We start from the raw sequence: 72,089 nt of genomic DNA, 5'->3' as shown, positions 1-72,089 counted from the left end.
GACTGATGTGCTTCCCACGTGTTTATTGCCCTCTCGTATATCCTTAGGCACATTTCTACTGAAGTCCTTTGTCCACGTTTTAGTTGTGTTGTCTCTTTGTTGTTGAGTGTTAAGAATTCTTTATACATTCTAGATGCTAGACTCATCAGATACATGATTTGTAAATATTTTCTCCCATTCCACAGGTTGTCTTTTCACTTTTTTTTTAAACCAGGTGAAGTGTGATTTTTATTTTTTTTTTTAACAATGATCAGTTGGTATATTTATGTATGCATGCAGGGCACCACATATTCATTTATGTGTGTATACGTTCATGCAGCAACATTTATTTAGCATCAACTATATGTAAGTGTTTATATAGTCTATCGAAAATGACTAGCTTTTATGAACCAAGAGTAAATACATGATAAAGTTTCATACACTATTTTTCTTTGTTGCATCGGTATAAATAGAATAAGGTAATTGCCATTATTTTTAACTGGCGATGTCTTTTCACTTAATGCTGTCCTTTGATGCACAAAATTTTATAATTGTAATGAAATCCAATTTATCTACTTTGTGCTTCTGTTACTGATGCTTTGGGTGTCTTGTCTGGGAATCCATTGCAAAATCCATGGTCGTGAAAATGTACTCCTATGTTTTCTTCTAAGAGTTTTATAGTTTTAGCTCTAACATTTATGTTTTAATCCATCTTGAGTTATTTTTTGTATTTGGCCTGAGATACAATAAAACTTTATTTTTTTTAATATGTACTTATTTTTGAGACAGAGAGACAGTGCTTGAGCATGGGAGGGGCAGAGAGAGAGGAGACACAGAATCAGAAGCAGGCTTCAGGCTCCGAACTGTCAGCACAGAGCCCGAGGCGGGGCTTGAACCCACAAGCTGTGAGAACTGAAGTCAGACACTTAACCAGCTTAGCGCCCCTTATTCCTTTACTTTTAAAACCTGTGCTATATAAGTAACTGGTCTTCAACTCACCGAGACAGTGTTCAGCTAAAAGATAGTAACTGTATTCTCACCTGCCAGTGATTAACTGCCTCATACAGAATACTTTGATTTTCATCATGTACACATAATTAAATGGCTAAATTATAGATAAATGTCAGAAGTTAAAGATTTTAAATGTGTGCACGTACCATAAGCACTCTTCAAAAGTATGGTAATGCAAATAATGAATATTCATCTTAAGATTAGAAGACAGATGAGTCAATTTTACTAAAGATCTCCAAAGCTTAGAATTTGCATTCCATATAGCAACTAAGAACCTGTTATCAAATCCTCTTTAAAAGAAAGGTAGCCCTTTAAAAGAAGGAAGTTAACCCAATATTCTCCAAGATGATTAGAGTAGCTCATCCTCTCAGACAAAATGTACAGCCTTCATAAAGAAAAGTGGCCGCAAAGTCATTATGCACACAGACCTTTGTCACAGAGATGACAACCACAAGAGCAGCCAGTAGTAGGAAAAAGCCAAGACTTTTTGGTGTGCCTGGGTGGCTCAGTTAGGCGCCTGACTTAGGCTCAGGTCATGATCTCGTGGTTTGTGAGTTCGAGCCCTGCATCTGGCTCTGTCTTCTTGCCATTTTTTTACATCACAAATCACTAGAACATGTCACCCTTGCCCTTGCCTAGAGATTTTTACACATATTCGTCCCGCTACCTGCAATACTCTCCCGGAGCCTTCTTTATCTAGCGAGCATCTTTTTATCCTTTAGCTGTCTCTTAAAACATTCCTTCCTCGAGGCTATATTTATGTACTCTGTACTAGAATAAACTCCCTAGCTGTGTGCTCCCATAACACTGTGTCATTTCCCTAGTATTCCGCTCACCATACGTTATTGTAATCACATATTTATTGCCTGTCTCTGCCAGTAAACTACAAGTCCCATGAGGTCAAACCCTAAAAATGTCTGGTGCACTGATTTATACCCAATTTCTAGAACACCACGCAGGATTCTCGCACAGAGAGCCACGACACGGAGGCTTTTCTTTCCAGGAGGCAACTTTATTCGTGCCGGCACGGCTCAGTTGGGTTCTTACCCAAAGAACTGAGCCCCGAACGCCACATGGTGTAGTTTTTTTTATATATTTTCTATTTCTCTGTCTCCCATATATGGTAACACAAAAACATGTAGTCTGATTAAGTGGTCTCAGGTTACAAGGTCCTGAGAGATAGCCAGGTTGCCTTGAGGGTGTTTTTTCTTCTTCACATTCCTTAGGGAGGGGACCCTGCCACAAGCACAAAGCCCGAAGTGGGGCTCAAACTCCTGAACCAGGAGCTCATGACCTGAGCTGAAGTCAGACTCTTAACCGACTGAGCCACCCAGGTACCCCAGAAAGAATTTCTGATGAGCAATAACCTTACATGCATAATCACTAGCTGAGAGCTCAGAGTCAGGTTTTTTATTCAGCACCATTGTTACATATGATTTGGTCGTAGCAGAAGTGTTTGTTCCCCCTAAGCACTTTGTCCAATGCCTTGGAACCCAAAAATAAAAGAGCTCAAGAGAAAAGTTCACAACTTGAAAACCAAACCCATTTAAACATCTAAATTTCCACAAGGCACCCCACATGGCATGCAGAATGATCATGCCAGATAAACCCTCTCCAATTTGGGGAGGTACCTTGAAGGCTAATTAGCTTGATTTCCCCACATGGGAGTGCATACTTTCCTAGAAACGTCCATGTTGGAAAAAGGTTCAATAGCCCACTTCCTTTCTGATCTAAAAAATAGGAATGTTTTTCTGGAGCTTCTTTTTAGATACACAAACTCAAGATTTCTAAGTAAGATTTGAGCAAAAAAAACATTGCTCATTTCCCATTCATGTTAACTCAGTTTTGTATGACTTTGACAACCCCAACCCCCCCCCCCCCCCCCGCCCCGAGAGCTTTCAGTTCAGGTTTGGGATGTAAGAAGGGCCTGTTTTTGCTTGGCACTTGAAAAAGCATTTTAAGTATTTATAACAATCTCCCTCACTGGGAGATTGCATACCGATACAGATAAAGAATGTATCGTAAAGTGCTTTGGGGGAAAATATTACTGTCATTGCCATTCTTTTCCTGTGTAAAAAATAAGTTTTTATTACAGCTGCAGTGTTTATCTACTGACTTCTGGATTTCCGTAAATCTAGCTGTAAACATTTTACTGTTGGTGACCATACCTGGAAAGTTTGCCACCTACTTTATTCCTTTCCTCATAAAAGTACATTTAACAAGAGCATATATTCCGATATTATTTTGCAGGCACTAAGAAGACTTTAATATAATAGCTATATTCTAATAAATGAGAGGTGAATAATGTAGCCAAAGACAATATCAAAATAACACTGTTACAGACAGACTTCAGATAACGTGATTTTTACCCTTTTGAAGTGTTTCATCAAGTCAAGGAATTCTCAGAAGCTGAAAGGATAGAATTAAGTCAGTGCCTTAGTGTCTGTGGCTTACCTGGTTAGAAGAAAAAGGGTATAAGATTTAGTGAAGAGGCAGAGGTAAGGAAGGAACCAGTGGATATTTTAGTCATTTGACAAAGAACGCTGAAGCTAAGTTTGAGCAATCCGGTTTTTCTACACTTAAGAATACATTGTATTGGGGCGCCTGGGTGGCTCAGTCGGTTAAGCGTCCGACTTCAGCTCAGGTCACCATCTCACGGTCCGTGAGTTGGAGCCCCGCGTCGGGCTCTGGGCTGATGGCTCAGAGCCTGGAGCCTGCTTTCGATTCTGTGTCTCCCTCTCTCTCTGCCCCTCCCCTGTTCATGCTCTGTCTCTCTCTGTCTCAAAAATAAACGTTAAAAAAATTAAAAAAAAAAAGAATACATTGTATTTCTTTATATCCCAGGGCTTTATAGATCAGGCATAAACACGCTGTCCATAAGGAAGTCACAACAGTGCTTTTTGAGGTACCTCAAAAAATTAAAAATAGAACTACCCTATGACCTAGCAATCATACTACTAAGTATTTACCCAAAGGATACAAAAATGCTGATTTGAAGGGGCACATGCACCCCACTGTTTATAGCAGTGCTATTAGCAATAGCCAAATTATGGAAAGAGCCCAATGGCCATCGACTCATGTATGGATAAGAAAGATGTGGTATAGATAGATATAGATATAGATATAGATATAGATATAGATATAGATAATACTCCATTGTGGGTGTGTGTGTGTGTATGTATATACACACACACACACCCACAATGGAGTATTACTCGGCGGTCAAAAAGAATGAAATCTTGCCATTTGCAACTACATGGATGGAACTGGAGGGTATTATGCTAAGTGAAGTAGGTCAGGCAGAGAAAGACAGATATAATATGACTTCACTCATGTGTGGAATTTAAGAAACAAAAGAGATGAATATAGGGGAAGGGAAGGAAAAATAAGATAAAAACAGAGAGGGAGACAAACCATAAGAGACTCTTAAACATAAAGAACAAACTGAGGGTTGCTGGAGGGGAGGTGGGGGGGGGATGGGCTAGATGGGTGATGGGCATTAAGGAGGGCAGTTGGGACGAGCACTGGGTGTCCTATGGAAGTGATGAATCACTGGGTTCTACTCCTGAAACCAACACTACACTGAATGTTAACTAACTTGCATTTGAATAAATACATTTAAATTAAAAAAACAATGCTTTGATTCCTATTGTTCGTTGTGATTATGTTTATTCACTCTTATTTTCATAAGGGTTAAGATACGTGTCTGTATTATTGGCCAAGTGAATAACAAGCAGTAGGAGAGAATAAAGGGAGTGGGAAGTAAAAGAAGGAAAAAGGAAGAAAGGAAAAAAGACTAAGGAGATAAAATCAGGGAAGGAGAAAATAATCAGAAACTATTTTTTATAGCCTATTCTGCAGTGACAAGTGTTATGGTGAACTTCCTACTCTGACAACAGATTGCTTTTTTGGTTATTTGTTTGACAGTAACATTTGCAAACAAAATAAAACAAAACAAAAACCTTTCCCTTATACTGACTCTGCTAGCCAATCTTAATTCCCTTCCTCAACTTTTCACACTAGACTATGGGAATCAATTTTATAGCCAACCCTATACCTAAAGTGAAATCATACAGTTATTGATTCTACAGAGATTATTGTTGTTAAAATGTATTATAGCGGATACCTATTCTCAAGCTTATACTATAGCAATATACTGTAATGCATGATGTCAAATTCTGAATGGATATATATCTGAACCATTTGATCAATTTCATAATTTATCTCATTTATACTTAAGAATTTGTTCATCACCTTTCTGCATCTGAAATTTTCATTGGCTTTCTATAAAATGGAGTTAAAGTGGCTAAAGCCTCCTAACATTACTGCCAAAGTCAGAGGTTGTGCTCAGTGTTTCACAGGGCATGTGAGAAACACATTTTATGTGAAGATTTATCATACTGCCCAGCATAGGAAACAATCAAGAAAATGAAAATGCAACCTATCTATGCTTTGGGAAAAAATATTTACAAGGGGTAAATATCCAAAATACATTAAAAAAAACCCTACTGGATAGCAAAAATAAACAAAGAAACACCCAATAAGGGGCAAAGGTCTTGAATAAACATTTCTCCAAAGAGAAAATGCAAATGGCCAATAGGTATATGAAAAGGTGCTCAGCATCAGTCATTTTCATGGAAATGCAAATCAAAACCACAATGGGATATCACCTCACACTTGTTAAGAGGGTTATCATCAATAAAAACAAGTGTTGGTGAGGGTGTAAAGAAAAGGGAAGCCTTGTACACTATTGATGGGAATATAAATTAGTACAAGCATTATGGGAAATAGTATGCAGGATGCTCAAAATACTAAAAATAGAACCACCCTATGAAACAGCAATCCTACTTCTAGGTATATGTCCGAAGAAAGTGAAATCAGTATCTGGAAGAGATATCTGTGCTCCCACGTTCATGGCAACATAATTCACAATAGTCAAAACATGGAAACAACTTAAATGTCCATTGACAGATGAAAGAAGAAAATATAGTATATACACATAATCGAATATTATTCAGCCTTAGAAAAGAAGGAAATCCTGCCATATGCGACAACGCGGATGAAACTAGAGGGCATTGTGCGAACTGAAATAAACCGCTCACAGGACAAACACTGTATGATTCCACGTCCATGAGGTATCTCCAATAGTCAAACTCATAGAAGCAGAAAGCAGAACAGCGGTTGCCAGGGGATGGGGGGAAGAGTCATTGGAGAATTGCTATTCAATGGGTATAAAGGTTCAATTGCATGGGGTGCCTGGGTGGCTCAGTCAGTTAAGCATCCAACGCTTGATTTCTGCTCAAGTCATGATCTTGAGTTTTTGAGATTGAGCCCCGCATCGGGATTGCTTGGGATTCTCTCTCTCTCTCTCTCTCTCTCTCCCCCTCTATCTCCCAAAATAAATAAATAAACATTTTTAAAAAGTTTTAGTTGCACAAGATGAACAAGTTCTAGAGTTCTTCTGTACAATATAGTGACTAGGGTTAAGAAAACTGTATGTACACATAAAATGTGTTAAGAGGATAGATCTCTGTGATAGAATTCTGTGTTAAGTGTTTTTGCCATCGTAAAGAGAGTAACTCACCTAAATGAACTATAAAGGAGCTGAGAGGCAAAGTGCCATAGGATAGATGATCTTTTCTCTGAGATAAAGAAAGCAGTGCCATTCTCTGGATTCACACTAAAAATTTTAAATCTTTGGATGGGCAGTAGGTGGTAGAATATTCTTCCCTTTCCTATCTCATACAACTCACTAGATCCCGAAGATATTAACTGGTCTGGTCTGCCTTATTTGGACCTGCCTCCTCTTACCAGTGTCCTGATTCCAACTTCTTTCTTCCTTAAGCCAAATCCCTCTAATCAAAAAGGCCATACTCCGTGTCCTGAGGTGGCAAGTAAAGGAGGAAGGGTTGAGAAGGAAAAATTGTGTGTGTGTACACGGACGTGCATACACACGATCAAGGTGAGACCAGTTCTTTTTTTTTTAATATGAAATTTAGTGTCAAATTGGTTTCCATACAACACCCAGGGCTCAACCCAACAGGTGCCCTCCTCAATGCCCATCACCCACTTTCCCCTCCCTCCCCCACCCCATCAACCCTCAGTTTATTCTCAGTATTTGGGAGTCTCTTAGGGTTTGCCCCCTTCCCTCTCTGTAACTTTTTTCCCCCCTTCTCCTCCCCCCGGTCTTCTGTTGAGTTTCTCAGGATCCACATGAGTGAAAACATATGGTGTCTGTCTTTCTCTGCCTGACTTATTTCACTTAGCATAACACGCTCCAGTTCCATCCACGTTGCTACAAATGGCCAGATTTCATTCTTTCTCATTGCCAAGTAGTATTCCATTGTATATATAAACCACATCCTCTTTATCCATTTGTCAGTTGATGGACATTTAGGCTCTTTCCATAATTTGGCTATTGTTGAAAGTGCTGCTATAAACATTGGGGTACAAGTGCCCCTATGTATCAGCACTCCTGTATCCCTGGGGTAAATTCCTAGCAGTGCTACTGCTGGGTCATAGGGTAGGTCTATTTTTAATTTTTTGAGGAACCTCCACACTGTTTTCCAGAGTGGCTGCACCAGTTTGCATTCCTACCAACAGTGCAAGAGGGTTCCCGTTTCTCCACATCTTCTCCAGCATCTATAGTCTCCTGATTTGTTCATTTTAGCCAGTCTGACGGGCGTGAGGTGGGATCTCAGTGTGGTTTTGATTTGTATTTCCCTGATGAGGAGCGACGTTGAGCATCTTTTCATGCGCCTGTTGGCCATCTGGATGTCTTCTTTAGAAAAGTGTCTATTCGTGTCTTCTGCCCATTTCTTCACTGGATTATTTGGGGCTTTTTGGGGTGTGGAGTTTGGTGAGTTCTTTATAGGTTTTGGATACTAGCCCTTTATCTGATATGTCATATCTTTCTCCATTCTGTTGGTTGCCTTTTAGTTTTGTTGATTGTTTCCTTTGCTGTGCAGAAGCTTTATATCTTCATGAGGTCCCAATAGTTCATTTTTGCTTTTAATGCCCTTGCCTTTGGAGATGTGTCAACTAAGAAATTGCTGCAGCTAGGTCAGAGAGGTTTTCTCCTGCTTTGTCCTCTAGGGTTTTGATGGTTTCCTGAGGTGAGACCAGTTCTTCACAAAAGAATCCTGATGATTACACAGTAAGCCTTGAAGAAATACTCAATGGCTTACTGTTGACTGTCTAACCATGTTCTGACTATTTTGTCATTTAAAGTCATTTATAATCTGCCTAGGGGCACCTGGGTGGCTTAGTCAGTTAAGCATCTGACTTCAGCTCAGGTCATGATCTCGCAGGTTTGTGAGTTTGAGCCCCACGTTGGGCTCTGTGCTGACAGCTCAGAGCCTGGAGCCTGCTTCAGATTCTGTGTCTCCCCCTCTCTCTGCCCCTCCCCTGCTCACATTCTGTCTCTCTCTCAAAAATAAACATTAAAAATTTTTAAAAAATAAAGTCATTTATAATCTGCCTCAACCCACCCTTAAGTAAGAATCCTATTTCTCCAATTCATATAGGTTTCTCCTTCAGCCAAACCGTCCCACACATTGTACGCTCAGTGCACTAAGTTCTTTCTTGATATCTTTCCCCACCGTAACATTACCCCCTCTTCCAAGAAGCCTTTCCCAGCTGTACCAGCTCCCTTTGATATGGTCATCCACTGAACTTTCTAGGTAATATCACATACATATGTCCTTAAGTTGATGCATACATGGCATGCTTTAACATTTTCTCTCCTTCTACGAGTACTTCAATCTTTTTGAAAGAAAATATCACTTCATGTCCTCCTGTGCTGCTAACAACGTGTTAAACGTATAGAAGGAACTTAGTAAATACCCACTGGGCCGATGCAGTATTCTACTGCCATCACATAGATTTTCTAGAGCTATGCCACTGCCATTTTTGTCTTACTGTAATCAGATTGCAGGTGATTATTTTGGCCAAAGTTACATTTGCAAGGTTTCTTCTATATTGGTTCTGCTGCCATGGGTATATGCCCAGCCACATTTTAATTCACAAAAGAAGTCTGTTCTCACATATATATTCTCTTGCTCTTCCTCTGAAGAAAATTGAGAAACTTGATTTAACTTCACGGTACAAAAAAACCAGACCTACTCAAGTGCCAATTTCTTAATTGTTCATCCATATGGAAGTTCAAATTGAATATCATATTTTGAAAATAGAGAAAAGCACCTGGAGAATAATGTATCCTTAGCTGGCATGATGAAAGAGAGATGTGTAGCCTTTAATTTGCTATTAGGGCTCTGGAAAATGTAGCCATTTAGAATACCTTTATTGATTTTGTAAATGTGTTAAAGCTTTGATGCAGTACTGAATCAGCAGCTACCATGCATGAATTTTATTTCCTTATTTTCATTTCAATGAATAATTTCCATTGAGTAGTAACTAATGGAATCATAAAGAGAGTTGATTAGGCATTAGTTCAACAAATGGCACTTGACATAATAGACTTCTGAACACATTGGCAGGGCGAGTTGTTGTTTCAAATAAATACTAATATGAGTTTTTCTAGTTATCCAAAATATCTATGTATATGCATTGAGCACCACAGATTTAAAGAACAGGCTAGGACACGATAATGACTTCCAAAATGGTATGAGAAGATGTTTCTAAAATCTATCTTCTTTTGTTTATTTTAAAGATAAATTTTGTGTTCTTTTTGTTCTCTGGAATAAATGAAGATGCTATTTTCCAATAAAGTTTCATAACAAGTTTCAGTTGCTCTATGAGGCTGAAATATATCATTAAGGAGAGATGGAACTATCAATTCTACTTATAACCATGTAACAACTTTGTTACATTTAGATGAAAATAGGGAAGGAAAGAAATTCAATCAAGGTCTTTATAGCCAATATAAAATGTATGATTAGCAAAATGGCCCAAGTAATAGACAACAAAAGCAAGCCTGCTTTGTTATAAACATTCAGATAATTCAGAAATAGCCCTATTTTGCTTTAAATTTCCACAATAAATGGTACTTAAATGAACAATAATTGAACCTTACTATGCCCCTGGTACTGTGACAGATGTTAAGAATACAAAAAGGCAGGGGCACCCGGGTGGCTCAACCAGTTGGGTGACTGACTCTGGCTCAGGTTATGATCTCACAGTTCATGGGTTCAAGCCCCACATTGGGCTCTGTGTTGTCAGCTTAAGGCCTGGAGCCGGCTTCGGATTCTGTGTCTCCCTCTCCTGCTCACTCTCTGTCTGTCTGTCTGTCTGTCTCTCTCTCTCAAAAAATAAACATTAAAAAAATACAAAAGGTATAAACATCTTTCCCCCACTTGATGGAACTCATAGTCTAGCAGAAGAGAAATGTTCAAACAAAATTTGAAGTATTAAGTTGTACAGAGCCGTTCAGTTTCTGGTAATAAAGCAGATTATACAACTTTCAATCTCTCTTTCTACAGAACAACTGGAAGTGTTGGATAAGGCAGAAAGTTCCAGAATTTGCTAAGAAGTGTATCTTTAGACAGAAGATGAATGTGAAGTTTCATTCAGAGTTTAGAATGAAGGCAGAAAGAATCATAGTGAAGCTAAAGAAACTCAGAGAGAAAGAGATCTTAAAAGCAACGAATAAAGCATATGTACTTCAAAGGGTTGTTCATTGGACTGATCATAAACTTCTGAACAGCAAGCATGGAATCCAGAACACAGAGGGTGTTATAGGCTATGGAAAAGAAATACAGATCTATAATTTTATATTAAACTAAACCAGTATCCAAAAATGAGGGCAAAAAAGACATATTCAGACAAACAAAAAGAATGAACACTCAGTAAAAAAGAAAAAATAAGTCAAGGTAGATACATCTGAAGAAACAATGTCTGCCTAAAACAAGATCAAAAGTCATAATGACAAACTTGGGAGGATATAAAAACAATATGGAACTAAAATATTGGACATAACATGAAAGAAAGGAGATCGGTGGCCTAAGTTAAATCAGCCTAAGGACGTTTTATTATTCAAAAGAGTAGAAATACTGGTTAGTATTACATTTTATTAAGTGAAGTATGCATTACAACATTGAATGGTAATGAGTAAAAAGAAAACGCAAATATATAAACTCCAAACCAGTAGTAGGAGCAAGAAGGGAAAGAAGATATGAAATGCCTGCCATTAGGTGCTTGCAGTGTGAAAACAATAATACTAATATAGCACATAACTCTAAGTAAGTCAAAGCCTTTGAAAAAAAGGTAGAATGTGAATGGGGTCTTGAAGGAAGGGTTTACCTGACATAACACAAAAAGTTGGATTAAAAAGAAATCCATAAAGGGGCGTTTGGGTGGCTCAGTCGGTTGAGAGTCCGGCTTCAGCTCAGGTCATGATCTCATGGTTTGTGGGTTCGAACCCCACGTCAGGCTCTGTGCTGACAGCTCAGAGCCTGGAGCCTGCTTCGGATTCTGTGTCTCCCTCTCTCTCTCTGCCTCACCGCCACTCATTCTCTGTCTCTCTCGCTCTCTCAAAAATAAATAAACATTAACAAAAGTTAAAAAGAAATCCATAAAGGAAGAGAGTATATTTAGAGAATAGCTATTATGAAGGTCAATCTAAAACATTCAGGGACAGGCATGGAGGGAAGAGAGCAGTAGTTAAGGTGTCATTCCAGATGAAAATGTAAGGTCAGAGACTAAAAAGTAAAACACTTTGTTAATATAAACAAGTCATGTTTTTCCTCTAGAACAAGGATCCCCATAATATTTATTTATTTATTTATTTATAGCACGAGTGGGGCAGTGGCAGAGGGGGAAGGAGACAGAGGATCTGAAGCAGGCTCTGCACTGACAGCAAAGAGCCCAAAGTGGGACTTGAATCCATGAACTGCAAGATCATGACCTGAGCCAGTCAGATGCTCAACTGACCGAGTCAGCCAGGTGCCCCAGGATCTCCATAATTTTTGATTACTGCTCTTACCAGAAAAAAACATTTAAGCATGAATCCTCGATAAACACATATATTTATCTATTGTAAATTATTCATGTTCTATTCTACTAAACATTATGTACATTGAAATTTGACAAGAATAGAAATTAAAAAGAAAGAAGAAAGTGAAATAATGACATAAATTATTATTATTATCATTGACACAATTATTACTACCATTTTAATGTTATGGATGTTTAGTTGTTTTTTTTTTTAATAACCTGGTAATCATTATGACTTTATACGATTATCCTACTATCTCAAGGCACAACACACACCTAAGTCAAGGTCATTGTTTTTAACAGCAGATATAAACCATGCTTAAAATATTCTTGATAATATAAAACTTTTTTAGCTGACTTTCTTTTCATATTTGATTATGCCATCATTTTTTGATATGCTTAATATTGTTTATCTGCATTATGACATATTTTTATTACTTAGTATGGCTGACATGCCGTGTTCTGCTTGTTCACTGAAGTTTACATTATTAGCATTGTTTTAAATCCAAGAATTTTCCAAGAATGTTAAGATGCTTTCCATTTCGTAAAGTAGAATTGATTCAAAACTAGGTTATAATATCCATAAATCCACTTAACTAGGCACATGAAAACAGTAACACATCATGATATGCTAAAAGCAGCAAAGGACTAAGGGCACTACAGTCAACTTTAAATGAATTGTAACATTCATAAAACACGATAGAGCAGTGAAAATTAATAGAATTACGGATATCATCTTGTATGAAATGCAAAAATATAATATTAAGCAAAACGATTTGCAACATGTGTACATAATCTATATATACATTAAAAGAACAATATGTATTATTCATGGATACATAGATACGTAATAAAATATAAAGAAATACATAGGAATGATAAACATCCAATTTCTCCTCCGGGAGAAAATGAGGGAGAGGCCACCAAAGAGAGAACAGAGGATATTTCAAATGTTTTCGTAATGTTTTATGGCTTAAGCTCAGTATTAAATATCCTGGTGTACATTGTATCATTTTTTATACATTTTTAAAATGTTTTAAATATTTTTTGAAAATTTCTTTAAAAAAATAAAAGTAAAAGGAGCAGGTAAAAAAGACTGACGGAGTTCCAAAAGGTAGTCAGATACATAAGAGAGAGACAGAGGTTTCACAGAATCAAAAACAAAAAATTTCAGATCTAAGGGTCAATAATGTCAAATAACAGAGATAATGGCAATGAAGTCACCAAAATTAAGAATTGGGAAATCATTTCAGCGGAGTGTTGGCAATGGAAACCCAATGACAACAGGTCAAAGAATGAATAGGGCACAAAGTACACACTGTACTAATAAAGACTTCCCCTTACAGATCTAGAAATGCTGTATGAGTGTTCATAAAATAAATTTACATACTAGTGGAGCTCAAAAAGAGAAAGGGAAATTCCCAGGTGGCAGAAAGAAGTGAAGTTTTACGATAATGAGCTATGGTCTTAGTAACACAGAGGGTCTCAAGGCACAGATATACATCCTCATAGTTAGGAAATCACGTTTTAATGTCTACACATGGGCCTCTTAAGGTAAAGATTTTTAAGCAAAACTACCAAATAAAGCTGGTACAGGGAAAAGGGAGCCTCTACTCATTTGTATATGGAAGTAACAAGGTAATCTATTTATAGAGGAAACTTTGGGACTTAAAAAAAAAAAACACCTGTGAGAAATCAAAATGCCAGTTGTGAATGATGGATAGTCTGAATTTAAAAATAAGTACGCTGCATAGGAAACCCAAAGCAGGGAAATTAATACAAATTTTGTTCCAAGATCGGTGATATTCTGGAGACACCTATAAAATACACATGTAAGTCTTCTTTCTAAGAACTTTGCTAAATTTCAGAGCATGTGGGTGTCAACAATGAAAGCAAATTTCCGATAGCTCACAATAAAAATGGAAACACATGAAAAGAATGGCCCACTTTGATGGACTCAGAAAACAGGAGAATTGATTCTAAATATATTGAGGAAATAGGACATAGATAAATTGTGAACTGAATATAGTTAAAAGATAAAAGAGAGAGAAACATACAAACTATGAAAAAGAAAGAAAATACAACAAGAAAAGGAAAAGAACAGATAGATTGGTAACATACGAAGAGACTTTTTAGAAATTAAAAATATTGTCATCATAATGAAAAAGCCAATAGACAGGTAAGTGACAAATTAGACAAAGTTAAGGAGAAATTTAAAAACTGGAAAATAATTTGGGAAAAACAAGTACCGAAATGTAGTATTGAGAAGTAGAAAGATAAAAAATTGAAAGAGAATTTTTTTAATGTTCATTTTTTTATTTTGGAGAGAGAGACAGAGACAGCGTGAGTGGTGGAGAGGAGCAGAGAGACAGGGAGACACAGAATCCACAGCAGGCTCCAGGCTCTGAACTGTCAGCAAAGAACCTGCCGCAGAGCTCGAATTCACCAACTGTGAGATCATAACCAGAGCCAAGTCAGACACTTAACTGACTAGCTACCCAGGCACCCCTGAAAGAGAATTTAAAATACATGGAATATGGAATGAAAACACAATATTTTTATTAGGAGTTCCAGAAGGAAAAAAAAAAAAAGGTAGAAAACGAAATTGGGAAAGAGATGATATCCAAAATGGCAGTGACTAGAAATTTCCAAAACTTATTAAGAAAAATGAAACCTCAGATTGAAGTATGCCAGCTTCCAAGCAGGGTTCCACTGCTACTAAATAATAATAACAACAACAACAGTAACGATCATTATTAAGTGAAATACAGTGAAACTTCAGAAAACTAAATCAAAGGAGAAAAAAAAAACATAAATAGGGAAGGAGAACAGATTACCTAGGAAGAATTAATACCTAGAACGACAACATAGTTTTTGGGCAGCAACAGAAAGCTGAAGGACAGTAACTGTCAGCCTTAAATGCCACAATCAGCTAAACTACCATTCAAAAGTGAAACAGACACTTGAAAACAAAGACTTAGCTTACCACTTATGAATCCTTGCAGAAAGAGCTATCAGAGACATACTTTAGCAAAAAGGGAAACTGAACCTACAAGGAGAGCCTGAGGTGCAATAATACAAATATATAAAACGTCTTGACAAGAAACCATCTAGGAATGCAGACGAATTTCCTTTAATTATTAAACAATAAAAAATAATCAAGTTAACCTAGTACCTTCATAAAAACAAAGAACACTTCTAAATAAGTCGTGTGCCAAAGTACAAACCATAAAAATGTTCAAAATACTCAGGGGCACCTGGGTGGCTTAGCTGGTTGAGTGTCCGACTTAGGCTCAGGTCATGATCTATCTCACGGTTCATGAGTTCAAGTCCCACATGGGGCTTGCTGCTATCAGCGCAGGGCCTGCTTTGGATCCTCTGTCCCCCTCTCTCTCTGGCCCTCCCCCACTTATGCTCTCTCAAAAATAAACAAACATTTAAAAATATATATATTCATATCTGAATTTCATTAAAAACAAAATGGAAAAAATATGGAGGTGCAGCTATGACTATAATTAGAATGAAATAGGGGCACCTGGGTGGCTTAGTCGGTTAGGCGGCCGACTTCAGCTCAGGGCATGATCTCGCGGTCCGTGAGTTCGAGCCCCGCGTGGGGCTCTATGCTGACCGCTCAGAGCCTGGAGCCTGTTTCGGATTCTGTGTCTCCCTCTCTCTGACTCTCCCCTGTTTATGCTCTGTCTCTCCCTGTCTCAAAAATAAATAAAACGTTAAAAAAATTTTAAAAAAGAATGAAAGATACATAGCTTTATTTGTGTGTGTCAGGAAAAAAATTTAAGTTTACAAAATTAATGAGATCTAAAATTTTATTTTACATATGTGTATGTATGTAAATAATATATTTATTAGTTTTATTGTTTTGAGTCTTCTACAAATTGCATCTTAGTGAATGTAGCACAGATGATCAAGTAATGATTTTAAAAATCAGGAGAATATGGTATGTATATTAACCATGGTTTTTAGTTTCTGTATCTGACAGTTTGTCATCATAGGGCCTTGCTGACTGGAGAGGAAGTACCTTTCCCTGAGGGAGCAGATTCCTCTGGTAGCAACCACGCAGTTAGCATGGCTTTCATAAAGAAACAAAGCAATCCAGAGCCCAAAGCCCATCCCCCACCGCACCAAATGTCTGCTTTATCATGTGGGAGCACTTGTGGGACACAAACCTCCTGCCCTACTCAATCTCGGCTCAGGTATGAGACAACTAGGGCAGCTCCTACATCCCTGAGCACACTGAAAGTACTCAAACCATCCACTCCTAAATCTGGTCAGCCCACTTACAGTGCCTTGCCCATTCCTTCCCAAGAAAACCATCATAAAGGCTTTCCCACAATTCTCCTCACTGTCTCTCTCTGCCCATGACCCACCCCAGGGTTCTCTCTTGTGACCCTGTGGAGCATGGCATGCTGCCTTCCTCTTGGGAACTGTGAGTAATAAACTGTATTTTCAATGGGCCCCACCATACCTGGATGGAACTTGGGTACGTTTTAATGTTTATTTATTTTTGAAGGAGAGAGAGAGAGAGACAGGGTATGAGTGGAGGGGGGGGGGGGGTGGCGCAGAGAGAGAGGGAGACACAGAATCTGAAGCAGGCTCCAGGCTCCTAGCTGTCAGCACAGAGCCTGACACGGGGCTTGTTCCCACAAACCGCGAGATCATGACCTGAGCCAAAGTCGGACGCTCAACCGACTGAGCCACCCAGGCGCCCCGAATCTTGGGTACATTTTAAACAGGATAGAGGGAGTGACATCACCAAGATGGTGCCGTAGAAGACCCTAGCCTCTCTTCCCCCACAAAGCGCAGCAATAAGAGAGCTATCCACGAATAAAAACAGCTCTGGGAGAACTCAGGAGGACCCTTCGGCAAAAACAGTGGAACAAAATAGCTGAGAACAACCGCACAAAATGGGAATGAAGAATCACGTGATTTGGCCCGCATCACCTCATCTCCTAGACCGACACTGTTCACCGCGAAGAGGGAACTGCCCAGGTAGGTCTTTCCCTAAACAAACAAACAAAAAAAGAACAGGGTGCGAGACCAGCTTCGCCAGTATTTTGGGGCATGACACAAATGACCTGCTTTGCCTTCACCCCACCCAGCAACTGGCAAAGCGGACACACACAGCAGGGCTAGGACCAAGGAAGAGGAGAAGGGGCTCCCAATATCACCAGGCAGCAAGAGCAAGGGCAGTTCCCGGTGAGCCGCTCTGCAGAAGGCTCCAGCAACTTTCTCCACTAAAGAAACCAAAGGCCAGCGCACTGTCAGGAACCACCTACGCATTTCCCCACTTTTCACCCCACGGGTATTCACATTCCCAGATACCAGCCGCCTGGGTCCCTCCCGGCCTCCTCCCACCCTGTTCCTTCCAGAGCCCAGCATCTGACCAAGGCCTTTGCAGTTGCCTGAGTACAAGATGCCAGCCTAGACCCCCCGGTCTACACCACTGGGGCTCGCCTGCAGCTAACCTCACCGCGGTGCACCGGCAGGCTCCTGGTCTGACCCCCCTCACCAGCTTCCACAGCAGCATGCGCACCCGTTTGCAGACTGTAGCCACAGCAGTGCACGCTGACAGCCATGCACCTACACCCTGCCATCCCGAATCTTGTCACTAGCCTCCATTGCTGTGCACATGCCCAAGGCAAGACCTTGCAGCCGCGGGAGTGCGCGTCAAAAGCCAGGGCCCCAGAACTAACAGGGTAGCCAAGTTGGCTCTGGCCCCTGCTATGCCTCCTATGTGTCTGCAACCCGCCTCTGCCACGGCACAGGCACCTGCAGCTGGCCTCACAGCCAAGTGTGTGCACATGACTGGCTCTGTCCGCCACGGTGACCTGCCCTGCCCGTAGCTGCCGGACTTAGCTGCTGAGGACCCTGGTGGACATTGTAGCCACCGTGGAATCCCTGGAGTGCTTGCCGAAGACCATGTAATAGTCAGTGCCGTGAACCTCAGCAGCCTGAGCCAATGAGACATCACATTCCCCGGAGCCAGAGCCAGCCACCGTATACCCCTGAACTTGGGATCCTACACTTGTAGACCTGGGGTCAAACCACAGTCTAGAATGCCCCCACCTGCAGGTGAAGGTCTTTCCTCACTGAAGGCAGTCCATAAAGTTTTGAAGAAGTCACTGCTTCTTCAAAGGCACAGATACCTATGCAAGGCTACAGAAATCACAAGGAATCAGAAAAACAATGCCATCACAGGAACACGGTAAACTTCCAGTAACTGACCCCTCAAAGTGGAGATACATGAATTGCCCAATAGAGAATTCAAAATAATTGTTCTAAATATACTCAGAGATCTAGAAGAGAACACAAACCATTTAAAGAAATCAGGAATCCAACACAAAAACAAAGTGAGAAGTCCAACAAAGAGACACAAAACATGATAAAGCACGGAGGAGAAATTTTGTTGCTGAAGAAATGATTGAACTGAAAAATCCAATAGAGAACTATAAATTATACGTGAACGGGATACAGTAAAACCCATGCCACAGCAACACAAAATATTGCCATATAAGGATACTACAAAAAAAGAAACTACAGACAAGTGCCTCTGATGATCATACATACAAAAGTCGTCAACAAAACACTAGCAAACTGAATTCAACAGCGCATTAGAAGGATCACAGTCTATGATCAAGTGGGATTTATCCCTGGGATTCAAAGATAGTTTCAGTATATACCAATCAATAAATATGTTATACCACATTAACAGAATGAAAGACAAAATCATATGATCATCTCAATATATGCAGAAAAAGCGTTTGACAAAAATCAACATAATAAAAATATCATGATAAAAATTCTCAACAAATGTGGTATAGAAGGAGCACACCTGAACATAATAAAGGCCATATGTAACAAATCTATATCTAATATCATATTCAATGGTGAAAGGTTAAAAGCTTTTTCTTTAACTTCATAGTACTAGAAGTCCAGGCCAGGAAATTAGGCAAGAAAAATAAACAGAAGGCATCCAATTCAGAAAGGAAGAAGTAAAATTGCCTTTATCTGCTGATGTCATGATCTCATATATAGAAAATTCTAGTCTCCACCAAAAAAACTTAGAACTAACAAATAAATTCAATAAAGTATCAGGATACAAAATAAATACACAAAAACTAGTTGTTTTTCTATCTACTAATAATAAGCCACCTGAAAATGAAATAAAGAAAATAATCCCACTTGCAATAGCATCAAAAATGATAACATACTTTGAAATGAATTTATCCCAGGAAATGAAAGATCTATACACCAAAAACCATAAGACATTTATGAAAGGAATCTAAGAAGATGCAGCTAAGTTGAAAGATATTGCGTGGATCAGAAGAGTTTATATTGTTAAAATGTCACTACTACCCTAAGCCTTCTATAGATTCAATGCAATCTCTATCAAAATTCCGATGGCATTTTTCACAGAAATAGAAAAAAAAATACTAAAATTCATAGGGAAGTACAAAAGACCTCAAATAAACAAAGAAATCTTGAGAAAGAACAAAGCTGGAGGCATTACACTTCCTGATTTCAAACTATATTACAAAGTAGTAGTAATCAAAACAGTATGGTACTGGCATGAAAACAGCCATGTAAACCAAAGGAACAGTGAATCAACAGCCCAGAAATAAACCCATGTATATATGGTCAACTAATATTTGAAAGGAGAGCCAAAAGTGATCAGTAAAGAATGGATAATCTCATCCGTAAAAAATGTCGAGGGGTGCCTAGGTGGCTCAGTAGGTTAAGCATCCAACTCTGAGTTTTGACTCAGATCATGATCTCACGGTTCATGAGTTCAAGCCCGGTGTGAGGCCTTGCACTGACAGTGTGGAGCCTGCTTAGGATTCTCTCTCTCCCCTCTCTCTCTGCCCCACCCCCATTCATGCTCGCTTTCTCTCAAAATGATTTTTTTTAAAAAAAAAAGCTCCTCAAAAATTAAAAATAGAACTACCGTATGACTCAGCAATTCCACTTCTAGGTATATGTCCAAAGGAAATCACTATCTCCAAGAGGTATCTGCACTCCCATTGTCACTGCAGCACTATTCACAATAGCTAAGACATGAAAACATCTTGAGTCCGTTGATGGATGAATGGATCAAAAATACATGGTGTACACACACACACACACACACACACACACACACACAGGAATATTATTCAGCCATAGAAGAGAAGGAAACCCTGCTATCTGCAACAGTGTGGATGGACATTGAAGGCATTATATGGAATGAAATAAGTAAGACAAATAATGTCTGACCTCACATGTGGAATCTATAAACATTAAACTCATAGAAACAGACAACAGAATGTTGGTGGTTAGGAACTGAGGGGTAGGGCAAATGGGGAGGTGTTGGTTAAAGGTGCAAACGTTCAGTTATATGATGTTCTGGGAATCTAAGGAACAGCACGGTGACTATTAATATAGTGATACAGGTTAATAATACCATATTGTATACTTGAATGTTGCTATGAGGGTAACATTTTAATGTTATCACCATATCAATAACAATAAAAGTGGTAATTATACGAGGCGAAGGATATGTTAACTAACCTTATTTTGATAAACACTTCACAATACATACTTGTATCAAATCATCACATCGTATACCTTCAATTTACATAATATGTCAAGTATATCTCAATAAATCTGGGGAAAAAAGAATATATAAATCTATATCTTTGTCTAAATGTTTGAAATATTTCCTAATAATTACTTAGTGAGTTATGAAGGATAAAAACAGGATAGAACTTTTCTTTTAGCATTATTGGTTATTTCTATTTATTTGTTTGGACAGCATATCCACAGATGATGATTTGATTTTTTCATGTCTCATAATTCACATATGCATTTCAAGTACTCTCATAGATATGATACATATTACATAATATACATATCTGAGTATATGTGAATAGATCAAATATTACAAAAATGTAATATTGGGGAGCTAATCATTCAACTTAATTTTTCAAAAAATAATAACCACAAAGGATAAGTAAATAATAACAAGTAAAGCCAAAATTAATGCAATGGAAAGATGAAGAAATCAGAGGGCATGAGCAAAACCAAAAGCTGCTCCATTGGAATAAACTCTTAACTTAGACAAACCTCTGGCAAAACTGCTCACAAATTAAAGAAAGAAGGCAAAATAAGCATGTCATTAAAAAGTAAGAGAAGAACATACTAGAAGATATTACAAATGTATAAGTCATATAAGAATACTCATCACAACTTCTACACAAGGTATAAGGCCCACACAGTGTTTCAGGTAAACCCACCAAACTAGTGAACAATTCTTATATTAATCACTGTGTTCCAGATAATAGAATAGGAGGGATATCTATGCAAAACACTAGCCTTGATTTCTACCTGAAGATATTTAAATAAATAGGTTAGATGAATGGATGGGTGGATGGATGAGTAGATGGATATAATTAAGTAGAATTCATGCAGAGATGCAGAAAATGTGCTTGATAACATTCTGTATTAACTCTTGCCAATACAGGTATGCAAATCAGAAATCCATGGAGACTTTCTCTAACTAGATGAAATGTATCTAACAACACATACTGTAAACATCATACTTCAGCACAGTCATTCTAACTCCAGATACTGTGAGAAGGAACTCTAGAGTCCTGACATAGGATAGGTATGTTGGTGCACTGTTTCGGAGATAAATCGGAAAATATCCCATAAAGCCGAATATGTGACTATCCTACTGCCCCAGCAATTTCATTTCTATTTATACTCCCGAGAGTAACTTTTGCACGTGGGTACATGAAGAAAACGTGCATAAGGCTGTTCATTGCCATGCTGATTGCATTAAGAAAAAAATCAGAAACCCTTTCAAGAGAAGAAATGATAATTAAAATCTTACTTAGTCATACAGTAAATGACTAGAGAACAGTTAATTAAACATAGATGCTTGGATTAGCTGAGTAAATTTCAAAAACAAAATTGAGTTACAAAAGAAAATTGCAATATACATATATGGCATATCTTTTAATTTTGAAAGCATACAATAAAATACCAGATATTGATATAGCTATATAGGAAAATGAAAAACAAAGTAAAATTCAGAAGAATACACACCGATCTCAGCCTGAGGTATACCTTAAGGAAAGACAGAAGGAAATGCAGCTGATAGGTAGCTTTGCCTGTATCTCACAAGTATTTTAACATCAGCTCTAATCTCACCTCTGAAATCCAGATTCTTTTTTTTTTTTAATTTTTATTTATTTTTGAGAGAAAGAGAAGGCAAGCAGGGGAAGGGCAGAGAGAGAGGGGGACAGAGGATCTGAAGAGGGCTCTGCACTGACAGCAGCGAGCCTGATGTGAGGCTAGAACTCACCAACCATGAGGTACTGACCCGAGCCAAAGTTGGACATTCAACCAACTGAGCCACCCAGGCACTCCCGAAATCCAGATTCTTATATCCTATACATATGATACCCTACGTATATGCCTGGGTGTCTAATAGAAATCTGAAATATACTATGTGCAAAACAGAACTTTTACTCCCTTCTAGAATTTGTAACTCCTGCAGCAGTTTTCATCATACTACATGAGACCACCATTCACCTAGTGGCTCGTGCCTAAAACCTTGGCAACATACTCGACTTGTCTCTTTCTCTCATTTTCATATACAGACCACCAGCAAATACAATCCATTTTCCCTATTCCTCTGAAGTCTATGCTGGATCCAAACACTTTTCAACAACCCCAGTTTCAAGTGACCATCGTTTCTGATTTGGACTTTAACACTAGCCTCTCCACTTATTTCCCTTTTTTCCATTCTGGTGTCACCACCATCCACACAACATGTTCTATTTAAAACATAAATCTGACCATGTCACTCTGTTGCTAAAGCCTTTAATTTTTTTTTTTTTTTTTTGCTGTTGAGTTCCTTATGTATTTTGGATATTAACCATTCATCAGATGCTTGTATTGCAAATATTTTCTCCCATTCTGTAGTTGGTCTTTTCACTGTGTTGTTTCCTTTGCTGTGCTGAGTTTCTTAGTTTGAGACAATCCTACCCATCTGTTTTTGCTTTTGCTAAATGTGTTTTGGGAGTCACATATTAAGAAAACCTACCCAGGCAAATGTCAAGAAGCCTTTTACCTACGGTTTTATCATGTTTTCCATTTTTTATTTTGTCTATGTTTTCTAATGCTAGTTTTATAGTTTCGGGTCTTATTTTTTAGACTTGAATTCATTCATTTTGAGTTGCTTTTTTGAATGTGGTAGGAGATAAGGGTCCTATTTTATTCTTCTGCATGCAGATACTCCATTTTCCCGCATGATTTGTTGAAGAGACCATCCATCCTATTCCCATTGTGTGTTCTTGGCACCCTTGTGGAAAATGAGCTGACAAATGTGTGGATTTATTTCTGGGCTCTCCATTCCATTGGTTTTTATGTCTGTTTTTACATTAGTACCATACTGTTTCAATGATTGTCGCTTTATAATATATTTTGAAGTCAGAAATAATGAGGCAAGGAGGAAGACATGATATAGGCTCATGGAAGATAGTCATTAAAGCTTGGAATAGCCACATGAAATATCATTAGGTTGCCTAGGGGTGAGTACTATGATTACCAAGCAATGCTGAGGACCCAGCAGAAGTCCGAAGCCATAAATCTGCAGAACTTAAGTTCTTTTATCTGAAAATGAAGGCTGGAAAGGCTAGAAGGCTGAAGGCTAAAAGAGACATTCTCGTTAGCAAGTATGTTTTAGTCCTTAAAAATTCGTAAAGTGACTGCCAGATCAACAAGAAGTGAAGTCAAACTTTTTTCCCCATCCACACTGTTAAAGACGGGACCAGGTGTAGGCAAATTAAGATATCACCGCTGCTGTGTGAATTTAGCCATCACAGAAAGACCCTCTGATCCAGAATAGCCCCTCCACCTGGTGGCACAGACCGCTACACTTCTACCAAAAGAAATTTCTATCAATGGATTAAGTGACATCTATCCCAGAAATCCTTTCTCAAAGAAAGGGAAAGAAAAGCTTAGCCATCAATAGAACTCTGCAACTGATTTATTCATCGCATTACTGTAGCGTAAGAACTAGCTCTGATATGAAGTGAAGCATCAAAGGCACCCTTCCTTTCCTCCAGAGGTTTGTCTGTGACCCGAAATATGGCCATACAGCTTCAAGACTCTCCCATCAGTTCACAGAGATCCCAGAGTGATGACAAATCTCCCTATCAGCTCCTTCCTGTCTTGCCATATAGATTTGTCTTTGCACAGATCGTTCAGGTGTTACAAAATCTTTCCTGTAAGCATCAAGGCGAGGCCATCACAATTTAGATACATGTAGTTTCCATTTGGGGAGTTTCCAGAACTTTGCAAGCCATATAGTGGGAAATGGTTTCTATATCAATTGATAGTGCTATGCTTTACATACGAGAAAATCCAAATAGCATGTTTAAATATATAAGTGGTTTTTTTTTCATGTAACAAGAATTCTAGAACTGTTGTAACAGCCTTACAATATCATCAGGGATCCAGACTTCCATCTTTGTGTTCACTGGATGGCTGCAGGAAGAAGGAAAAGGGAGAGGGGCAAAAAGCACATGCTAATTGAGTCTTGGCCCTTTTAATTAGGAAAACTATAGTTTTACAAAAGCCCCAACCAATAAAAGGTCCACATACAGCTCCTTAGACAGAATTGGGCCACATAGCCAATCCTAACTTCAAGGGGCCCTGGGAAGTCAACTTGTTTTGAGCTAGAGATTTTACTATCCAGAATTAAGAAGTTCTGTAGATAATGAAAAAAGAAAACAGATAGCGAGTAGGCAATTAGCAGCATATACCACAGTTAACAAGAAGGCTTTTTTTAGGAGCCAAAGATAAAAAAATAAAAACACATAGTCTGGAGAATATACTACAAACATTTGAGGGAGGTTACATCTGGAATTGAGGGGAGGACTTCAGGGAAAGTAAATTCATATATTGCTTTAGTTTACTACAGGGACATGTTATATTGAATTTTTCCAGTCAAGCTAAAAAACACAAACTCACAATAGGCTAAAAACAACAAAAGCAAAAGCAAAGGCAACCGACCACTTCAGCTGGTGAATCTAGGTGACAGGTCTCTGAGCCGCATTTTTCAAAGCCTGTCACCACACCTAGATCTCATCTCATTAAACCAATTAGAGTGTTTTATGTGATACACATTTTTTGGTCAGCCCTCTATAGTTTTTTTTTTTTTAATTTTTAATGTTTATTTATTTTTGAGACACAGAGTGTGAGCAGGGGAGGGGCAGAGAGAGAGGGCGACACAGAATGCAAGCAGGCTCCAGGCTCTGAACTGTCAGCACAGAGCCGGACGTGGGGCTTGTACTCACGAACCGTGAGATCATGACCTGAGCTGAAGTCGGACGCTTGACTGACTGAGCCACCGAGGCGACCCAGCCCTCTATGTTTTGGGGACCACATATGTGTATGTCCTAAGTTCACCGTGATAAAGTTTCTTAGCTTGGATCTGGCCCGTTCTGGTTCTAGACCAAGTTGCCTTCATGTGACTTGCTTTCTCCTAGCGAAATTGACTTATTGGTTACTGAGCAGGTCCATGTGGAACAACTATGTCATCCTCCAGTACCATCATCTTACCTCAGTCCCATATGTAAGCACACACTGGTTTACAACTTCAGAGCTATTTCTCATCTTATCTGAACCTATCATACAGCATCAAATAACAGAATCAATGCTCAAAGAGATTAAGCAACTATTCCTATCACAGAAATTCTCAGTGATAGAGCTTAAAGCAGAGGCAAAAGTAAATAAATAAATAAATAAATAAATAAATAAATAAATAAAAATAAACAAAACCATCCAGGGTCCTGACTCTTGGTTTAGTTGGTACTTCTAGATAATTCTTAAAGAAGGGCAAACAGCTAATGCACGGTTACCGAACTACCTTTTTCTTAAGGGATAGTATTCATGGCTTCTCTGAGCTAGACTTTTAATATATGTCATAAAAATGGAAAGAGCAAAAAACTAATAGTCACATTAGTTGTCACCTTTAAAATTCCTCATTTTCCTTGAACATGATCCCACATTATGTGCTAGAGTCTGGTGACCATCTGTACTGGTATATATAATTAGAGATTGCCTTTATTTTACTTTCTATGACAGTATCTTCAGATTTACTATATCTTCATTGTTCTCTACAGAGATTTTAAATAGTTACAAGGTCAACAGTTCTGACTCTGGAAGCCTAGTCTAACAAAATGTAGCTAAAAGCTTTTGTTTTTTTTAATTTAATAGGAGGTCTAAAAGTCACACACACACACACACACACACACACACACACACACACACCAGACCACAATATTCACATTTCTGTGAAAGTTTCTATTGTGAAGACACTATTTAAAGAAGAGATGAGAAAAAAGATGAATTCCCTCAAGAACATTCTAGCAAAATAATAGATCATTTTCAGTATGCTTAACTTGAAGGAAACTAGAGAGTACTTTTATACTCAATGAACCATTGAGGTTTAAGGACAAGATTTCCCTCACAGGGTAGTATTTGTAAAAGATACAAGCTTCCTGACATTTTATTCCTATTTTTCTCCACACATGTAATAAATAACTTTTTATTTGAATTACTTATCAGCATGGGGAAAACAAAGCAAAAACAGACCATTAATGTTTAGATAATAGAAAATGAAAATGAGGGGCGCCTGGGTGGCGCAGTCGGTTAAGCGTCCGACTTCAGCCAGGTCACGATCTCACGGTCCGTGAGTTCGAGCCCCGCGTCAGGCTCTGGGCTGATGGCTCGGAGCCTGGAGCCTGTTTCCGATTCTGTGTCTCCCTCTCTCTCTGCCCCTCCCCCGTTCATGCTCTGTCTCTCTCTGTCCCAAAAATAAATAAAAAACGTTGAAAAAAAAAAAAAGAAAATGAAAATGAATAATAAGCAAAATCTTTTCTCTAAAGGACAAAAAGCAGTTGCAGGAAACAAAATTCTTAAGAACTCTTTGAGGCTCAGTCCCGATGTGTTAAAAGATATAGTTTGATCAGAATGAGTTTTTTCGGCAGTCAAAACACATTATTTCTCGTGGAAACTGCTGTGACAAACTCCTTATCTGCAAAAGGAAAATTAACCTTCTTATCTATTCAACTTAGCTTGTGGAAAGGCACAAGGTCAGCCTGTGGAAGAAAATCCCATTTGTAAAATGTGTTTCTTCACTTTTGTGTAGAAATTCTATAGAATTGATAGGATTTGAGAAAAAAAAAAATTAATGTAGAAGAGACCACATAGGGAAATCTCCCCATTTGGCTAATTCGAAGACTTTGGTAGCACAATAGCAAATCTAAACAGTACATTGCTAGATTGATCAGGTTGTTTCCAGCACATTTTCCACTTGGCCTTATTTGCTGACCAACTGAATTAAGAAACACTGTTACTACTCTGTACAATAGTCAACACAGCTTAGAGCTTGTAGGCAAACTGGGCCATTGCCCAGAAACTAGGCAGAAAGGGAGGACAAAGATGAGGGGGGTGATTAAGAAACAAAAGCAACCAAAGCAACCATCATGGGTAGAGTTTTAAGATGGCCCTCAGGTATGTGTGCCCTTGTGGGCGTTTCTAACCAACAGAAAAGAGCAAAGGTGATGGGATGTCATTTCCATGAGTGAGTTAAAAAGGATTGTGACTCTCATATGAGGACATAAGATACAAAACCGATGAACATAAGGGAAGGGAAGAAAAACAATATATAAACAGGGAGGGGGACAAAACATAAGAGACTCTTAAATATGGTGAACAAACAGGGGGTTAGTGGAGGGGTTGTGGGAGGGGGGATGGGCTCAATGGGTAAGGGGCATTAAGGAGTCTACTCCTGAAATCATTGTTGCACTAGATGCTAACTAACTTGGATGTAAATTAAAAAATAAATAATTTTTTTTAAAAAGAAGTTTAATGCTGTCAGGAATATTTACTCTTTGTTTTGGCTGCAATCTGTTAAGATATTTCAAAGGGTTTTTTTTTTTTAAAGGGCTCCATTGTCAGAAGCTGGCTTAATTGGAAGTTGGTATTCAAAGCCTGATAGGAACTTTTATTTTTTTATTTTTTATTTTTATTTTTTTATTTTTTTAAAATTTTTTTTTCAACGTTTTTTATTTATTTTTGGGACAGAGAGAGACAGAGCATGAACGGGGGAGGGTCAGAGAGAGAGGGAGACACAGAATCGGAAACAGGCTCCAGGCTCCGAGCCATCAGCCCAGAGCCTGACGCGGGGCTCGAACTCACAGACCGCGAGATCGTGACCTGGCTGAAGTCGGACGCTTAACCGACTGCGCCACCCAGGCGCCCCAATAGGAACTTTTAAAGAAACTTCTCTCCTAAGCTAAAATGGAATCATGTACCCAGAGAGAAAGAAAACATTCTCTTCACTTTCTTATCCCTTATGGTGTAAAGTTAGGTTATTGATTTGTGCTAGTTACAGTTATAAATCTTCCTCTGAGCACTGCTTCACTGGATCTCATAAGTTTGGGTATGTTGTACTTTTCCCCCACTTATCTCAATGCATTGTCTAACGTCAGTGTTTTATTGACTTTCTACATTTTGGTGAATTTTCCAGTTTTCCTTCTGTTGTTGATATCTAGCTTCGATGTATTATTATTGGAGAATACACATTGTATCAATTCAGTCTTTAAAACATTTATTTTGGGGGCACGTGGGTGGTTCGGTCGGTTAAGCCACGACTCTTGATTTTGCCCTCAGGTCATGATTTCACAGGTGGTGAGATTGATCCCCACATCGGGCTCTGCGCTGACAGCACGGAGCCTACTTAGGATTCTCTCTCCCTCTCTCTCTTTCTCAAAATAAATCAGTAAACGTTAAACAATAAAAAAAAAATTTAAAAAAAAGATTGTGACTTTTGTCTTGCCAGCAGATTCTCACTATTGTCTTCTTGGCTTATATGTTTTGACGAAGCAAATGGCAAGGAACTGAAGGCAGGTTCCAGCCAGCAGATTGTGAGAAACTGAGGCCCTCAGTCCAATAACCTGCAAAAGATGGAATCCTGCCAAATATTACTAAGTAGGTAAATCTTTTCCCCCGCAAGCCTGGCCCAGCACCTTGACTTAAGCCTTGTGAGAATCGTAACCTACAGGAACTGGAAAAAAAAAAAAAAAAAAAAACCTGTTACACGGCAATAGGTAACTAATGCAAAAAAAAAATCAATTTTAGAATAATACTAAAATTTGTAGTAAATTCACAACGTTGCACCTGAGAGAATATCACTGGGGAATGAGAAGCAAAGAGAGATCTTTCACAAGTGTCCAATACAAAATGTACCCACCTAGCAGCAGCTATAGGGCTCATATAGTCAGCCTTTCCTCCCATTACTACGGATAACTTGTCCACATGCCCAGCTAAAGCCAATGTCTCTACTTATTCACTAGATCCCATCCAGTCTCACTTAAAAATATTGACCGAGCAATTCTCTCCCTCTCCCTCTCACTCTTTCTCTCACACTGCCTCTCTCTTCTGTATCACTGGATTTTCACTCTACCAGATCATTTCCATCAACATTTCAATATTTTATTGTCACCATCCTAAAAACAAAAAATAAATAAAAATAAGTGACGAACAGCAACAAAAACTCTCTCTTGGTCTCATTTGCTTCTCTATTCCTCCTTGTGAAAGTACTGGCTAGTTAATGTTTCAGATTCTCATCTTCCTATACTTTCTTGAATTCATTCATTATGAGTTCAGTCACATTCCTCCAAAAGATAATGCTGAAGTCCTAACCCTGGTACCTGTGATAGTGTCCCTCCTTGGAAATAGGGTTTTTACAGATGTAATCAAGTTTAGATTAGGGTGGGTCCTGATCCAATATGACTTGCATCCTTGTAGAAAGAAGAGAAGAAACACGGAGACATATGTACAGTGGTAAAATGACAGGAGACACAGGGACAAACAGTATATGAAGACAGAGACAGAGATTGGAGGGGTGTGCCTATAAGCCAAGGAACACCAAGGATTGCCAGTAATCACTGAGAGTTAAAAGAGAGGCAGGGAACAGATTCTGCCTCGGAACCCCCAGAAGTATTGAACTTTGCCAACTAGGATTTCAAATATCCAGCCTCCAGAACTGTGCAAGGATACATTTCTGTTGTTTCAAGCCACCCAGTTTATTATCTCATCTCTGGGAAACTAATACACCACCATTGAGACTGGACTTTGTCATTCCAATGAAACTGTTCATGTCAAAGTTGTCAGTGATTACGTGTTGCTGAATCCAAAAATCACTCTTTGCTACCTTAAACAATCGGCAGCATATGAGAAAGTTAATTGCTCACTCCTCCTCCTTGAAACAGTTACTTTCCTTGGTTTCCAGACCACCACACTCTCTTGGTTTTCAGCCCAACTCACTAACCACACCTTTTCTGTTTCCTTTGCTGTTTCCTCCCTAATATTGGAGTGGCCCAGGGCTTAGTCCTTAGATTTATTTCTTCTCTACCTTTCACTCACCTCCTTGGGGACATCATCCTGCCTTAAGAATTTATACTATAGTCAGAGGAGGTCACTGAGAAGACGTGACTGCTGGTTGATCCACGAGCTTGTCCCAGGAAATCAGAGGTTCCTCCTCCTCCTCACTGTCCTTGGAATGTGTGCCCTGTTTGCCTTCCCTGTGCTAGAAACTGACCAGTGACATATCCTTGCGACAGTAAGGTGATTTTAGGACCGTCTGCATGATATACGTGATGAAACCCAGTTAAGGCCTCTATATGAACCTTAATATTCTGGCAGGTAGGTACAGAGAACTACTCGTCTTGTGGCCTCCTAATATAAGCCTCATATGCAAATTTCCTCGCTTCTTAAACCTGCCACCTATCAATCTGGAGAGGTGTGCCTCTTTCTTTGGTTTCTCCCTGCCTCCCATGAACAGGTACCAGTTTCAGATTATACCTGGTAAGTTTCTGAGGTTGCAGAGTAACAGCTATCCATATACCGATGACTCTCAAATTTATATTTTCAGCCTTGATATCTTTTATGAATGCCGGTTGCCTATATTTGGGTGTCCAATAGGTTTCTGCAACTTACCATGGGCAGGCTGATTAAGTCACCAATAAATTAAGTAGGACAAGTGGTAGTACTATGTACCATGTGATTACCAATTCTTCCCCACCTCTCCAGAAGCAATTATAGCCTCTGAGTTATGTAACTAATGAATGGAAGGGCTGTTAAAATACAGCTTATTACCATGTAGAAATCCTTGCTTTTTATTTTTTTTTTGATCACTGAGGATTATGTTGCATTGCCGCATTTAATATAACCATTTATTTAAAAGCTATTGACAAATGACAAGTGTAAAATACCAATAAAGGATGTATTATCTCTTTCTGGATACATAAAGAGTGTGGAAATTAGAGCACAAGCCTTAAAGTAGTCATAGAACAAACCAAAACATGTAACTCTACATTTGCATAGATTTATGAATAAGATATCCGGGGAAGGCTATGGCATGCGGCATATTACTTTTTAAATGATATACATTGCTGTTGGAAATAACGAAGCCTCCTCAGATGCTGCCAATAATCGTGGAGAGCAAAATAATAGTCCCCCCCCCAACGATGTCCACATACATATAGAGTCCAAACAATGGTACCACATACTATTTATATTTCCAATACAACCGTCTATCATGCTACATCCAGCCCACTTCTGATGGTCATCAAGGAAGGGAGACCTCCAATTTGTTCTTCCTTCTTTTCGTCCTCCTCCATAATTCACTGGTTTCATTATTTCTTCAGGTGCTGGTACTTTAGATCCTGTAAGTTATAAACACTGAAGGAAAGGGAAGAAGTGGCACCCCCATCATCGAGTGTCGGAGCAAAACATCAGACAAACCTTTCTCTTGCCATACAACATGCTTTCGTTATAAAACATTCAACAAACTAGGAATAGAACTTCCTCAGCCTGAGAAAAGGCACTTATGAAAACTTCACATCTAGCGTCATACTCAATGATGAAAGATCCTGTTCCTAGGATCAGGAACAAGAGAAGAACTCCCATTTTCACTACGTCTCTTCAACATGGTACTAGAATTTCGAGTCAGAGCAATTAGGCAAGAAAAAGAAATAAAAGGCATCCAAATTGGAAAGGAAGAAGTTAAACTACCTCTATTCACAGATGACATGATCTTATATATAGAAAATTCTAAAGAATGCACCAAAAACCTATTAGCTAATAAACAAATTCAGCAAAGTTGCAGGACACAAGACCAACAGTCAAAAATCAGTCACGATCAGTCACGATCTCCATATAGGAATAATGAAAAATCCAGAAGGGGAATTAAGAAAACAATTCCATTTATAATAGCATGAAAAAGAATAAGATACTCAGGAATAAGTTTAAACAAGGAAGGGCAAGACTTACACACTGAGAACTACAAAACATTGCTGAAAGAAATGAAAGAAGGCTTCGATAAATGGAAACACCTCCCATATTCATGGACTGGCTACTTAAGGCCAGAGTAGGTATAATGACAAACCAAAGTCACATGAGATCAAAGAAGTTATTAGTAACAGAAGAATATCAAGTTTGCTGTGCAACACTGGGGAACAGAGCTGATATGTAGATAACAGATCATTTGACTCCATAAAAGACGGAAAGAGTATCTTTAGTTTGTAACTTTCCGTTTTCAATCCCCACGTGGCAAAACAGTATTTTGGTTTCCTGTTCTTGGGTATCTAGGAAATTGCCTCCTTGTGTCCTTTATGTCATGGGTCACAAACTCGCTACCCACATGCTAAATCCAGCTCGCATGCATATTTTGTTTGGCTTCACACCGTGTTTGGGGTGTTTTTTTGTTTGTTGCTTTGGTTTGGGTTTTGTTTTCAAAATGAGTTGTCAACATTGAATAACCTGGACGGTCACATAAAAGTCACGATTTCTATCTTTTCTGAAAAGCTGGAATACATGGCAACACTGAATATACATTCATACATGGCAGCGATTGACTAGAGCTTTATTATTGCCAGCTTTATTTTATCTGTCTGTCCTCTATAGGTTATCTGCACTTGCAACCCCATTTTTAACATAAAAAGGGTTAAGGGGATTTCTGTTCCTTTGTATAGAATTTGGTGTCTGTCCTTTGCTCCAAGTCTAAGAAGCCCTTCTGGTGTGAGTAGTTAAATGCTGATAGGAATAGCAGAGGGCAAGGCTCTGCATATAATGGGGATTATAGACCAGACAGAGGAGTAGAGACTCTGGAGAGTTTTTAAAAATAAGCCTTTTTTTTTAAACAAAAATTGTGTATATTTAAGGTGCACAACATGATGATTTGATATACACATACACAGGGAAATGATAACTACAGTCAAGCTAATTAGCGTATCTATCTCCTCCTAGTTATCATTTTTTTGTGTGTGGTGAGAGCATCTGAAATCTACTCTCTTAGCAAATTCTCACTGTTCACTACAGTATTATTAATTGTAGTCATCATGATGTACATTAGATCTTTAGAACTTATTCATCCTATATTACTGTAACATTGAACCCTTTCAACAATACCTACGTCTTTCCCCACCTCCCTACCCCTGGTAACCAGCGTTCTATTCTCTGCCTCTATAAATTAGACTTTTTTTTAGGTTCCACATGTAAGTGAAATCATATAGTAGTTTTTTTTTCTGTGTTTGGCTTATTTCATACTGCCCTCCAGTTTCTCCTTTAAGGACTGAATATTACACCATTGTATGTATACACATTTTCTTTATTCACTCATCTGTGAACATACACCAGGCTGTTTCCATATCTTGTTATTGTGAACAATGCTACAGTGAACATGGGAGTGAAGATATCTCAAGACAGTGATTTCATCTTCTTTCAAAGTATACCCCAAAATGTGTGGCTGGATCATATGATGGCCGTATTTTGAATTTTGTGACGAACCGCCATACTTTTTTTTCATAATGGCTATACTAATTTACATTTCCACCAACAGTACACAAAGGTTCCAATTTCTCCATAACTGGGCCAACACCACTGTTGTTTTCATTTGCATTTCCATGACCATTAGTGATATTGAACACATTTGCATATATCCATATATCCATTGGCCATTTGTGTGTCTTCTTTGGAAAAATGTTTATTCAGGTCCCTTGCCAATTTTTTAACCAGGTTTTTTTTTTTGTTTGCTATTGAATTGTATGAATTCCTCATATATTTTGGGTATTAACCCACTATTTGATATAAGATTTGCAAACAGTTTCTCCCAATTGTAGATCGCTTTTTCACTTTGTTTCCTTTGCTGTGCAAAAGCTTTTAAGTTGGATGTTGTCCCACTTGTTTATTTTTGCTTTTGTTGCTATAGCTTTGGGTGTCATATCCAAAGAATCATTGACAAGGCCAATGTCAAGGAGTTCTTTCCCTATGTTTTCTTCTAGGGGTTTTACAGTCTCAGGTCTTACGCGTAAGTCTTTAATCCATTTTGACGTGATTTTTGTATATAGTGTAAGATAAAGGCCTGGTTTCATTCTTTTGCATGTGGAAATCCAGTTTTCCTAGCACCATTTATTGAAAAGACTATCCTTTCTCCATTGTGTGTTCTTGATGTCTTTGCCAAAAATTAGTTTACTGTATACACTTGGGTTTCTTTCTGGACTATTTTGTTGCATTGATCTATACATCTGTTCTCATGCCAGTACCATACTATTCTGATTACTATAGCTTTGTATAAATAATTTCAAATCAGGAAATGTAATGCCTACAACTTCATTTGTTCTTTCCTAAGATTGTTTTGACTATTTATGGTGTCTTGTGATTGCATATGAATTTTATAATTGATGTTTCCATTTCTGTGAAAAATTCCATTGGAATTTTCATAGGGATTGTGTTGAATCTGTATATAGCTTGGGTTATATGTACATTTTAACAATATTAATTCTTTCAATGCACGAATATGGGGTATCTTCTCATTTATTTGTGTGTTCTTCAATTTTTTCATTAATGTCATATTTTCAGTGGACAGACTTTTCACTTCCTTGGTTAAATTTATTCCCCAGTATTTTATTCTTTTGATGCTGTCATAAATGGGATTGTTTTATCGATTTCCTTTTCACATAGCTACTGGTATAAAGAAATAAAACTGATTTTTTGTATGTTGTTTTTGTATCCTGCAACTTTATTGAATTCATTTATTCTAAGTTTGTGTGTGTGTGTGTGTGTGTGTGTGTGTGTGTAGTCTTTAGGGTTTCCTACATACAGAATCATGTTACCTGCAAACAGAAAATCTTACTTCTTTCTGATTTGGATGCCTTCCCCTCCTCCTTTTCCTCCCCTTCCTCCTCCTCTCTCCCCTTCTCCCTCCTCACCTTTCTTCTCCTTCTCTGGCTGATTGCTCTTGCTAGTACTTCCAGTAATCTGTTGAATAAAAGTGGCAAGAGTGGGTATACTTGCCTTTTACTGTATGTTGGAGGAGAAGCTTTCAGTTTTTTCCCATTGATTATGTTACCTGTGGACTTTACATGAATGATCTTTGTTGTGTTGAGGCGAAGTTCCTTCTGTACCTATCTTGGTGAGCATTTTTATCATAAATGGATGTTGAATTTGGTAACATGCTTTTTATGCAGCTATTGAGATGATCATGTGATTTCAAGGAATAAATCTCACTTAATCATAGCGTATTATATTTTTCATGTACTGCTGAATTCAGTTTGCTAGTATTTTATTGAAGATTTTTGCACTGATGTTCATCAAAGATATTGGCCTGTGTTTTTCTTGTGGCAGCTTTGCCTGGCTTTGGCATCAGTGTGATGCTGGTCTCATCCAGTAAGTTTGGAAGTATTCCCTCTCGTTCTATTTTTGGGAAGAATTTTAGAAGTATTATTATTAATTCCTCTTTGAATGTTAGGTAGAATTTAGCCATGAAGACACCTGGTCCTGGACTTTTTTTGGCTGAGGGATTTTTGACTATTACTTCAATCTCCTTGTTTGTTATAGATCTGCTCAGGCTTTCTATTTTTCCTTGATTCAGTCTTGGTAGGTTGTATATTTCTAGGAAGTGAATGCCTACTACTCAACTTCTTTTAGGTTATCCAATTTGTTGTCATACAATTGTTCATAATAGTGTCTTACAACTCTTTTTATTTCAGAGGCAAACATTATGATGTCTCTACTTTCATTTCCGATTTTATTTGAGTCTTTCCTTTTTTTTTCTTAGCCTAGCAAAGAGTTTGTCCACTTTATCTTTAAAAAAACAACTCTTAATTGTGTTGACTTTTTTTCTATTGTTTTTCTGTTCTTTTTTATTTCTCTTCTGATCTTTATTATTCCCTTTCTTCGTCTAATTTTAAATTTAGTTTGTTCTTTTTGTAATTCCTTACGTTCAAAGTTAAATTGTTTTATAATTTAGGCTTCTTAATTTTTAATTTCTACTTTTTTCATGTGGGCATTTATCAAAAAAAAAATGTAGGCATTTATCACTGCAAAATGTCCACTTAGTACTACTGTTTTTGCTACATCCCCAAAGTGTTGGTTAGTTGTGCTTTCATTTTCATTTGTCTTGAGATATTTTTTTAAATTCTTTTTTTGATTTTCTCTTTAACCTAGTAGTTGCTCAATAGTGTGTCATTTAGTTCTTACATCTGTGTGAATACTCCTGTTTTCCTGCTGTTATTGGTTTCTAGTTTCATCCCATTGTGGGTGGAAAAGATATTTAATATGATTTCTATCTGCTGAAATTTAAGACTTGTTTTGCTATGTAATACGTGATCTATCCCAGAGTATGTTCTGTGTGCACTTGAAAAGATGTGTTTTCTTTTGCTGTTTGGTAAAATATTCTGTATATGTCTATGAGATCCATGTGGTCTATAGGGTTGTTCAAGTCTACTTTTCTTTGTTCATTTCCTATCTGAATGTGCTATCCATTATTGAAAGTGGGATATTGGAATCTCCTACTATTAATTTATTACTGTCAATTTTGCCTTTCAGATCTGTCAATATTTGCTTTATATTTTTATGTACTCTAATGTTGGGTACATGTGTATTTACAGTTGTTATATCTTCTGTTGAATTGACCCTTTCAGTACATAATGAACTTCTTTGTAGAGAAAGTTTTTGACTTACAGTCTACTTTGATATAAATATAACCATTTCTGCTTTCATTTGGTTACCATTTGCATGGAATATCTTCTTCCATTCCTTTACTTTCATCCTGCATGTGTCTTTGAAACTACAATGAGTTTCTTGCAGACAACATACAATTGGATCTTGGTTGTTTATTCATTCAAGCACTCTATCTTTTTATTGGAGAGTTCATTCCATCTACATTTAAATTAATAGGGAAGAACTTACTATTGCCATTTTTTTAACTATTTTCTGTTTGCCTGTAATTCTTTGTTCCTCTTTTTCACTCTTGTGGTCTTCCTATGCATTTTTTTTGTTTTTGAATGATGGATTTTGATGCCTGTCTCTTTTTCTTTTGTGTTACTTCCATAAGTGTTTTCTTTGCGGTTATCAAGAGACTTACATCAAATATCTTATGGCAGCATATTTTAAGCAGTTAACTTTACTTGCATACAAAGTTCTTAGTAACCTTTATAGTGGTTCCTGATATCTCTAACAACAAGTATAAATTCTTGTTCGGGGAGACATCAACCCCAACACTCTTTACCTGATATTCTTCCTTGCTGCTGCAACCTACATTATGCTCTCTTCCTGAGCTTGGTAAATTGTTGTTCTCTGCACTTTTTAAAAATTTTTTAATGTTTTATTATTTATTTTTGAGAGAGAGAGAGAGAGAGAGAGAGAGACAGAGTGAGCAGGAGAGGGGCAGAGAGAGAGAGGGAGACACAGAATCAGATACAGGCTCCAGGCACTGAGCTGCCAGCACAGAGCCTGATGAGAGGCTCGAACCCACAGACCACAAGATCATGACCTGAGCTGAAGTCAGATGTTTAACTGACTGAGTCACCCAGGTGCCCTTCTGCACTTTTTTTTTTTTAATTTTTTTTTTTTTTTCAACGTTTTTTTATTTATTTTTGGGACAGAGAGAGACAGAGCATGAACGGGGGAGGGGCAGAGAGAGGGAGACACAGAATTGGAAACAGGCTCCAGGCTCCGAGCTGTCAGCACAGAGCCCGACGCGGGGCTCGAACTCACGGACCGCGAGATCGTGACCTGGCTGAAGTCGGCCGCTTAACCGACTGCGCCACCCAGGCGCCCCTGCACTTTTTTTTACATAACTGCATAACCTCTGCGGTAAAGCATCTCCTTATGCCTAAATTCCCTTCCATATGAAACTTCCCAGCCCTGGATTGTAGTTCAAATTCTGTCATATGCTGAGAGTCACTGGATATGCCACTCTGCTTCTTTGGTCCATAGAACTTTCACCCACAAAATTAAATAATAGGTATTAGTGATATCTAATAGTTCTAATAACTCTTGAATATTATATTATTATATTTGTAGGATAGTCTTACCTGGTTTCATCTTGCCCTGATGGAGTCCCATTTTCACTCTTCTTCCTATATAGGTCATGGACCATGTATATATATTTATCCATATTATTGCTACTATCATATATTTCTATTACTGCTTTTATGTATATATCTATATGCTTTAGTTTTTTGAAAACATTAGTGGTTCCAGTTGTCCAAACTACCAAATTGCTGCAAGTATTATTTATTGGGTTTTGAAATCAATGTATTCATTTGTTCGAAATGTTGCATTCTTAATTTCTAGGATATTGGGGAGTTCTAGGATAGAAACACTTTCTAGGATATGAACACTTCACTGGATGTTATTTCTATACTGCTCTAGACTACAGAATTAGAACCAACAGATGAAATTTAAAAGAAGTATATTTTTAGCCAAACAGAAATAAAACTTTTGACAATTAAACATGTAGAATGGGTGACATTATGAGGGATGAAGTTTCTCATCATTGAATGTGTTTAAGTTTTTAATGTTTATTCATTTTTGACAGAGAAAGAGAGGTTGAGAGAGCGAGTTGGGGAGGGGCAGAGAGAGAGGGAGACACAGAATCCAAAGCAGGCTCCAGGCTTGAGTTGTCAACACAGAGCCTGACGCGGGGATGGAAATCATGAACCACGAGATCATGACCTGAGCAGAAGCCAGACACTTAACCTATTGAGCCACCCAGGCATCCCTCTTCATTGAATGTGTTTAAACAAAGTCTGGGTTATTACTTCACAGACAGTGATGTAAAGGCAATTCATTCATACTATACAGAGTAATTATCAAGGACTCAAGTACTCCAAGGTCCCTTTGAATGGACATTCTAAGAATATATTTACTTAGGGTAATACTAAAACTAGTTTACCTTTCCTCAAACACACACCAGCTAATGAAGAAGAGAGGCTTTTCAGTGGCATATTAGTATAATTGAGAGGAACTAGTAATGTATACAAAATTGACCATGGATGTTGTTAACTGACAGTTGATAATCGTAACACAATAAGGTACCTTGGTATTCTGTATCTAGAGTACATGCTGGATACATACATACATACATACATAGAATGAGTCACTTGGATATAAGTCATTTGGATATTTAAGTAACTATATTTAATTAAAAAGAGTCAAAGAGAGATACGTCCTATACAAAAATCTTTTCCATAACAAATAGTGGTATCTTGAGATTTTCCTTATATCCTATTACATTCTATGAGAGTTACTTTGTAACTTTCAAAAATTAATAGCACGCATTCTCCACAGTGTGTTGTCAATTACGGTGATGAACCAATAATATATTCAGGTAGGTTTTCAATATGAACTCACTTTGAAGGTATCATCCAGCTGATAAAAATAAGTCAAACTCTTAAAATTTGACAGATGAAACGTACAGCCATTATAGATTTGGGGGAACACCATATACTTTTCATTTTTAGTATCAGTGGTGACTGTGAGGTGACGAACAAGAAGTAGAAAAAAAAAGGAAAATAAGAAAATAAGTCCTTTGAAACATACTTCAGTAAAATCCACTAATATTATATAAATAACCACCTTGGAAAATAAGTAAGGGATTATGTGCAGCTGGATGATTCAGAAAAGTTTGGAGACACCAAAAACTCTAATCAAGATGACCAAAAGAGGCAAGACAGGAATGAAATTTTAATTAACTTAAATGGAAACATAATTAACTGAATTTTATCTTGCTTGGAAACTTAATGAACTGTTCAGTGTTCTATTTAAAGAGAGACTGGGTGAACAGAAAAGTCAGCTGAAATTACAGAATCGTAAAGCCCAGAACGCTGGGTGTGGTAGTGCCTACCCAAATATTATCTGGGGAAGAGAGTTTTCTGTGGCACTCCTCTTGTTCTGATTCCACACTCATTCAAAAAAATTTCAATTTGACAATTTGTCTTCACGACAGGGAGAAACTACCTAGATCTGGGGATACGAGCATTCTAGCTTTCTGGATTTTTTTTTTCCCTCAGAGTAAATAGACATTGTATTTTATACATCCATTTTGCTAACTTGGTTCCTGTAACTCCAAGCTTCCTCTTCTCGTCCCTCCCCCTCCCCACAAAAGGAAATAATTACTCTTGGTATGCTAAGACAATCAAATTTCTTTTGGCCAAACCCTAGGCCACAGTGAATTTATCAGGGCAAATACTAAGTTCTTAGGCTTTTCAGCACTCAACAGGACTTCTGTTAGTAGACTGTGGAAGGAAGGAAGAGCATAAAAATTGATCACTATAGTCTGTATTTATAATCTCACTGGCCTACAAGGTTTCCCAACTATTCTCAAAAATAAGCCTCTCTGATTCCTCAATATTAAAAAAAATGGCATTTTCCCAAATGAGTCGCTGAATTCCTCCACTGATCCTACTGTCAGTGTTTTCCAAAGCTCCCTTTAGAACTGAGGAACAGAAAGAATGACTTTGAAAAAAAAAAAAGGTCAGATTTATTTTGAAAAAGGAAATTTGACGAAGAGGAAACTAATCTATTTCAAAACTTTAGGAAGCCTCCATATTTTGTTCATCTCTTTTTTCTAACAGATGATACTTAATATTAGAGGAGAAACAGGGGGAAATTTTTTACTGACCAAGAAATCAACTAACAGCACCACCTGCTAGCTTGACAACTAGCAGGAGCAAGAAATCCATCAGACATATTTCCTCAGAGTGGTATTTTCCACTTGTCAGATTCCCCCAAAAGGGTCCTGACTTTTACCGACAATTGAGGTGATAAAGATTTTCAGCAAGGACTCTGGTGGTGAAAGGCCTATTTTATAGCCTTTCTGTTGCAGGTGTTTGAAGATGTAATACGATATAGTATCTCACCTGTTTGGAACTGAGTTCTGCAGCAAACCAAATGATCCATTTCAGAGCCGAGAACCAGAGGATAAAAAATGAATTTCTTCACTCAGTGAAAACGGTCCGTGCACGAAAAATCGTGTATTTTATTCAAAGGGAAACTCTCCAGTACTGTATTAATAGTCCATGTCTGTATACAATGCTAACAACCTTGGTTGAGTGCTTTACTAGTTTAAGTCTATATATTACGAAGGACGGTATGCTGATCCCGGAAGTCACTCTCTGCAAGAAGGAACAGACAGAATATAGAAGTGGCAGATGTAACCAACATTTCTCTCCGTAGAAAGAAAAAAATAAACTTTGCTCTTGTCTTAATCCACTTATTACTGGAGCAAATATGGATGCACATCTAATGAAGTCCAGAGACTATCACTACATCCCAGCATAATGTAAGCTCTTTGCTAATAAGCCCTGAATCATTAATAAAAGGCAGACTACATAAAAGGGTATGTTTACTCTCTTTAAGGTGATGGAAAAGTGAGTCATGTATTATTAAAACATTTTTAAAAATTTTTTTAACGTTTATTTATTTTTGAGACAGAGACAGAGCATGAACGGGGGAGGGGCAGAGAGGGAGACACAGAATCAGAAGCAGGCTCCAGGCTCTGAGCCATCAGCCCAGAGCCCAATGCAGGGCTCGAACTCACGGACCACGAAATCGTGACCTGAGCCGAAGTCGGACGCTTAACCGACTGAGCCACCCAGGCGCCCCTTAAAACATTTTTAATATTAAAAAAAAAAAATTGTAAAGAGATGCGTCTAACATACAAGGTAAATTCAAGTATCCAAATAGCTCATTTTCAGAGAATTTCTGAATGGTTCAGATTTTATCGCAATTGTATCTAAGACTACTGGCAACCCAAGACTTCTGGATAAGAGGTTTCCAATTAAAGTAAAATATTGTATCTATTTACACATCCAAATATATTTCTGGAAGTCAGAGGTTGTAGAACAGAGGCTTGCACATTACAGTTCCATGCATCTCTTCAGAAATAAGACGGTAGGAGTCCTTTCCTCTGTTTTCTGTTATATTTATTGGACTTCCAGGTAAGAGTTTATTTGAAGAAAAAAAGGTCTAATGTTTTTTATAAGTTTATTGAGATATAAATGACAAGATATAAACTGTACATTTTTAAAAATTTTTTAACGTTTGTTTATTTTTGAGAGAGAGAGAGAGAGAGAGAGAGAGAGACGGACAGAGCATGAGCAGGGGAGGGGAAGAGAGAGAGAGGGGGAGACACAGAATCCAAAGCAGGCTCCAGGCTCTGAGCTGTCAGCCCAGAGCCTGACGTGGGGCTCAAACTCACAAACTGTGAGATCATGACCTGAGCCCAAGTCAGACGCTTAACTGCCTGAACCACCCAGTAGCCCCAAGAATTCTTTTCTTTTTTTTTTTTAAAGTAATTATGGACTTTTATTTACTCTTCTTTATTTTTTATTTTTTAAAATTTTAACTCCAGTGTAGTTAACATACAATATTATATTAGTTTCAGGTGATATAGCAATTCGACTATTCTGCACATCACTCAGTGCTCATCATAAATGCACTCTTAATCCCTTTACCTATTTCTCCCACCCCCCCCCCACCTGCCTTCCCTCTGATGATCATCTGTTCCCTATAGTTTTCTGGTTTGTCTCTTTGTTTTTTTAAGCTTTGTTTATATGTTTTGTTTCTTAAATTCCACATGAGTGAAATCATATGGTATTTATCTTTCTCTGACTTATTTCACTTAGCATTATACTCTCTAGATCCATTCATGCTATTGTAAATAAGAAGGTTTCATTTTTTGTGACAGAATAATATTCCATTGTATATACATCCTACATCTTTATTCATTCATCTATTTATAGACAGTTGGGCTGTTTCCATAATTTGGCTATTGTAAATAATGCTGCAATAAACATAGGGGTGCATATATCCCTTTGAATAGGTGTTTTCATATTCTTTGGATAAATACTCAGTAGTGTGATTACTGGACCATAGGGTAGTTCTATTTTTAATGTTTTGAGGTACCTTCATACTGCCTTCCACAGTGGTTGCACCAGTTTGCATTCCCACCAACAGTGCACAGGGGTTCCTTTTTCTCCACATCCTCGCCAACACTTGTTGTTTCTTGATTTTTTGATTTTAGCCATTCTGATAGATGTGAGCTGATATCTCATTGTGGTTTTGATTTGCACTTCCCTGATGATGAGTGATGTTGGACATCTTTTCACGTGTACTTTTACTCTTGATATGCCCTCTCCTTAAAGAAAATCCTCAGTGAAATTCATCCAAGTTGCCTCATGAACCTTATCATTTGTAAACACTCTGACCCTATGTAAAACTGCCTACATCGCCTCTGACCACTATTCAGATGGGCCTGAATATAGTCGCTGGAGTGTCCAAAATATACTAGAATGCTTGAGAAAATTTTATCATATTAGAGAGTGAATGGGATAAATAGAACTAGCCTAAAGGCTAGTTGATGTCCCCTTGGTATTCAGAAGTTTTCAGGATATGAAATGTTTGGAGAGTTTATAAAAATGTGAATTCCTAGTATCATCTTCAGATCTATTGAATGAGAATCTGGGATTTGGGAATGGGGGTGGTGGGCATGCTAGGTATCTCCATTTTAAACAACCTTCTTAGGGACACCTGGGTTGCTCAGTCGGTTGAGCCTCCGACTTCGGCTCAGGTCATGATATAACGGTCTGCGGGTTCGCGCCCCACATCGGGCTCTGTGCTCACAGCACAGAGCCTGAAGCCTGCTTCAGATTCTGCCTCCCTCTCTCTCTGCCCTCCCATGCTCATGTTCTGTCTCTCTTTGTCAAAAATAAATTAACGTTAAAAAAATTTTGAACAAACTTATTAGATAATTCTTGTGCATGCTAATGTCTGAGTACTACCTGTTTTATACTAGGCTCTGTCCTTAGCTCTTATATTTGATACATAAAAACTAAAACATAGCCTCCCTCCTTAAAAGAAACTCAATGCGCTCTCTTTCTGCCGCCATCTTGGTTCCGCATTCCCCGCACAAAATGCCTGGTGAAGCCCCAGAAACCGTCCCTGCTACAGAGCAGGAGTTGCCACAGCCCCAGGCTGAGACAGGGTCTGGAACAGAATCCGACAGTGATGAATCAGTACCAGAGCTTGCGGAACAGGATTCCACACAGGCCACCACCCAACAAGCCCAGCTGGCAGCAGCAGCTGAAATCGATGAAGAACCAGTCAGTAAAGCAAAACAGAGCCGGAGTGAAAAGAAGGCACGGAAGGCTATGTCCAAACTAGGTCTTCGACAGGTTACAGGGGTTACAAGAGTCACTATCCTCTTTGTCATCACAAAACCAGATGTCTACAAGAGCCCAGCTTCAGATACCTACATAGTTTTGGGGGAAGCCAAGATCGAGGATTTATCTCAGCAGGCGCAACTAGCAGCTGCTGAGAAATTCAAAGTTCAAGGTGAAGCTGTCTCAAACACTCCAGAAAACACACAGACTCCAACTGTACAAGAAGAGAGTGAAGAGGAAGAGGTTGATGAAACAGGTGTAGAAGTTAAGGACATAGAACTGGTCATGTCGCAAGCAAATGTATTAAGAGCAAAGGCAGTTCGAGCCCTGAAGAACAACAGTAATGATATTGTAAACGCTATTATGGAATTAACAATGTAACCGTCTGAAAAGGAGGACCCTTTTTTGGTGTTTCAAAAGAATGACTGCAGCTTGGTTTGAAATGTGTACTGTTTCTATCATTAATAAAGTTATGGCTATGTTGTTAATATATATGTATGTACATATTATTTTGTATATATAAATTTATCATATTAATCAATGCAATGAATATATGTAGATGTAATACATTGTATAAGCATTAAAACAGAAATACATACAAAGTGCTGAGTAAAGGCTCCGAAGAGAAAGTCACCTATGAATGGGGTCTTGAGGGATAAATAGGAATTCTACTCTACCAGTGACGTGAGATGGAAGGCATTGGAGGTCTAATGAATGGACAATTTTGCAAAACCTTGGTACTGCAGAAGGTGAAGATCATTTGAAAAACTAAGGAGAAATTTGATGGGACAGATAATAGGGCAATGTTTCCGAAATTGGAGCATGTGAATCTTCTGAAGGCTGATTAAAAATTCTTATTCCTGTGCCCTATTCCAGAACCACAGAAGCACAATCTTAGGGAGGGCTTCAGGGTTCTCATTGTCAACAAGTTCTCCTGATGATTGTAATGTGCAACAATATTTAAGAACACCCATCAGGTTGTCTTGCCTTTACTTTTCCATTGCTCTTTCTGTTTATAATGAATGAATGCAAGGCAGTTATTTAAAATGCCAAAATCACCAGTGCTTAGAAAAGCCAAATCACCCTTATTCCCTCTCAGAATAACAGAGTCGGGGGAATGAAAACACTAAGCCAATCCATTGTAGTCTGGTTAGTGTTTAGATTAATTTTGGCAGAAAACTTTCTACTGTATCTATGTATGTAGATAAACACTATCAACATGCTGGCCAAAGGGTTTTAAATTATTGTCAGAAAGCACCGTTTTTCCCAAATGGAGTTTAAGATATACTGAAGATTACAGCACCTCATTCAAAGATAGCCTTAAAATAAGTGTTGGTTGTATTCTTCAACACCTATTTTATACAACAGGCTCATCTCAGTATATGTAACATTCATTTTTCTTTTTACTGTGGAGTTTGAGTCTTTTGAATACAATTTTCAGATATATTCCCTTTAAATTTAATATAAAAGTAGATTTATGTTCCCACATTTTCTGTAAATGTCTGATCTCTTTATAATATATGCACCTAAGCACCTTTTTAAATAAATTTGCTTTTAACACTCGGTATAGAAATATTTTTAAAAAAAACAGGTCAATTGATAATTACGTTCAAAATAACGTGTGTATGTGTTCATTTCCTTGGGAAAAAAATCTCTGCTTTTCACTATGAACCCCAAAGAACCTACATGCCTTATAGATTTTTAACTCTCTAATAAACTGGCAAGGTCTGTCTGAGAAAATCAAGACCGCTATACTCTACTGCAGATTATCTCTTATTAGACGTCAGACCAAAGAAAAAAAAGTGACTCAAGAAATCACTTTGAATGATGGGCTACTCTTTTTTAATTACAGGTTGTAAGAGTCATTAATCAGAGACAATGGATCATCCATGACTTGAAGATGGAAACATACTTCATGTAATTATGGTTAATTCTTGCTCATCAAGATGCATTAAATGTCTAAGTAAATGACGTAGTAAGGCAAAATTCTCAATTTTCAGCCTATGGCCATTAATTAATGCTTTATATTTGGTCTCTCCTGGAGTCCCCAGATTTATTTATACATCAACTATGTATTAAAGACTGCTTTATTTTGCACATTGCATAGAAGATTCTATTCCTGATTACAGCTATGTAATACAGTTTGAAGTCCAGATGACGCCTCCAGCTTTGGTTTTCTTTTTCAACGTCACTTTGGCTATTTGAGGTCTTTTCTGGTTCCATAAAAATTTTAGAATTGTTTGTTCTAGCTCTGTGGAGAATGCTGGTGTTATTTTGATAGGGATTGCATTGAATACGTAGATTACTTTGGGTAGTATTGACATTTCAACGATATTTGTTGTTCCTATCCAGGAGCATGGAATCTTTTTCCATTTCTTCATGTTCTCTTCCATTTCATTCATAAGCTTTCAGCATATAGATCTTTTACCTCTTTGGTTACACTTATTTCTAGGCATCTTATGGTTTGGGGTGCAATTATAAATGGGATCAATTCCTTGATTTCTCTTTCTGCTGCTTCGTTATTGGTGTACAGAAATGCAACTTGTCTCTATACATTGATTTTATGTCCTGTGACTGCTGAATTCACATATCGGTTCTAGCAGTTTTTGGTGGAGGCTTTCAGGATTCCCATGTAGAGTATCATGTCATCTGCAAAGAGAGAAAGTTTGACTTCTTCTCTGCCAATTTGTATGCCTTTTCTTTTTGTTGTCTGATTGCTGAAGCTAGGACTTCCAACACTATGTTGAATAACAGTGGTGAGAGTGGACATCCCTGTCGTGTTTCAGACCTTAAGGGGAAAGCTCTCAGTTTTTCCCCATTGAGGATGATATTAGCTGGGGGCCTATCATACGAAAACCATGATGAGATACCACCTAATACCTGTCAGAATGGCTAAAATTAACACTCAGGAAATAACTGTTAACATTAACAGTGAGGAAACTCGCATGTTGGCGAGGATGCGGAGAAAGGGGAACACTTTTACACTGTTGGTGGGAATGCAAACTGGTGCAGCCACTGGGGAGGTTCTTCAAAAAATTAAAAATAGAAGTACCCTATGATCCAGCAATTGCACTAGTAGGAATTTAGCCAAAGGATACAAAAATGCTGATTTGAAGGGGCACAGGCACCCCAAAGTTTATAGCATTGCAACCAACAATAGTCAAATTATGGAAAGATCTCAAATGTCCATTGACTGATGAATGGATAAAGAAGACGTGGTTTATATATATAATGGAGTATTACTCGGCAATCAAAAAGAATGAAATCTTGCCATTTGCAACTACGTGGATGGAACTGGAGGGTATTAATGCTAAGTGAAATAAGTCAGTCAGAGAAAGACAAATATATGATTTCACTCATATGTGGAATTTAAGAAACACAACACATGAACACAGGGGAAGGGAAGGAAAAATAAGATAAAAACAGACAGGGAGGCAAACTATAAATGAGTCTTTTAAAAAAATTTTTTCAACATTTATTTATTTTTGAGAGACAGAGAGAGACAGAGCATGAGCAGGGGAGGGGCAGAGAGAGAGGGAGTCACAGAAGCTGACACAGGTTCCAGGCTCTGAGCTGTCAGCACAGAGCCTGATGTGGGGCTTGAACCCACAAACCGTGAGATCATGACCCGGGCCGAAGTCAGACACTTAACTGACTGAGCCACCCAGGCGCCCCAAATGACTCTTAAATACAGACAACAAACTGAGTGTTGCTGGAGGGGTGTTGGGTGGGGGGATGGGCTAAATGGGTGATGGGCATCAAGGAGGGAACTTGTTGGGGTGAGCACTGGGTGTTATATGTAAGTGATGGATCACTAAATTCTACTCCTGAAACCAATACTACACTGGATATGAACTACTTGAACTGAAGCTAATTAATTAATTAAAAAGAGATCCTATTCCTGTCTGAGTACATAGTCTACTGAAAGAGATCTCATGCTGAATTTACATAATATGTTTATGTCCACATACCACAACAGAGATAGGTGCCACGTGCCATGAAAGCCCAAACATATCAGAAATAAACCAACTATTTCCCCCTAGAGGAGCCAAGCAAAAGTTACATAATAAGGTGAAATGTAAGCAGAAAAAGAAAACTGGGAAAAAGGCATTCCAGGTAGAGAGAGCAGCCCATGCAAAGACGTCATTGTGATAGGTTTGGGGGTTGGAGAGCAGTTTGGTATGGGGAAGGGGTAGAGATGAAACTACATTGCAACTATAAGATACTTAGGACAGCAAGGGCAATCCCTGTAGTCTTTCCACCAGAGACATGATTAACAACCAGCTTGTATTTTACAAAGATCACTGTGGATTTATGGTAGGGATTGAATTGAAGGGAGGAAAAATGGGACAATGGTTTCACTTTCAACCATATTCGATATGAAACATCTGCAGGAAATCAGGGAGAGAGATCACATTGCTGGGTACAAAGATTTCGGACTCTGGACAAAGGAGGCTGCGGGAGAAAAATACAGATTCCTATGGGTTCCACAGAAGTAGACAGGATTACCCCGAGAGAATACACATGTAAGAAAGAATAAAGCATGAGGATGATGAGCTGGAAAGCAACAACACTGAAGTATTGGGTAGAGAGAGCAGAGCCAGAAAAAAATAACAAATAACTACTGAGAGAGGTAGAAGAGAGAACTGTGTCTCCAGTTATGTGAATCTGAGGAGCTTACCAAAATAAAAAGTGACCTTACCGGTTACCAAAAGAAAGTTGTATTTTGTTTGCTTGCCAACAAGAAGCTAGAAGAGCGGGGCGCCTGGGTGGCGCAGTCGGTTGAGCGTCCGACTTCAGCCAGGTCACGATCTCGCGGTCCGTGAGTTCGAGCCCCGCGTCAGGCTCTGGGCTGACGGCTCGGAGCCTGGAGCCTGTTTCCGATTCTGTGTGTCTCCCTCTCTCTCTGCCCCTCCCCCGTTCATGCTCTGTCTCTCTCTGTCCCAAAAATAAATAAAAAAAAAAAAAAAAAAAGAAGCTAGAAGAGCATGTCTAACTATGAAAATTACGAACAGTATACAGTGATCAGCAGAGTCGTCGTTCTATGAATAAACCATCTATTTCTCATTCTAAGCTCTAACCACGAGGGTAACAGGGCCTTTGCATGCCACTTTCTCCACCTGGGATGTCATCTCCTTAGAGATGTGCTTTGTAAGCCTCCAGATGAGGCCATATCCTCTCCATGATAGTATCTCCCCTACAGTCCCAAATTCCTTTCCTTCGTGACGCATGTCTCGGTTTATAATTACACACGTGTCGGTGGGGTTGTGAGATTGTCTGCCTCCCGTGTTTGACTACAGACGCTATGACAGGATGTGACAGACCTGTCTGTGCCTACCGAAATGCCCTCAGTGCCTATCTTAGTGCCTGGAAAATAGTAGGTACTTGACAAATATTCGCTGAATGAAGGACCAAAAGAAAGATCTAAATGATGAAAGAACTTCCTAAACTCAGAGCCTTGCACTGGAAAAGTGTTCACGCCTCCTGTGTCCTCTTCTTTCAGGCAAATGCGGATAAAGTCCAACTGAACCATGATAACTTACATCACCAGACTCTTATGGTACAAGTGTCATCTCCCGGGATCTGTAATTATTAGCTATTTTTGACGGATTTTTTGAGGAACAGTTGAAACTCACCCAGAACGTGGAAACTGCTTTTTGGTTACTGGCACTTCCCAAGAGCGTTCTAAAGCCAGTTTGCATTTAATCCCCATTAAATGGGCACCATAGCACCTCTACCTACAGAAGCAGCAGAGATTTCATGTGAGAGTAAGGAGAAGGCTAGGTTACCATATTTTTTTTAAAGTAGGCTCCACATCCAACGTAGGGCTTGAACTCATGACGCTGAGCTCCAGAGTCGCAGGCTCTACTGACTGAGCCGGTCAGGTGTCCCAACAAGGAGAAGGTTAAGATGAGAATTCTGAAGAAATGGAGGTGACAAAGAGCACAGAAAACAGATATCTGAGCTCAAATTCTAGCTTTGTTTTCTAGATTGGTAACCTTGGCAAGTTACTTAACCTGAGACCCCATTTCCTCATCTGTGAAATACGGATACTAATATAAACCCCGGTATTACCTAATAGTGGTTCTGAAAATTAACTTAGTTAACATATGTAAAGGAATTAGAACAGTGGCTTTCACCTAGTAAGTGCTCAGTAAATATTAGTTGTCGCTATATTATTATTGCTATATTATCTACTTAGCAACAATATATTGAGCCTTGTTCCCAAATTCAGTGTTTAAGATCCAGAGAACATACTGCCTGAAGCACATAGTTTGTGTGCCTGGGTGGCTCAGTCGGTTGAGCGTCCCACTTCAGCTCAGGTCATGCTCTCACGGTTCGGGAGTTCAAGTCCCGCATGGGGCTCTGTGCTGAGCGCTTGGAGCCTGGAGCCTGTTTCAAATTCTGAACCTCCCTCTCTCTCTGCCCATTCCCTGCGCTCACTCGCTCTCTCTCTCTCTCTCTTTCTCTGTCAAAAATAAACATTAAAAAAATTTAAACCATTACAGTAATGCAATCCATATTTGCCACTTTCACATACTCAATGGCTTCTCAATTAAAGAGACATAAACTCATTTGGCAAGACTTTGTACCTCTATCCCCATTCCAGCAAACTAAAGGAAAATAAAAACGTCATAGCTTAGTCTTCATTCCTTCCTTCCCTACAACTCAGGCCTCTCCCTCCCACTCACCTTCAGGAATATCTTCCAATCGCCTCATCCATTTTCATAGGGAGGATTCTGTTCCGATGCCTCTCCTACAAGCACAGACAAGATAAGCTGGCAAGTCTCAAGCAAATAAGCTTCTAGGCGCCACCTACATAGATTTGTTTAGTTTGTAACCAACTCATGCTGTTTACCGACAAAACATATCTCTGGTCTTGCCCAGCTGTGTTTGCGTCAGCTTACCTTCCAAGGGAGGTTACATTTTCAGATAAAAAGGAAACACCATTCCTTCGGGATTATATTCAAAGAAACACCCATCTGCATAGCAGGCCGGGCAGAATTCCACCGCGACTGAATGGTTGGCCCAAAGATACCTCTGCATATTGAAAAGTGGGGACACAAGGCTAAGCCCGGGTGATTTTGTTGATTAAAGTTCTTAGGGACAGAAGGACAGTTGCTGCTATGATATAGGCTATAACATGATGCCTACCAAAAGAGAAGTATAAACAAATTGCTCTGCCTTCATAACCCAGAGGGAGCTGCAGCCAGGGCCTCCAGCATAGTTCCTCTTCTGTATCCCAATCCTGAAGCACAAACTTTGGAGTTCAAGATGTGCTTTCAATAGGGAGATTTATGTGTAACTCTCTGGACTTCTGACATCAAAGGTTTTGTCAGTGCAGAGACAAACATTCATACTTCGTGCACAATCTGTCCACAGATAAGAGTGCAATGGTCTTAGCGTCTAATGGTCTGAGTTCTTGCTATATGACCTTGACAAGTAACTTCACCTCTCTGGTACAGATATTCAACCTTACAAATGTTACGGGAGAGTCAAATTTAGATAAAATATGAAAACGCTTTGAAAAAGTTTCAGGCCCTCCACCACTGCCTGGTGTTATTACCATATAGATTGAAGTCGAGAAAAATTTGCTTCACTCATAACATTGAGTTAGTATATATGCTGTTAATTAATTTTATTACTTTTTTATTTTAAAAGGTCATGCACGTCAACTTCTGTTCCTAGAAATAGAGCAGATTGGACATCTTGAAAAAATCCATTAAAAACTCCAAGAAATTCTGGATTAAAAATATAATAAGCATGCTATTAAATTCATAGCTGATCAAACTATAAAGTTAAAAATATTCATGTATATAATCCCAAGAAATAGAGCAAACTTTAGAGTGATGGAGGAAGGGAGTGAGAAGGATTGGGGGAAGGAGAAGAAGAGATAAAACACATGCACACACGCACGCACACGGAAATATGAGATAAGCCGATTATGAAATTGCAGCAGCTCAGATTTATTAATATAAAAAAACCCAAAATATGTGGCTTAATAGCCAAATAGAAAAAAGAAGTTTATATAAAGTGGATAGTGGGAATCGAGACACCACATAAAACTAGGAATCTCAAAGTTCCATACCTCAGTGAAATGGCAGACTGGAAAAAATCCACCCACTGAAAAGAATTCTTGTCTGTTCCCACTTAGCCTCTTGATGGAAAAATACTTCCTCTGAGAACTCAAAACCGCAGGCCTATAAAACAGGTTTGTGGCTAAATTGACACTTTTTGCATGATCCCGAAAGCCCCACGCTAAGAAATTAACTTAATGTGGCCCTCAATCAGTAGGGCCCTGATGTGACTAGCAGAAACAAATACAAATTTCTGTGAAAGAAGGAACCATGGACCTGGCCCATGCACGTGACCACACAACCCCAAACTATAAGGCAATCAAATTAGCCACCGCAGTAAGCAGATAAAAGACACAATAGAATTAGATCCTTAAGGACATGAAATACGGAAATTAATGGACACAGCATAGAAAATAGAGAAAACACATTTGAGAAATAAATAATAATAATCAAAACTTGAGGAAAATGGCATTATTTTTTTTTTTATTTATTTAAAAAAAATTTTTTTTAACGTTTATTTATTTTTGAGACAGAGAGAGACAGAGCAGGAACAGGGGAGGAGCAGAGAGAGAGGGAGGCACAGAATCTGAAACAGGCTCCAGGCTCTGAGCTGTCAGCACAGAGCCCGACGCGGGGCTCGAACTCACGGACCGTGAGATCGTGACCTGAGCTGAAGTCGGATGCTTAACCGACGAGCCACCCAGGCGCCCCCAAATGGCATTATTTTTAAAGGCCAGCTATATTCCAAAACCAAATAAAACAACTAGAATGAAAAAAAGTGAGCTAAAACATTAAATCTCAATAAATAGGCAAAGCAACTTGATAGACACTAATAAAGGGCAGATCGGAGAACCGTTAGATTTGAAAAATAACTACCCAAAAATGCAGTTCAGAAAGACAAAGAGACTGAAAATTATTAAAAGACAAGTTTAGAAACCTGGAAATATAATGACAAGGTCCAATGGGTATGTTAAAGAAGCCCCAGAAGGAACGAATTTGGAGAATGGGAGAGACACAAGAGTCAACAAGGTCATGACTGATACCTCCAGGTTGAACAAACGCAACGAATCACGAACAGGATGAATCTTTAAAAGTCTGCATCTGACATGTTACAGTGAAACTGCAGAACATGCAACCAGAAAGATGGAAAAGACAAAGTACTTTGAATGAATGGCTATTAAATTCACAGACTTCACCAGACCAGTAACAGCAAACATGACAGGGTAACAATAACTTCAAAATGCTGACAGAATAAACTCTTAATTTATTATCTGATATTCAGATTAGCTCCCATTTAAAAGTTACTTTTCTGAAGGGCACTTAGGTGGAGTGGTTGAGCATCTGATTCTTGATTTTGATCCCAGGGTCGTGGGATTGAGCCCCACGTTGGGTTCCCCATTGAGCATGGATTCTGCTGAAGATTCTCTCTCTTTCCCCCTGCCCTGTTCACACCACCCCCCCTCTTTTTTTTTTTTTTTGACTTCACTTTTCTGAAAAACGGAAACAGAGAACATTTGCATAAAACAGACCATGAAAAGGGAATTTTAAAGAATGAGGAATAAAGAAAAGGACGATTTCCAGAAGGAAGGCTCAAGACACAGAAAGGAATGATGAGAAAAGAATAAGGATTTGTATAATTATAACAAATGTTAACTGAATAAAAAATAGCAGGATCTTATCCAGGGAGTAAAAAGAAAAATAAGGTAAAACTAAAATATCGGACAGTAGAAACATGTAAGATGGAGATAAAGTGATCAGAGTCAAAGCATTCAAGAGAAACCTAAAAATAGTGATTGACTTTAGGTTCCGGTGAGTATTCATCATACATTTTTAATAGTAACCACTAAAAGAATGGAAATAGAGTGTATTTGCATCCAAATTATTAGAAAGAGCAAGGAAAAAACAAAGCGTGTAAAGGAAATGATACATTTCTGGCCATCTGGTGAGGAGCCTGGAAGGGAAAGGACTGGAAAATCAGAGGCAAAAAGGTCTGGAATAGAGGAATATGAACATATGGGAGTGGGCACTAAATATACAGATTTTTTTTATTACACATTTTATTACACATTCTGCCCAGCAGAATGCATCCACCAAGGAAGACACACTGAAAAACCAGGCAGACAAAATACCTCAGCCAGTTGTCGTTAGCCAGCCATTGTCATCAGTCAACCTGGAAATGGCACAACGGGCACAAGAACAGAGTAGCGAAGGTGAAGGCTATATATAGGCCTAACAGCATGTACTTGTACATTCCAAAGCTAGCCTCGCTAGTGAGGTCTCTGAATCGCTATCGTTTCAGCAACAGATACCAATGCTGAGCTCCTGTTATGGTTCTATGTGTCTATGGCTCCAGCCAGCCACTTAGTGGAAAGCCATCTACATCAAGTCCCATTGATTTGAGAACAGTAGGTGGCTTGTTCTCACAGGGATGTATATCTATCCCAGGTATGGGTTTGCCTTTCCTGTCTGAAAAGCCTCAGCCGGCACTACCATCCAGGGACTTAAGGAAAGCTCAACCCATGCGCATGGAACCCTAAACAATACAGCATCCAACATATCACCAATGTACACACTTCAAAACAAAGGAGGTGCAGAAATGGCCCCATGACCTTGGTATCCATAGTTAATACTGTATTACTGCACCATCCAGAGGGAACTGGCTTTATAGAGCACTGGAATAGTCTTTTAAGGGCACAGCTAAAGCAAAAGCCCGGATGCAATGCTCTGCAAAGGAGTGCCATCTTCCAAGAAGTAGGAAATTTTTTAAATTAGAGACCTCTGTGGCATTCTGTCCTCAAGAGGAAGGCTACATGAGTCCAAAAGGACAGGGGTTCAAAGCAGGAGTGGTCCTGTTATCATCGCTTCCAATGAGGAGGACTTTGTGCTTTCCATCTTCACGATTCTAGGTTCTACACGGTGTGAGGTCCTGGTCCCCAGTGGGGGTGAACTCTCGTCAGGGCACACTTTTTTATCCTTTTTTTAAACAGCTATATTAAACTATAATTGGCATGCAATAAATTTCATGGTTAGGAGGTACAATTTGATGAATTTTGACATATCTACGCAAGCACTCCAATCGAGCCAATGAACACATCTGCCTCCCTCAATGGTTTCCTTCTGACTCTTTGTTATCCCTTTCTTATGCACCCCCCTCCAATGCTTCCCACCAAGCACCGATGATCTGTGCTTTGTACCTATAAATTTGTGTTCATTTTCTAGAATTTTATATAAATGGAATTGTACAGTATGAGCTCTTTTTTTACTTTATTCATTCAGCCTAGTGATTCATTCATGTTGCTGCATGTACCAACAGTGAATGTACCATAGTTTGTTCTTTCATTCACCTGTTGGTGAACAGTTGAGTTGTTTCCCATTTTTGCAAATCACCTATAAAACTGCTGTGGATATTCATGTACAGGTAATTACAGGGGGATAAGCTGTTATTTCTCTTAGGTAAATACTTGTGAGTAGAACGGCTAGATCATGATAGGTGTATACATTTAACTTTTACGAGAAGTGGCAAACTTGTTCCCAGTGCCTGTACAATTTTGCATTCTCTTCAGCAGTGTGCAAATATCCAGTTTCCCCACCCCACATCCTTGCCAACGCTTGATATAATGAGTCTTTGAAAGTGTAGCCATTCTAACGTGTATGTAGTGGTATCTCGTTGTGGTTTGCACACGTTTCCTTAGTGACTAATGATGTTGAGTATTTTTTCACGTGCTTAATTGCTCTCCATGTATCTTCTTCAGTGATGTGCTAGTTGGAGTCTTCTGCCCATTTAATTATTAGGTTGTTTGTACTTTCTACTGGTGAGTTCTTTATATGGATAAATGTATCTAGTATGAAAAATGGTTTTTCATTGTCACTGATCTGCAAAAATTCTTTACCTATTAAATGCATCAGCCCTTTGTCTGCCATACAGTTGTGAAAATTTTGCCCCAGATTGTCATTAGTTCTGAAATGTTGCTTATGGTTCATTTAGATGGGCAAGTGTTTTGATTTGTTTATGTTTATTTTTAAATTGTAAAGAGTCACGTTCCAATATTTCCTTTGTGATTATCTCAATGTATATCCTATAATTTCAATATATTCTATAGTTCTACCATGGCCATGAGGTTTCTCTTAATGTTCCCTTGCCAATATGAAGAATCTTTTGTTTGAAAGATTTTTTCTGTCTGTGTTCCCCCTAAATAGTGGCAATAAATTAAAGAACTGATCCATTTCTACCTACAGTGCATATTCAAAGGCTGTATAATGTAGCTGCATTATTCTGATTCCCTACTTTATGACTAATTGAATCTACATGCACAAAGACATTTTGCACAACAGCTGGAGAATTAAAATATTAAACTCCCACTGCTGATTACTAATTATTTTCTTTCTTTCCTCATGACAGATCTCAAGTTGTCAGAATGCAATGGCAACGTACGTTACAAATAGAAGTCACATTACTGTGAATTCAATTTACACACATCTTTATTGGAGAAAGACACTAATCATAACCTACCAAAGAAAACACTGTAGCCTGAATCATTTGTATTTAATCCTTCTTAATGCAAATAACGCAGAAATGTTCCTGAAGTTTCAACAAAGCACTCTCCCCATGTGAGAGTCAGCAAGTACCCATTAGTTTGCTTCCATGTGGATTCCTCACTTAAAACAAAACAAAACAAACATGTTTCTTAGCTAAATTCAATGGTCACTTCTCAGATTGCTTCACTCTTCTCTGCATTGTCTGGTCTACCATTCAAGATTTTATTTCTCTGTTTATTTCCCAGGTTTCCTTTCTTTTTCACTGGAAAAATCACTGGGTTTAGAATAAACTGTCAAGTGTTGGAATCTAACCTATCAGTTTCCAACTGTGCGATCGTCCAATCCTTCTGAGCATCAGTATCATCACAAAGCTGTGATGACAATGACATGAGATCACATACGTAAAAATACCAAGCCTAGCACACAGTGACCAATCACTAAATGGTATTGAATCCAAATCGAAATTTACCCATTGACTTTTGGAATTCACCATGGTTCAGTCCTAAGCTCTCTGTTCTTTTCTCTCTAAATTCATCCAATTCCATGTAATGCCTCTTCAAAGTCTAACCAGTACCCATCAGATATCTTCCTTCACTGACCCCAAAGAGTGGCCCACCTTTTTGAGGGAGAACATTTATTACAAAATCAACCTACAGTTGTTGATATTTCATTCTTAAAGTGCTTCCCATTGTTTATGTTCAATTGCACCAACTAGACGATCAACTTTTTGTGATAGGCCACGTCTTCAGTTTTGGGAGGAGTTGCCGTAAAGCGTAATACAATGAATTAGTACTCCATAGTACACAATCTTTTACATATCCCTTCTTTTTTTAAAAAAATGTTTACTTATTTATTTAGAGACAGAGAGCATGAGCAGGGGGCAGGGGAGAAGCAGAGAGAGAGGAGAGAGAGAGAGAATCCCAAGCAGGCTCTGCACCGTTAGCGTGGAGCCAGATGCGGGGCTGGATCCCATTGAACCATGAGATCACAACCTGAGCTGAAATCACAAGTTGGATGCTCAACCGACTGAGCCACCCAGGTGCCCTGTACATTTCTCTTCATAAATAAATGCTTCAACATTCTGTCTACCTGCCCATTGGATTTACCTCATATGACTGCCTCATCAGTCAAAGGCAATGTAATCATTCTGCTTTTCCATTAGCTTCAATGATGTAAAAGTATAATTTCCAAGGGAATGACTATGCAGAGGAAGGGCCAGGTAGATCATAAAGGGGCAAGATAGGAGACGGGTGGTCAACCAGCTTAGCGAGGGGTTGCTGGTGAGCAACAAACAAGTTGTGGAAGGAAAATGATGTATGGGGAAGTTGAAGAAGGTCTTTTTAAAATATAGCCCTAATACATAAGGGGCAACACTTCATGCTCATTTACTAGTCTGTCATCATTTTTCTCCATGACATTCATATTTTGACCTCTAAGCACCGTATAGGTAGGTCCCCACCAACTGCTTCCCTGTCTGCAGCTATTAATTAGCAATGATCATAGCTTCTTTAGCAGCAGGTCAGGGGAGTGAGTAACAAGAAAAAAAAAAGGAAGGAACTGAAGTAGGGGTGAGGGGTAAGGAACATGTATTCGGGAGAAAAGATTCCAAGTCAAGAGTATAGTAATTTTAAAGATCTCTTGTACTGCATTAAGAAGTTAGTTGTTTTTTAAAGGTGCCCTCAGTGGTTGAAGGGAGCCTATACCTAGGATCAGACCACATCCTCTTGTATGGAGACACGTAAAACAACAGATTTTCCAAGGCCCAGCTGAGGAGGCTGAGAAGTTTCTTCTGCAGTATACCCTTGCCCTCTTCTCCATCTGCTGATCTCTCTCCAGTCCTTTGTCTTTCATTCCTCTCAGCTCTCCATTTTTTTCCCCTGCTGGCCTGTTTGTGAAAACACTCTTAAAATTGTTGTTAACAAAACAAAACTCAACTGAGTAAATTTTAAAGATCTTATTAGATTTATTCAATGATTCATGAATCAATCAGCCTCTAATCTAGCAGATATAAAGAAGCTCTGAGGAACTGTACAAAATGAAAAACATTTATAGGCAGAAGGGAGCAGGCAAAAGGAAGTTCTACTGGGCAAAAAAACGTGGGTTGGTTATTGCAAGATCGCTTTCCTTTAGGGCGTGAGAGGGGTCTGTCAAGCAGATTACCTAACTGGTGCTGATCAGGAGATTCTTGACTGACTGGTTTGAGATTCTAGTTATGGAGGAGCTGAAACTGCAATTAAGTCTAGCTTTGGAGACATAAGGCTTAGCATAAGTGATTCCATTTTGGGCCTGTTGTCTTATTTTTAACACTGTGAAGGGCAACACGGCGAAAGCATTGTATTTTGCCTCTTGCTCGTAGCCACGTTTGAACACTAAATGGATCATGGGGCCATCTATACTGGGCATGAGCTCTGTGAACTCACACCTAACTTCGATCTACTTAAAACCCATAGTTTGTCCAGGACAAGAGTGTGAGGGTAGAAGTGGGAATCCATCCATCCTGAATATAAAACTCAAACCTAATCAGAGGAAAGAGATGGACTTAGCCTGAAAAAGTCAACTTGCACTGCACAAAATACATATGAAATGGTCAAAGAAATCAACGTAGAAGAGAAGCACACTATAAAGAGCTTATGTAAATATTCACACCCCCTCCAAAAAACCAGACTTCCCTAACCTACTGGATATAGGATTTTTCCCAGAACATCATTCTCAAAGCCAGCACCACAGTTCTGGATTATAGTTACATTTTTTTCCCTTTGCTTCCCAAGAAGCGATTCCATTAGCTGAGAGCAAAAAGCACAACATATAAGGCAAAACTGAGAGTACACATCGAAGAAATGTTTATCGACTTCATGAAGTCCTCTGTTCCTTACTCAGAATTGTGAGCTCACATCAATCAGTCAGATTTCACAGATGACCTATAAATGATCCCATATATACAAATAATATTATAATATAGGAATCATTAACATGTTCTGACCTGAACAGAGACTAATTTATGTTATGATATAGTTTACATTATGATATAGTTTATCAAAATACTCCAAAGGGAGCAAAGAAAGGCAATCTATTTCCTCATGCTTAATTTATGCAAAACATCAAATGACCCTAAATAATTAACGTTGCTTACAATTGCAAAGACTTCTAAGAGTACACTAAGGACTTTTCAATGGAAAATATAAACCTGGGTAAAAATGCTAGTGAATCAAAGAGTTAATAACAGTGGATAGTTAATGAGTTCTTAGCCTGTTTCAGGTGCTTTTCGGAGCACTATAAATACAACATCTCTTTTCATCATCAAAATATTGTATGTGGCAGATACTCTTGTTGGCTTTATTTTATAAAGGAAATTAAAGCACAGACAGAGGCTAAGTAACTTGTTCAAGGTCATGCAATGAATGGTGAAGTCAAATGTTGATAGCCTGGGGGTGTCTGGGTGGCTCAGTAGGTTGAGCTTCTGACTCTTGATTTTGGCTCAGCTCAAGATCTTGCAGTTTGAGAGGTCGAGCCCTTTGGGCTCTGCGCTGGCAGTGCAGAGCCTGCTTGGGATTCTCTCTCTCCCCCTGTCTCTGTCCCTCCCTTACTTGGTATCTCTCTCTGAAAATAAATAATCGTTATACAAAACAAAACAAAACACTGCCAGCCTGGGTATGGAGGCCAAGTAATTAGATGCTGAGCTATAGACAGGAACAAGAGAGGTGTTTTTTTTTTTAATATGAAATTTAGTGTCAAATTGGTTTCCATACAACACCCAGGGCTCATCCCAACAGGTGCCCTCCTCAATGCCCATCACCCATGCTCCCCTCCCTTCCACCCCCCATCAACCCTCAGTTTGTTCTCAGTTTTTAAGAGTCTCTTATGTTTTGGCTCCCTCCCTAACTTTTTTTTTCCTTCCCCTCCCCTATGGTCTTCTGTTAAGTTTCTCAGGATCTACATAAGAGTGAAAACACATGGTATCTGTCTTTGTCTGTATGACTTATTTCACTTAGCATCACACTCTCCAGTTCCATCCACGTTGCTACCAAAGGCCAGATTTCATTCTTTCTCATTGCCACGTAGTATTCCATTGTGTATATAAACTACAATTTCTTTATCTATCCATCAGTTGATGGACATTTAGGCTTGGAAACGAGAGTTTTGAAGAAGGGAGACTAGTTAAGAGAGCAGAGTCAAAGTGGAAGTGTTACAAATGCTTGAAATGATGACAGATACAGTAGAAATTTAAAAGACGTAAAGGAGATGTAGAAGAAGAATGAGTAGAATTTGTTAGCGTGTTATACATGAAGGATGAGAAAGAGTTGTTTACCTTGACGGAAGTTTCAAGTCTGAGTAATCTGGTGTTGACATTAGCTAACCTAAGAGAAAGGAACTGTGGCTGCTTTGTGGGGAAAGATGAGTTCAATTTCAAATGCATAAAACTGAGATATCTAGAAGATACATTGCATATAAATAAATTTCCAGAAGGCAAGTGAAAATATACACCTGGGCGCTAAAAACAAATGGCCAGTAACACATCATGGGGAACATATATGTATAGAAAACTGATCTGGGGACTGAATCTTTGAAAGAATCTATAATGAGTGGATACAAGATGAGTCAGAAAAGGAAACTTTATCAGTGTTTATCACAGAGGTAAGAGGAGAATGAGGAGAGCCCAGTGTTCTAGAAACCAAGAAAATTTTCGAGCAGGAGGAGCTCAGCAAAGAAACTGAGCAGCATGAGAACCGAGAAAACGTAATTGTATTGTCAGAAGAGTTTGAAAGATAGTTTCATTAAAGTGGTGAGGGCAGAAGACTTATTACAAGTCGTTGAGAACAGAGAAATATTAGTGGAGATAAGAGATGATAAACAACTCTTTCAAGACATTCATTCAGGAAGTTAAATGTGAATGATAAAGCATAGTTTTAGGAAGAAAATGGGGTCAAATAAGGACTTCTTTAAGCCACTGACTCTTTAAGCACACGTGTAGACAGAGATAAAGGAACCAGTGGAGAGATATTTAGAATAAAAGCAGGAAGGAATAATTTATTTCCTTTCCTAAGAAGAGATGAAAGTAGGATTAAGATTCCAAGAATATAAAGGCAGAAGATGATGACCCTGTCAGAATCATGGCAGGAGTTTATTAGAAGGGTGAATTGCCGGCCCTAGCCCTCACAGGTTCTAATTCAGCAGGCCTTAGTTGAGGCCTACAAACCTGTATATTTAAATAACTCCTCAAGTAACACTGTTGCATAGGTATAGATTTGTGGTTTTTCGCCTCTATCAGACCAACGCCTCTTGGTCTTAAATGTTTTGTAATGCTCTCTTCATGAAACCCATAAATAATACAACTTGTCTACACAGAAAATTTCAAAATATCAATAGAGCGTATGAACTAAAACATAAAAGGGGCGCCTGGGTGGCTCAGTCGTTTAAGCGACCGGCTCTTGGTTTCGGCTCAGGTCACGATCTCACGGTTTGTGAGTTTGAGCCTTGGGTTGGGCTCTGTGCCGACAGCGAGGAACCTGCTTGGGATTCTCTCTCTGTCTCTCTCTACCCCTCCCCCACTCACACTGTCTCTGTCTCTTTCTCAAAATAAATTTAAAAATTTCAAATAAATAAACTTCAAAACAAATAAATAAACTTCCTGGCATGAATGTCTGAGGACGTTTGAAAGTCATATGAGATACAGGGAAAATCTTCATTGGGTAGGCTTACCCCCTGTTCGCAGGGCAATACAATAAATCCCCAGTCCCCACCCATCAAATGCCAGTTCCATCCCGAAGCGCTAGGACAACTAAAAGAAAATGCCATTCCCTCCATTTCTAAAACACCCCCTAGGAATGAGACTGCCTACCTGGGTAACCACTGCTCCAAAACAAGGTAACAGAGGCTGAAAGATTAAGTGCCTTCAGGTATCTAAGAGATCGTAGAAATGAGGAAAATGTATGGATGTTAAGCAATAGGGTTTGTGGGGCTTGTGATAAACTAGAGAAAACAGGCCTCACCTAAAGGCATTTACATTTTTAAGAAAGTTTTCAATATTGCACCAGCATATGTACCTACCTTTCAAATGAATGGATTTAACTTGTAACGCAAAGCGAATATTTATGCGCAGCTTTATGTCACATCTGCAGTTTAACAAAAAGCATTCTTGGGGGGCCCGCGTGGCTCAGTCAGTTAAGCATCCCACTTCGGCTCAGGTCATGATCTCACGGGCCGTGGGGTCAAGCCCCATGTCGGGCTCTGTGCTGACAGCTCAGCTCAGACCCTGGAGTCTACCTCAGATTTAGTGTCTCTCTCTCTCTCTCTCTCTCTCTGCCCTTCCCGCACTTGTGCTGTGTCTCTCTCTTTCTCCAAAATAAATAAACATTTAAAAAGCCTTCTTTTTTATTCTTAAACATAACAATTTATGTTTTCCTTTTTAATTCTTAAACATAAGAATTTAATTCTTAAACATAAGAATTTATCCTTGAAGAAAAGTTTCCAAGCGTCAGCCAGAAATGAAATTTTTTAAGTTTTGATATTTAAGAAATTGAGACCAGCAGTGTTATAATCAAACTGATTAAAATAGACTAGGGTGGAAAATATCAGAGTACATAAGGGGAGGTATTATTTTATCAAGTGTTTATTTCAGGTGTGTGTGTGTGTGTGTGTGTGTGTGAGAGAGAGAGAGAGAGAGAAAGAGAGAGAACACTGGACACGATGTAAACTATACTGGCAGTCTTAATAAAAACAAGTTTGGAAAACACTGGGGTAGGTGGGCAGGTGACGATTTGGGGTGCAGGAGGATCTCCCCCAACCACACTATAGGCACTCATCTGGTGAGCTTCTTTTACGAACTTGTTAGGGGCTGTACCACTTAAGTATGCGACTATTGGCAGGTGGCTTAAGCAATTTTAGCCCCAGTTTCCTTACCTATAAATTGGAGATAATACTGCATTACAAGATTTTTGTGATAATTAAATGAGATAATGTATATAAAATGCCCAGTATATGGTTTGGCACATAGTAAGCAATAAGTGACATAGTAAACAATCATCACCAAAATATTAGGTTTGCCCAGCAGACCAGCAAAACATAAGATATAAGTGGTATATGTTTATGTATCAAATGTTTTCTTCCTTTTCTAAAAAAAATTTTTAACATTTCTGAAGGCATGATATTTATATTGATCACGTATTGTTGTGTAACAAATTACTCTAGCATTGAGCAGCTTAAAACATTTATTATCGCACACAGTTTCTGAGAATCAGGAATCTGGGATCAGCATAGCTGGGTGGTTCGGGCTCAGGCTCTCCCATAAGGCAGAGGTCACGTTATGACAAGGGATGCACTTTCTAAAGGGACTAAAGTATTCACTGACAATCACACTCATGTGAGTATTGGAAGGACGTCTCAGTTCTTTGCCGTGTGGGCTTCTCCATAGGCCTGCCCATGACTTGGCTTTTGTCCAGAGTATGTGAGCTCAGATAGAGAGAACACCAAGGAAGCCACAGTCTTGTACAGCTTAATATCTGAAGTGATATAACATCATTTCTGCCATATGCTATAGGCCACAAAGTCTAAACCTGGTACAATATGACAGGAAAGTATACAAGTCTGTGAATACCAGGAATCAGGGATCATCACCGGTGGCCACTTGTGAGGCTGGCTGTCACAGACAGCCTGATATTTTGATATTTTGATATATTTACTGAATGTCCACCCTCTTCAGGTAAATTTTTCATGCAAATATGATATTTTTCCAAGCATAAGTAATTATCACTCACTGCCTGAGTTAGCATGAAGAGTCATTGATTTCGTTAATGATGCAAGACGCCGGCTTATTTAATGAATCATATTTAACTATCGGGAAAATTTTGCATAATCCTAGTATTATTTTTCCTTCAAATAATTAAACTTTGGTAAAGGTATTTTAAATATACCACTACGTTTTCCACTATATATTTGGCTCTTTCTACACAAAAAGTCTTTCCTGTGGCTATACTTTATTACATTCTAAAAATAAATGTTTGAAGGCAGGCTTCCTTTTTCTGGGCAATCAGATAGCAATATAGAGTGAAGACTTCAAAAGTAAAAATCAATGAGGATTTTTTTATTACCATCAACCTTCTCAAAGATGATGAAAGCTGAATGTGAAATGTCAATATTCTTAATGCCAAATATTTGGTGAACTGCAATAATACATTAAAATAATTGCAAAAGATGATTTTAATCATCATACAGATATGTTATTCACGTAACGTTAATAAGAATAAATAACCAAAACAAAGCTAGAAGATCAATACTCCTTCCTTATAATACAAACAAACAAACAAACACGACACTAATTTTCAGAAATCATGTCATTTAAGAAAATGTTTATACGGTTTTTTTTATTTGACTTCTAATATAAAGTTTATTTTGTCTTCAACATTAGTAATTGTGAGTTCATTCATACTATTAAAGCAGAACATCACTTCCGGCCCTTGGCAAAATAATGTAATTGGCTCTCACCTCCTCATCTGATCTCTCTCCTTCCCTTCACTCATGATCCCTTTCTTACTCTGGGCTCTCTGGTTTCTACACTTGTCCCATTAAAACATTTTATGACACTAATACAGAGGCGAAAATGACTGAAAAGAATTTAAAAGTGCTAAAAACATATGGATCCCCAGTGTATGGTGTATTCATTGAGATAACACAAGTAAACTGCCTATCACAACTCCTGACACAAAGTAGATGATTCATAATTGTAAATTTCCCCTTTTTGCAGCTTTGCACCTCACTGCCTAATAACAGTCACTCACACTTTTAAATGCTAAACCCTTGTCAGCCCCCTTGCTTAGCATATTTACATATGCATCGCCTAATTTAATCATCACAACAACCATAAACACTAGCTTATTATTATCCTCATTTTACAGATTTAACTGATAATGCTACATACATATTGCAGCCTTTTTGATTCCTGGATCCTTTTCTAATCCTCTACTCTTCATCCTCATATTCATATTACACCAGTCCTGTACTTGTAATTTTTTTTTTAAACCTAGATAATCCCCTCCCCTGGGGATTCTGATTAAGAGGATATCTGGGATGGCAAAGGAGAATATATATATACATATATATATGTGTGTGTGTGTGTATATATATATATATATATATATAATATATATAAAAAATGTATGTATATATGTGTGTGTGTGTGTGTGTGTATATATATATATATATGTATATATACACACACACACACATATATACATACATTTTTTTTTTATTTTTAGGGGGAGAGCACAAGTTGGGGAGGGGCAGAGAGAGGGGGACAGAGGATTTGAAATGGGCTCTGGGCTGACAGGAGCCCAACGTAGGGCTCGAACTCACAAACCAGAGATCATGACCCAAGCCAAAGTCAGAGGCTCAACTGACTGAGCCTCCCAGGTGCCCCGACCAGCCCTGTACTTATTGAGACCCTTGCTTAGTCTTTGGCTTTTAATCTCCTGCTACTCCCCTACAAGTGTACGAGTTCAGCACACCACCACACAAGAGCCAGTGTCACTTCAGGTAACAAAGAAATGATGGATATTGTACATAACCTTTTCTTCTATTCTTTTCCATTGCAAAATCACTCAATAGATCAGGTTCGCAATGGCACACACTCCCGTTAACATTGTGATTCAGGATCTTTTATTTTACCCCTTTCTTGCTCTTTGAGGAAGACATGGTCACAGCGACAGCGGAACTTTGGGGGCCCCACGGTCCTGCTACCGACTCACCACTGTTCGCTCTCCTGGAGGAACAAGTCGGTCAGGAAGTCGCACTGTAGCCATGGCTTTTAAAGATACCGGGAAGACACCCGCGGAACCAGGGGTGGCGACTCACTGAATTAGAATTACTCTAACCAGCTGCAATGTAAAATCTTTGGAGAAGGTATGTACTAACTTGATCAAAGGTGCAAAGGAAAAGAATCTCAAAGTGAAAGGACCAATCTGGATGCCTCCCGAGACTCTGAGAATCACTATAAGAAAAACTCCTTGTGGTGAAAGTTCTAAGACTTGGGATCATTTTCAGATGAGGATCCACAAGCCACTAGTTGATTTGCAGAGTCCTTCTGAGACTGTTGGACACATTATTTCCATCAGTATTTAGCCAAGAGTTGAGGCCGAAGTCATCATTGCAGATGCTTACTTACATCGACCTTTTTAATAAGTTTAATATGTTTACAAAAAATATGTTTACAGAAATACAAGTATGATAGTCTGCTAACTGTCCATCCAAACCAGTTATCTTATTTCCCCAGTGGAATAGGAAAAAGAATAACTAGACCATATATTTTCAAACCTGTCTTCAGTTACCTTGGGTCATGTGGCTAATTTTGGTCAATGGGATGTGAATTAGTGAGATATGCATAACCTCCACATGATCTCCAATATACTAAATGGCAACAACAACGTTAGGTCTTTGCTTACTCCTAAATTCTAACATGAAAAGCCTGAGACTCAGTTTTGACCATGCTGATAAAGGCAATTCTTTTCAGTAGCGATGGGCAAACTTTTTCTGTAAGGGGCCAAACAGTAAATATTTTAAGTTGTACTGACTATACAGGGTCTTTGTTGCAACTACTCAACTCTTTCGTAGCACAAAACCAGTCATAGACAATGCATATACAAATGAAAATAGTTGCATTCCAATAAAAGTGTATTTATTAAAAACAGATGGTTGGTGGAACAGATTTGACCCACTGGCTATGATTTGCTGATCCCTATTCTAGGGGGTGGTATATACAAGAAAACAAGAAAAAAGAAACCTCAGAGTCCCTGAATGTCCACCAGTCAAGTCTGGACCCCTGGTATCTGGATTTGTTGTTACATGAGAAATTTCTTTCTTCTGGAAGCCACTCAACTGGGGGAGTCCTCTGTTATAGCAGCTTTAACTTTACCCTAACTGATATGATGAGTGATGGAGATTGATTATGAAAGCTTGAATCTGCAAAGAAAAAAATTAAGTGAAATCATCTGATGTGTATTTCATGAATAGTGAAATAAACAAATACTTGGCACACGCTTTCCAAACTGATTGCCATGAGTTCAGGAACCAAAACTGCTTAAGGGGGAAGCAGCTGCTGGATGTGATCTGCTTTACCAGTTTCTAGAAACCCGAATTATCAGAAAATTTGCGATAGCCTTTATTTGTATTTTTTAAAGGAATCAAAGCCTTCAGCTCTGTTGCTGAATTTCAGTTAGCAAACAGCGAGAGGGTAGATCATCTGACAAAAGCGGTGGCCTACTTTGCCTGTGTATGTAGCTGTCCCTATTCATGCAAGTATGCTAAAAGGCCATATCAACACAATTCTACATACCGTGGGCCTCAGTTACACATGGGAGGGGCACTTGAGTCTATCTAAATTGTAGATCTTAAATTGTACCTTCTCCACCACGTTTGTTATTCACTCAATCAGCAAGTTGACAGATTGCTAAATAGCCTTTGAATTCTTTATCAGAACTTATAAATATATGAAGGAAACAGTCTTCCCTTCTTCATTGGGTAGACCACTTTTTTTTTTTTTTTTTTTTAATTTTTTTTTCAACGTTTTTTATTTATTTTTGGGACAGAGAGAGACAGAGCATGAACGGGGGAGGGGCAGAGAGAGAGGGAGACACAGAATCGGAAACAGGCTCCAGGCTCCGAGCCATCGGCCCAGAGCCCGACGCGGGGCTCGAACTCACGGACCGCGAGATCGTGACCTGAGCTGAAGTCGGACGCTTAACCGACTGCGCCACCCAGGCGCCCCTTGGGTAGACCACTTTGCAGAATAAATCTACCTTGCTGGCATTTGTTCATCTTGTATAGTCATTGTCAAATCTAGCCATACTTCCATATCATTGAGGAAGCAGATTTAAAATGCATATTCTCAGGTATTGCTCTCAAAGTGTATATTATAGTAAAACTAGTATGGAGCCCAGAGTGTGTGTGTGTGTGTATGTTTTAAATTTTTTTAATGTTTATTTATTTTTAAGAGAGAGAGAGAATACAAGTGGGTGAGGAGAAGAGAGAGGAGGAGACACAGAATCCGAAGCAGGCTCCAGGCTCTGAGCTGTCAGCACAGAGCCCGACGCGGGGCTCGAACCCGCAAGCTGTGAGATCATGACCTGAGCCGAAGTCGGATGCTCAACCGACTGAGCCACCCAGGCCATCCCACCAGATCATAATGTATCCTTTAAGCCACATATCCACATACTTAGTTTGGGAAACACTGGTATAAAAAAATTACAGTAAATATACAGTTTGACTCAAGTGTGATCTTTGCATAGGATATTTGTCACAACTTTCCAAAAAGACATGAATCCATTAAGAAATGGCCTCGGAGGACAATTATTAAATCAAAGAAAGTGAACAATGCTTACAATTTTTCTTTCCCAAGCCATCTTTTCCCTATTTACCCATCACTGTTAGTTGAACAATCAGCTTCCCCTTTCCTGAGGCTTTTAAATATTAACCACTTTCCCTCCGGCCCTTTCCATAGAAAGGACATCCTCAAGGTTTACTGTCCCAGTACTTTCAACTCCTAAAGAGAAAGAACTGTGTTTCTTGTGTCCCTTTATCCTCAATGCCAAGTATAATGTTCATACTTTCAGACATTAGTGACAATGGTAATATTTACAAATTATATATCTGATCAGGGTTAGTATCTAGAATATATTAAGAACCATTACAACGCAGCAAGAAAATACAGAACATAAAAAGGGGCAATGAAAGAACAGACATTTCTCCAAAGAAGATACCCAAACGGCTAATAGCACGTGAAAAGTTGCTCAGCGTCATTAGTCACTAGGAAAATGCAAATCAAGACCATAATGAGATACCCCTTCACATCTACTAGAATGGCTATAGTAAAAAAAGATGAACAATCACAAATGTTGATAAGGATGTGAAGAAATTGGAACTCTCATACACTGCTGGTGGAAAGAGAAAATAAGGTGGCTGCTGTGGAAAATGGTCCGGTAGTTCCTTAAAAGGGTAAACATAGTCAGCGTATGAGCCAGAAATCCTGTTTGTAGGTATACACCCAAGAGAAACAAAAACACATCCACAGAAAACTTGCACATGAATGTTCACAGCAGTATTATAATGGCCCCAAACTGGAAACAGCCCCTATATCCTTATTTTTTATTGAACTATAATTGAGATACATTAGTTTTAGGTGGACAGCACAGTGAGTCGACATTGGTATACATTGAGAAACGATCACCACATTAAGTCTATTTATCATCTGTTACCATACAAATTGACAGTTTTTCTTGTGTGTTTGATTTACCCTCTCTGCAGCTTTCATATTTACAGTATTCTTGACTTTACTCCCAATGTTATATGTTACGTTCCCATGACTTACATATTTATAACTAGATGTTTTTACCTCTTGATCTCCTTTACCGCTTTTGTTCATTCCCCAGCTCCTATCCCCTCTGGGAGCCACCAGTCTGTTCTCTATACCTAGCAGTTTTTATTTTGTTTTGTTTGTTCATTTGTTTTGTTTTCAGATTCCAGATAAGTGAAATCATGTGGCGTTTGTCTTTCTGTCTGACTTATTTCACTTAGCATAATACTCTCAAGCTCCATCCGTGTTGTTCGCAAATGGCAAGACTTCATTTTTTTTTTTTTTAATTTTTTTTTTCAACGTTTTTTATTTATTTTTGGGACAGAGAGAGACAGAGCATGAACGGGGGAGGGGCAGAGAGAGGGAGACACAGAATCGGAAACAGGCTCCAGGCTCCGAGCCATCGGCCCAGAGCCTGACGCGGGGCTCGAACTCACGGACCGCGAGATCGTGACCTGGCTGAAGTCGGACGCTCAACCGACTGCGCCACCCAGGCGCCCCAAGACTTCATTTTTTAATAGCTGAGTAGAATTCCGTTGTGTATAAAGACCACATCTTCTTTATTCATCCATCCATTGATGTACATTTAGAGTGTTTCCATGTCTTGGCTATTGTAAATAATGCTGCAGTGAACACAGGGGTGCATATAGCTTTTCAAATTAGTGTTTTTCTTTCCTTCAGATACATACTGGTGAGCTATAGCGAGGCTAAGTGAGAATTCAAAGATGGCGTCCCCTGGCCTACATTCCCTGAGAACACTTCCACAGTTTCCAGATGTGTGATAAAGTCTTGATGACCCTCAAGCTGAGGCTCCAGACCAAGTAGACAGGTTTTTTTTTTTTTTCTACCAGAAGACGGGGGATGTGTTTCAGTCTACCATCTGTATGGGGGGGGGGTGGGGAGCTTGCCATGAGATGTCTCTCCAATTGTTTCAGACCCATAGGACCCAGAAACACAATCCTTCTTGGTCACCCGAGCCAGGCACTCAAGGCGCACCCCTGTATGGCCTGCATGTGCTGGTCAGCTTGAACAGAGAATGGGGGGTGAGGTGCTCACCCACTGGCTTTGCAGGGTCACGGTGGAGCAGGATAAGGGCAGAGGGAAACCAGACATCTTTGAATGGATGGATGCTTAGCCACACTGTGGTATAGCCATACTATGGAATACTACTCAGGAGTTGAAACAAAGTTACAAACAGCAACTTAGATGAATCTTAAAGACATTATGCTGAGTGAGAGAAAACAGTGTCAAAAGGTTATATACCTACATTCCATATGCATCACACATTTGTTTGCTTGTTTATCATTTTAAATCTATTTATTTAAATTCAAGTATTTGACACTTTTAAACAGGCAAAAAACCATAGTGATGGAAAACAGGTCTGTGGTTGTCAGGGGATATGGATGTGGTGAAAATGATTAGAAAGAACTGGTATAGAGGAGGTTTTTGTGATTCTGTATCTTGATTATGGTGGTGGTTGTGCAAATCTATGCATCTACTAAAATCCAAAGGGTAAAATGTCAATTTTGCTGTATAATAATTTTGAAAGTAAAACATATATATATGTATATATATATATATATATGGTTGTTATAAATATATATAAACAAA

General features: G+C 38.7%; 1 protein-coding gene and 1 pseudogene across 1 annotated transcript; both read left to right on the top strand.

The window, feature by feature from the left end:
• The first annotated feature begins 44,231 nt into the window (after positions 1-44,231).
• Positions 44,232-44,948, top strand: LOC131501941 (nascent polypeptide-associated complex subunit alpha-like). The gene has a single exon (XM_058712468.1). The coding sequence runs from the start codon at positions 44,232-44,234 to the stop codon at positions 44,907-44,909; it is 678 nt and encodes a 225-aa protein (XP_058568451.1). The 3' UTR covers positions 44,910-44,948.
• A 21,983-nt stretch (positions 44,949-66,931) lies between these two features.
• LOC131502121 (small ribosomal subunit protein uS10-like) lies at positions 66,932-67,309 on the top strand (annotated as a pseudogene).
• The last annotated feature ends 4,780 nt before the right edge of the window (positions 67,310-72,089 follow it).

The sequence above is a fragment of the Neofelis nebulosa genome, chromosome X (assembly GCF_028018385.1).
Source record: "Neofelis nebulosa isolate mNeoNeb1 chromosome X, mNeoNeb1.pri, whole genome shotgun sequence".
NCBI lineage: Eukaryota > Metazoa > Chordata > Mammalia > Carnivora > Felidae > Neofelis > Neofelis nebulosa.
Note: the sequence above shows the minus strand (reverse complement) of the source record. Positions and strands in the feature narration are given on the sequence as shown.

Coding starts and splice junctions, on each gene's coding strand:
- LOC131501941 (XM_058712468.1), top strand. CDS start 44,232: ATGCGCTCTCTTTCTGCCGCCATCTTGGTTCCGCATTCCCCGCACAAA.